The 70,894-nt window shown below is 50.5% G+C and overlaps 3 protein-coding genes across 6 annotated transcripts in view; 2 read left to right on the top strand and 1 right to left on the bottom strand.

Annotated features, from left to right (window-relative positions):
- LOC140122833 (sterile alpha motif domain-containing protein 12-like) overlaps positions 1–9,279 on the top strand; it is a 14,311-nt gene extending 5,032 nt beyond the window's left edge. For 2 of the 4 annotated variants that reach the window (XM_072144078.1, XM_072144077.1), the window contains exons 3-6: positions 6,780–6,856; positions 7,666–7,816; positions 8,503–8,672; positions 8,818–9,255. In XM_072144078.1, coding sequence (XP_072000179.1) covers positions 6,803–6,856; positions 7,666–7,816; positions 8,503–8,663 — 366 coding nt within the window. In that variant the 5' untranslated portion in view covers positions 6,780–6,802 and the 3' untranslated portion in view covers positions 8,664–8,672; positions 8,818–9,255. Of the gene's footprint in view, positions 1–6,779; positions 6,857–7,665; positions 7,817–8,502; positions 8,673–8,817 lie in introns of all 4 variants that reach the window. The other 2 variants (XM_072144080.1, XM_072144079.1) reach the window with 2 other exon arrangements.
- A 27,998-nt stretch (positions 9,280–37,277) lies between these two features.
- Positions 37,278–42,978, top strand: ATRAID (all-trans retinoic acid induced differentiation factor). Its single transcript, XM_072139706.1, has 7 exons — positions 37,278–37,407; positions 40,210–40,331; positions 41,057–41,128; positions 41,945–42,016; positions 42,088–42,209; positions 42,346–42,446; positions 42,524–42,978. Exons 1-7 carry the CDS (start codon positions 37,348–37,350, stop codon positions 42,626–42,628), a joined length of 654 nt encoding a protein of 217 aa, XP_071995807.1. The 5' UTR covers positions 37,278–37,347; the 3' UTR covers positions 42,629–42,978.
- A 1,250-nt stretch (positions 42,979–44,228) lies between these two features.
- GPN1 (GPN-loop GTPase 1) lies at positions 44,229–55,123 on the bottom strand. The gene is made up of 14 exons (XM_072144084.1): positions 54,957–55,123; positions 54,784–54,877; positions 54,191–54,230; positions 46,728–46,794; positions 46,606–46,643; positions 46,462–46,540; positions 46,290–46,384; positions 46,036–46,081; positions 45,669–45,815; positions 45,514–45,596; positions 45,167–45,206; positions 45,004–45,094; positions 44,828–44,932; positions 44,229–44,419 (listed from the first exon to the last, which is right to left on the bottom strand). Exons 1-14 carry the CDS (start codon positions 55,086–55,088, stop codon positions 44,334–44,336), a joined length of 1,143 nt encoding a protein of 380 aa, XP_072000185.1. The 5' UTR covers positions 55,089–55,123; the 3' UTR covers positions 44,229–44,333.
- Between the last annotated feature and the right edge of the window lie 15,771 nt (positions 55,124–70,894).

Below are 70,894 nucleotides of genomic sequence, written 5' to 3' on the forward strand. Positions count from 1 at the left end.
GTCTGCAGTGGTCCAGAAGATCCACACCTGCAAGCCTGACAGTAAGATCCGCCCATGGATCCCGCCGAGGTTTCGTCTCCCAGCAAGCCAGATCTTGCCACTATTGTGATCCACCAGTCTCGGCAGATTGCTGCTCAGCGAGATCAACTGGAGCAGGTCACCGCCATGCTTCAGCAACTGTTAGCTAACCAGAAACAGGTACCTGAGGCTGCTCTTGCGACCCCTACTGCTCCGACTAGTCTGCCTGCTCTTGAACCTAGAATGCGGTTGTCTATGCCTAGCAAGTACGACGGCGATCCCAAGATGTGCCGGAGTTTTATTACTCAGTGCTCCCTGAACTTATGCCAACCCAATTCATCATGGAGCGATCCAAGGTGGCATTTATAGTCAGCCTTCTCTCGGGGAAAGCCTTGGCCTGGGCTAATCCCCTTTGGGATAGGAACGACCCAGTTATGGCTTCTCTTGCAGCCTTTTTGTCTGAATTCCGGTCAGTATTTGAAGAACCGGCTCGGGCCTCCTCCGCAGAGTCAGCTTTATTGAATTTACATCAGGGGAATTGCTCCGTGGGAGAGTATGCGGTCCAGTTCCGTACCTTAGCGTCTGAACTTTCCTGGAACGACGCGGCCTTGTCTGCAGCTTTTAAGAAAGGTCTGTCCTCGCAGGTTAAGGACGCTCTGGCTGCTCGTGACCTACCATCTTCTCTGATGTGCGCTTCAGGGAGCGTGCTGAAGAGTCACGTTTTGAGCAGACTCCAGTCCGACCACGACGCTTTCCTCGACTAGCTCCTGTCTTCCAAAGACCGTTCCAGTCTCCAGTCGTACCACCTGCAGAGGAGTCTATGGAGGTGGATAGAGCCAAATTGTCTCCTCAGGAGCGTATCAGAAGACGCCAAGGAAACTTTTGCCTCTATTGCGGTAGTCCTGAGCATTTCCTTGCATCTTGTCCTATCCGACCCCCAACACCCGGGAAACGCCAGCACCTAGGGTTCTTGGGAGAAGCGTCCCTAGGTGTGAACAGTGCTTCTCCACGCCTGTTGATTCCGGTGCTGCTCAGCGTTGGTTCCGGCAATCAAACCCAAGTATCTGCCTTGCTGGACTCCGGCTCCGCTGGGAATTTCATGGATGCTGCATTGGTTTCCCGGTACCACATTCCAGTGATTCTTCTTGACAAACCACTTGACAAATTCTCTCGGACCCAGTACGGTACCGCACAGAGCCGATAATCATGCAAGTCGGTGCTCTGCATAAGGAGACTCTGTCCTTCCTGGTTCTGCCACGCTCAACCTCGCCCCTCCTGCTAGGTCTTCCGTGGTTGCAGTTCCATTCACCAGTCCTTGATTGGAGGACGGGGGAGGTTCTACGTTGGGGTCCTGACTGCCATTCTCATTGCTTGGATGCTCCTCACCCTGTGCCTCTCAAGCTAACTTGCGTGGTTGCCAAGTCTTTGAAGGACCTTCCGGTTTGCTACCGAGACTTCGCCGACGTTTTCTCTGAGAAGCAAGCAGAGGTTCTGCCTCCATATCGCCCCTATGACTGTCTAATTGATTTGCTGCCGGGTACATCTCCTCCACGAGGTCGGGTTTATCCGTTATCCGTGCCCGAGAATGAAGCCATGTCCGCTTACATAAAGGAAAATCTGCAAAAGGGTTTCATCCGCAAGTCTTCCTCCCCCACTGGAGCTGGATTTTTCTTTGTCTCTAAAAAGGATGGTTCCCTCCGACCCTGCATAGACTATATCGGTCTCAACAAGGTTACGGTGAAGAACCGCTATCCTTTGCCTCTCATCACCGAACTCTTTGACCGTCTACGAGGTGCCAAAGTGTTTACCAAGCTGGATCTGCGAGGAGCATATAATCTCATCCGAATTCGGGAGGGCGATGAGTGGAAGACAGCTTTCAATACTCGTGACGGGCATTTTGATTATTTGGTAATGCCCTTTGGTCTCTGCAATGCTCCAGCGGTATTCCAGGAGTTTGTTAATGATATTTTTAGAGACGTTGCACCTCTGCCGCCTGCCCTGACCTTGTGCCTGGACTTCTACCACGAGATTGTCAGCCGTCTCTGTACTTCTACCTTGGCCACCACTGCAGACAAGTCACGCCTGAGGAACGACCTGGTGGTACCACGCCGCAGCTTGTCTAACCCGCCTTGACGCGGGCTCTGGTGAAAACCGGGTACCACTTAGACTCCGGTCCCAGGTAGTGGCTTGTGTCATCGTCTGCAGTGGTCCAGAGGATCCACACCTGCAAGGCTGACAGTATCCCATCACGGCAAATACAATCTGCTTTGCTCCAGGGCTCTGGTGAATAATGGGTGCCACCTAGACTCTGCTCCCAGGTGTTGGCTTACATCATTGCTTGTGGTGGTTCAGTGGGACCACTACCCCCTGATCCTGACAGCAAGATTCAGCCATGGATCCCGCCAAGATACCTCTACCTGAACTTCCTGAACTCCCCACCATCATGGCTCAGCAGTCGCAACAGATTTCTGTGCAGGGCCAGTAGATTAACCAGCTCACCACCATCTTGCAGCAGTTATTGGCCACCCCGCAGCAGCAACCTGCTCTTGTGGCATCTTCTTCTACAGCGAACTCTGCAGAACTCATTTGTACATGCCGCCCAAATATGACACCCCAAGTCATGCAGGGGCTTTATCACCCAGTGCTCACTGCACAACAAGCTGATGCCGACGCAGTTCGCCACAGGGTGGTCTAAGGTGGTCAGCTTACTCTCCGGGAAAGCCCTGGCATGGGCCACCCCCCTCTGGGACCGCAATGTGCCAACATCACTGCTTCCTCACAGAATTCTGGTCCATCTTTTAGGAACAAGACCGGGCCATCTTCTGATGAAACCACTCTGTTGAATTTGTGCCAAGGGGACTTGTATGTTGGCGACTACCCGGTTCAATTCCGTACTCTGGCTTCCAAGCTTTCTTTGGAATGAAGCGGCCATGGCCACCTTTAAGAAAGGACTGTCAAGCCGTATCAAAGATGCTGTCTGCGCGGGATCTTCCGTCTTCTCTGATTGACCTCATCTCCCTGGCCACTCAGAATGACATCCAGTTCTCAGAGCGTTTGGAGGAACAGCGCCCAGACCAAACGCAGATCAAGACCCGTCGTCTGCCTCGCTTGGATCCAGTTTTCCAAAGAACACCTTGTCTGCTGCAGAGGAGGCCATGCAGGTGAATAAAGCTCATCTGACACCCCAAGAGCCACACGACAGGAGAATCTCTTGTCTCTACTGTGCTAGCCTGGAGCACTTTGGGAATCACTTTGGGATTCTGGCTCTGCAAGAAATTTCGTGGATGCTGCCCTGGTTTCCCAGCATCATCTTCCTGTGGTCCATCTTGAGAAGCCTCAGGTCATCTCATCCATCAGTAGGCAGATCCTCTGCGATCTGGTCCAGTAGTGCACCGAGCCTCTATGTCTGCAAGTCGGGGCATTGCACGCACAAGGAGAGACTGTTGTTTTATGTGCTACCCCGGTCCCAGTCTTCTGGGTCTTCCGTGGTTGCAGCACCACGCACCTGTGGTCAACTGGCAGACTGGGGAAGGTCTTCATTGGGGACTGGAATGCCTGCTTCATATTTGGACTTTGCTGATGTCTGCTCGGAGAAGCAAGTGGGTACTCTGCCACCGCACCGTCCCTACGACTGTCCTACAGACCGGTTGCCGGTCTCCTCTACGTGGTTCGGGGTACCCACTTTCTGTGCCTGAGACTGCAGCTATGTCAGCCTATGTGAAGGAGAATCTGCAGAAGAGGTTCATGTGCAAATCCTCTTCCCCTGGTGCTGGGTTCTTCTTCATGGCCAAGGAGGACGGTTTGCTGCTCCCATGCATTGACTATTGTGGCCTCAACAAAATTACAGTGAAGAACCTCTACCCACTACCCACTACAAGGAGCCATGGTCTTCGGGGCGTATAATCTCATTTGTATTCGTGAAGGCGATGAATGGAAGACCGCCTTCAATACATGTGATGGACACTTGTATCTTGTCATGCTGTTTGGACTCTGCAATGCAGTGTCGTATTCCAGGAGTTTGTCAAAGACATTGCTGTATACTTGTGTCATGGTCTACCTGGACGATATTCTGGTGTTTTTCTGCAGACTTTGAGTCCCAAGGGCCAATCACCTATATGCCAAGTTTGAGAAGTGCCTATTAAATCAAGAGTCACCCTTCCTATACCATCTCTGACGAGTGACTACCAATGGATCCCACAAAATTGTCTGCGTTTCTTCAGTGGCATGGCCCAGTGGGACTTCGGTCCATCCAAAGATTCCTGGGCTTTGCTAATTACTACCGGCAGTTCATACCACACTTTTCCTCCCTTGTATCTCCAATTGTGGCGCTTACCAAGAAAAACGGCGATCCTAAGCTTTGGTTTCCGGCAGCTGAAGAAGCTTTCTCCAAGATGAAGTCTGCCTTTGCCTCTGCTCCTGTTCTCACATGGCCTGATACAGAGAAAACGTTCCTGCTAGAGGTTGACGCCTCCTTGGTTGGAGCATGACCCGTTCTCACCCAGAAAGGTCCCAATGGCCGAACTCTCAACTGCGGCTTCTTCTCAAAAATCTTCTCAGCCGCAGAGAGAAATTATTCCATAGGTGATCGGGAGCTTCTGGCCATAAAACTTGCCTTTTGAAGAGTGGTGTTATCTTCTAGAAGGAGCTCGTGATCTGGTCTATATCTATACAGATCACAAGAAGCTCCTTATACCTCCAGTCTGCTGAGCGTCTTCATCCACGGCAGGCTCGTTGGTCCCTCTTCTTCTCTCGCTTTAACTTCCTGATTTGTTTCCATCCAGCAGAGAAGAATGGCAAAGATGATGCCCTCTCTCGGTCTTCCGATGTAATTGGGGAAGAACTAGCTCTTCGACATATTGTTCCTCCTGAACCGCCAGTGTCGCTTGTTGTTCCTCCTGGCAAGACCTATGTCCAACCTGCGTTTCGGAAGAGGATTTTGGGGACATTGCTCTTATGTGGCTGGGCACCCTGGGGTGTCATCTCTCATTTCTGGTGGTGGCCAGGTCTGGTCAAGGATATATGAGGCTTTGTGAGTTCCTGCACTTCCTGTGTGCCCAAAATAGGTCAACACATCTCAAGCCAGCACTGGCCCTTCCACTGCCTATACCCAGCTGCTCCTGGACTCACGTAGCCATGGACTTTATGGACTAATACCATCATCTGGGTGGTTGCAGACCGCTTCTCTAAAATGCTGTTTATTTTGTCCTTTCTCCACATCTTCCGGCTTCATGGACTTTCTCAGCACGTTGTCTCAGAGCGAGGGGTCCAGTTTGTTTCCAGGTTTTGGGGTTCATTGTGCAACCAACTGCAAGTTGAGCTGGACTTCTCCTATGCCTATCATCCACAGACAAACTGGCAAGTGGAGAGAGTCAATTCCTTTGTCAATATTCTGAATAATTTCAGTTCTTTATAAGTTTTTCACATTCCCTGACTTCCTGCTTGCAGCATGTGGTGAGTCCTTGTGGAGGGGGTAGCTGTAGCCTGTTTACGCCCATACACATAGGCCATTGACCTGCCTGAAACTGGAACCCCAGGCAAGCAGCTTCCGTGTCTCTGTGGCGCAATCAGTTAGCGCGTTCGGCTGTTAACCGAAAGGTTGGTGGTTTGAGCCCACCCAGGGACGCAGTCCTCTTTTGCTTCCGCCTGCAGCTTGAGTGGCTCAGCTACAACTTCAATTAAGAGCTCCGTCTAACTGGCCAGTTTCAATATCTAAAGCACACATGGAAGAAGAAGGTTCTTCAGATGGAAGAGAAGAAGCACAGCAGAAAAGTGCTTGCTGCCAGCTTAATAAACGTGCAAAATGAAAGGATACCAACAAAAAAAAAATCTCCTTCGAGCCGGAATTGAACCAGCGACCTAAGGATTGCTATTAAAGTACTACAGTCCTCCGCTCTACCAGCTGAGCTATCGAAGGCTTGGGGGAAGCCCTGGGTGCGTGCTTACTAGCCTTACTTCTCAGTGTCACGACCTGGCGAGCAGGACACGATTGCTCCCTATTTTGAAAAAGGCTGCAAAAGGACAAAGCTGGAGGATGCGGGCATCGATCCCGCTACCTCTCGCATGCTAAGCAAGCGCTCTACCATTTGAGCTCATCCCCCTCACTAGTCCTGATCCTCCTCTCCGTGTGACCTCCTCTCACTTTCACTGTTTGCTTTTATATCTACTTGAGGATATTGTTCTGTCATAAGATAATGAAGAACGGGGAGTTACTGAGGGAGGGGAACAATCTATGGACAAGCGATTCGCTGTCTCGTGTATTGTAGGGATCATAGCAGCTCCATATGTATCACCCAGTCACATCTCCTCCTCCCCGTACCCTGACCCTGTGCGATCAATAACTCCCCACATACCTGCGCAGACAGCAACAGGTGGGAAGGTCTGTGAGAGTGCTGGTGGTATACTGGGGTGAGTGCGAGTGCTGGTGGTATACTGGGGTGAGTGCGTGTGCTGGTGGTATACTGGGGTGAGTGCGAGTGCTGGTGGTATACTGGGGTGAGTGCGAGGGCTGGTGGTATACTGGGGCGAGTGCTGGTGGTATACTGGGGTGAGTGCTGGTGGTATACTGGGGTGAGTGAGAATGCTGGTTTATACTGGGGTGAGTGTGAGGGATAAATGTGAGGGTCCACCCCTGGCCTGTGCAGGAGGACTGTTCCTCCTCCCATCTCCTGGTGCCGGATATCTCCGGGCAGCTCCCACTCTCTGCCTCATCTCCCCCCCCTCAGCGATTCTCCAGGTTGTACTGAATGATTTGTTATTTGTAGGTGAAGCAGGGAAGTCACAGCTGATGATTGGACAACCTGCCGGTGTCCCTGGACTTGTCATGGCCGCCCCCAACCAGGTACTGTCATCTCCTCCTGAAGTACAAGTCCTATATTACACTGTTTTATCTTCTGGGTGGGTGAGAGAGTCCGGGTGTTGTATCCATGGTGGGTGAGAGAGTCCGGGTGTTGTATCCATGGTGGGTGAGAGAGTCCGTGTGTTGTATCCATGGTGGGTGAGAGAGTCCGGGTGTTGTATCCATGGTGGGTGAGAGAGTCCGTGTGTTGTATCCATGGTGGGTGAGAGAGTCTGGATGTTGTATCCATGGTGGGTGAGAGAGTCCGGGTGCTGTATCCATGGTGGGTGAGAGAGTCCGGGTGCTGTATCCATGGTGGGTGAGAGAGTCCGGGTGCTGTATCCATGGTGGGTGAGAGAGTCCGGGTGTTGTATCCATGGTGGGTGAGAGAGTCCGGGTGTTGTATCCATGGTGGTTGAGAGAGTCCGGGTGTTGTATCCATGGTGGTTGAGAGAGTCCGGGTGTTGTATCCATGGTGGGTGAGAGAGTCCGGGTGTTGTATCCATGGTGGGTGAGAGAGTCCGGGTGCTGTATCCACGGTGGGTGAGAGAGTCCGGGTGCTGTATCCACGGTGGGTGAGAGAGTCCGGGTGTTGTATCCACGGTGGTTGAGAGAGTCCGAGTGTTGTATCCATGGTGGGTGAGAGAGTCCGGGTGTTGTATCCATGGTGGGTGAGAGAGTCCGGGTGCTGTATCCACGGTGGGTGAGAGTGGGTTAGTCCCTTGAAAGTCAAGGTTAATGACACTAAAACATTTGGGGCTTCTGGAGCCCGTGCACTGGGGCTCATTTGGTGACAATGTTTTCTCTTCCAGAGTCTTGTGTCACAGGAGTCAGAGGATGAGGAAATTTGGGAGAAGCCGGTCAGTGACTGGTCAGTAAAAGATGTCTGCTCCTGGCTGCAGTATGGACCCTTACAGAATGCGGCCGGTCTGGTGCAGGCAGCTTATTCCCACCACATCTCAGGTGCGGAGACTCTTATTATAACACATGGATATTACAGGAGTGTTATAAGTGTGTGATGAGGATGTCAGGAGGCACGATCAGTGATGGAGGATGTGAGGGACACGATCAGTGATGGAGGATGTGAGGGACACGATCAGTGGTGGAGGATGTGAGGGGACACGATCAGTGGTGGAGGATGTGAGGGGACACGATCAGTGGTGGAGGATGTGAGGGGACACGATCAGTGGTGGAGGATGTGAGGGGACACGATCAGTGGTGGAGGATGTGAGGGGACACGATCAGTGGTGGAGGATGTGAGGGGACACGATCAGTGGTGGAGGATGTGAGGGGACACGATCAGTGGTGGAGGATGTGAGGGGACACGATCAGTGGTGGAGGATGTGAGGGGACACGATCAGTGGTGGAGGATGTGAGGGGACACGATCAGTGGTGGAGGATGTGAGGGGACACGATCAGTGGTGGAGGATGTGAGGAGACACGATCAGTGGTGGAGGATGTGAGGGGACACGATCAGTGGTGGAGGATGTGAGGGGACACGATCAGTAGTGGAGGATGTGAGGGGACACGATCAGTGGTGGAGGATGTGAGGGGACACGATCAGTGGTGGAGGATGTGAGGGACACGATCAGTGATGGAAGATGATGTAAGAGGTTTGCTCAGTGAATGATTTTGGCCTTTCTTTGCAGGACGGGCCCTCTTGAGGTTGACAGACAGTTTACTGCAGCGGATGGGAATCCAACAAGAGAGTTTGCGGCAATCTATCCTTGTAGAAGTCTTAGAGCTGAAGCTACAGCAGGAAATCCAGCAGCTGCTGCTGATTGCGGAGTGCGTGGAGGAGAAGGAGTGAACATTGTAGGTGAGTGTGAGTGATAGAGCAGAGGGGAGATGGAGGGTGGTGCATGGGGAGACACCTGTAGTGTTTGGCAGTGCTGTATTGGATGGAGGGAGGGCTGTAGACTGTACCTGTTGGTAAAGTTTTAGCGTGTTTTCTGTTCTTTCAGAAACCATCTGTGGGCAGGAGCCAGACTGAGAACTCAATGAGACCATACAACTGCTGCTAGCATTCTCTATTCCACAGGAGGAGCTTGTGGTTACAGGTGCTGGACACTGTGTAACCCGGGAGGACCATGCTGTGCCAGGCGCTGGACTATTCTCCACTGTATAACCTGGTAGGATCATGCTGTTCCAGGTGCTGGACTATTCTCACCTGTATAACCTGGCAGGATCATGCTGTGCTAGGTGTTGGACTATTCTCCCCTGTATAACCTGGCAGGATCATGCTGTTCCAGGTGTTGGACTATTCTCCCCTGTATAACCTGGCAGGATCATGCTGTTCCAGGTGTTGGACTATTCTCCCCTGTATAACCTGGTAGGAGCATACTGTGCCAGGTGCTGGACTATTCTCCCCTGTATAACCTGGTAGGATCATGCTGTTCCAGGTGCTGGACTATTCTCACCTGTATAACCTGGCAGGATCCTGCTGTTCCAGGTGCTGGACTATTCTCCCCTGTATAACCTGGCAGGATCATGCTGTGCCAGGTGCTGGACTATTCTCCCCTGTATAACCTGGTAGGATCATGCTGTGCCAGGTGCTGGACTATTCTCCCCTGTATAACCTGGTAGGATCATGCTGTACCAGGTGCTGGACTATTCTCCCCTATATAAACTGGTAGGATCCTGTTGTGCCAGGTGCTGGACTATTCCTTCCTGTATAACCTGGTAGGATCATGCTGTTCCAGGTGCTGGACTATTCTCCCCTGTATAACCTGGTAGGACGATGCTGTTCCAGGTGCTGGACTGTTCTCCACCGTGTAACCTGGTAGGATCATGTTGTGCAATGTTCTGGATTGTTCTCCACTGTATAACCTGGTACGATCATGCTGTGCCAGGTGCTGGACTATTCTCACCTGTATAACCTGGTAGGATCATGCTGTGCCAGGTGCTGGACTATTCTCCCCTGTATAACCTGGTAGGATCATGCTGTGCCAGGTGCTTGACTATTCTCCCCTGTATAACCTGGTAGGATCATGCTGTGCCAGGTGCTGGACTATTCTCACCTGTATAACCTGGTAGGATCATGCTGTGCCAGGTGCTGGACTATTCTCACCTGTACAACCTGGTAGGACCATGCTGTGCCAGGTGCTGGACTATTCCTTCCTGTATAACCTGGTAGGATCATGCTGTGCCAGGTGCTGGACTATTCTCACCTGTATAACCTGGTAGGACCATGCTGTGCCAGGTGCTGGACTATTCCTTCCTGTATAACCTGGTAGGATCATGCTGTGCCAGGTGCTGGACTATTCTCACCTGTATAACCTGGTAGGATCATGCTGTGCCAGGTGCTGGACTATTCTCCCCTGTATAACCTGGAAGGATCATGCTGTTCCAGGTGCTGGACTATTCTCCCCTGTATAACCTGGAAGGATCATGCTGTGCCAGGCGCTGGACTATTCTCCCCTGTATAACCTGGAAGGATCATGCTGTTCCAGGTGCTGGACTATTCTCACCTGTATAACCTGGCAGGATCATGCTGTGCCAGGTGCTGGACTATTCTCCCCTGTATAACCTGGTAGGATCATGCTGTGCCAGGTGCTGGACTATTCTCCCCTGTATAACCTGGAAGGATCATGCTGTTCCAGGTGCTGGACTATTCTCCCCTGTATAACCTGGTAGGACGATGCTGTTCCAGGTGCTGGACTGTTCTCCACTGTGTAACCTGGTAGGATCATGTTGTCCAATGTTCTGGATTGTTCTCCACTGTATAACCTGGTACGATCATGCTGTGCCAGGTGCTGGACTATTCTCACCTGTATAACCTGGTAGGATCATGCTGTGCCAGGTGCTGGACTATTCTCCCCTGTATAACCTGGTAGGATCATGCTGTGCCAGGTGCTGGACTATTCTCACCTGTATAACCTGGTAGGATCATGCTGTGCCAGGTGCTGGACTATTCTCACCTGTATAACCTGGTAGGATCATGCTGTGCCAGGTGCTTGACTATTCTCCCCTGTATAACCTGGTAGGATCATGCTGTGCCAGGTGCTGGACTATTCTCACCTGTATAACCTGGTAGGATCATGCTGTGCCAGGTGCTGGACTATTCTCACCTGTACAACCTGGTAGGACCGTGCTGTGCCAGGTGCTGGACTATTCCTTCCTGTATAACCTGGTAGGATCATGCTGTGCCAGGTGCTGGACTATTCTCACCTGTATAACCTGGTAGGACCATGCTGTGCCAGGTGCTGGACTGTTCTCACCTGTATAACCTGGTAAGACGATGCTGTTCCAGGTGCTGGACTGTTATTCCCTGTATAACCTGGTAGGATCATGCTGTGCCAGATGCTGGACTATTCTCACCTGTATAACCTGGTAGGATCATGCTGTGCCAGGTGCTGGACTATTCTCCCCTGTATAACTTGGTAGGATCATGCTGTGCCAGGTGCTGGACTATTCTCACCTGTATAAACTGGTAGGATCATGCTGTGCCAGGTGCTGGACTATTCTCACCTGTATAAACTGGTAGGATCATGCTCTGCCAGGTGCTGGACTATTCCTTCCTGTATAACCTGGTACGATCATGCTGTGCCAGGTGCTGGACTATTCTCCCCTGTATAACTTGGTAGGATCATGCTGTGCCAGGTGCTGGACTATTCTCACCTGTATAACCTGGTACTATCATGCTGTGCCAGGTGCTGGACTATTCTCACCTGTATAACCTGGTAGGATCATGCCGTGCCAGGTGCTGGACTATTCTCACCTGTATAACCTGGTAGGATCATGCTCTGCCAGGTGCTGGACTATTCTCCCCTGTATAATCTGGTGATATCATGCTGTGCCAGGTGCTGGACTATTCTCCCCTGTATAACCTGGTAGGATCATGCTGTGCCAGGTGCTGGACTATTCTCCCCTGTATAACCTGGTAGGAGCATGCTGTGCCAGGTGCTGGACTATTCCTTCCTGTATAACCTGGTAGGATAACTCTGTGCCAGGTGCTGGACTATTCTCCCCTGTATAACCTGGTAGGATCCTGTTGTGCCAGGTGCTGGACTATTCTTTCCTTTATAAACTGGTAGGATCATGCTGTACCAGGTGCCGGACTATTCTCCCCTGTATAACCTGGTAGGAGCATGGTGTGCCAGGTGCTGGACTATTCTCCCCTTTATAACCTGGTAGGATCATGCTGTGCCAGGCGCTGGACTATTCTCCCCTGTATACCCTGGTAGGATCATGCTGTACCAGGTGCTGGACTATTCTCCCCTATATAAGCTGGTAGGATCCTGTTGTGCCAGATGCTGGACTATTCTCCCCTATATAACCTGGTAGGATCATGCTGTGCCAGATGCTGGACTATTCTCACCTGTATAACCCGGTAGGATCATGCTGTGCCAGGTGCTGGACTGTTCTCACCTGTATAACCTGGTAGGATCATGCTGTGCCAGGTGCTGGACTATTCTCACCTGTATAACCTGGTGGGATCATGCTATGCCAGGTGCTGGACTATTCTCACCTGTATAACCTGGTGGGATCATGCTATGCCAGGTGCTGGACTATTCTCACCTGTATAACCCGGTAGGATCATGCTGTGCCAGGTGCCGGACTATTCTCCCCTGTATAACCTGGTAGGATCATGCTGTGCCAGGTGCTGGACTATTCCTTCCTGTATAACCTGGCAGGATCATGCTGTGCTAGGTGCTGGACTATTCTCCCCTGTATAACCTGGTAGGATCATGCTGTGCCAGGTGCTGGACTATTCTCCCCTGTATAACCTGGTAGGATCATGCTGTGCCAGGTTGTGAGGAGTTTTCTTAGTTCTCACGCCATCCTTCCTGTGAGATAAGTTGGATTAAGAAGAGTGGTTGACGTTTATCTTTCTTTTGGTAATAAACCTGCGCCACAATATATAGCAGCACCACTGGAGGCCTCCTTGTTCTGGTTTATAATGTGATAATGGGCCCGGAGCCCCGATCATATCCACCTGGAGATGCAATAAGAGTCTGGCGATGGGAAAGGGTTCTGCTCCCAGTCACAACTGCTGATGGATGGGGTTGTCTCAGCCTCTTACAACCTTTCAAAATCTTCGGACCAGTACAAGCCTATAGACGCACAGACACTCGCCGCCTATAGCTGCCGCTAGCGCACAGACACTCGCCGCCTATAGCTGCCGCTAGCGCACAGACACTCGCCGCCTATAGCTGCCGCTAGCGCACAGACACTCGCCGCCTATAGCTGCCGCTAGCGCACAGACACTCGCCGCCTATAGCTGCCGCTAGCGCACAGACACTCGCCGCCTATAGCTGCCGCTAGCGCACAGACACTCGCCGCCTATAGCTGCCGCTAGCGCACAGACACTCGCCGCCTATAGCTGCCGCTAGCGCACAGACACTCGCCGCCTATAGCTGCCGCTAGCGCACAGACACTCGCCGCCTATAGCTGCCGCTAGCGCACAGACACTCGCCGCCTATAGCTGCCGCTAGCGCACAGACACTCGCCGCCTATAGCTGCCGCTAGCGCACAGACACTCGCCGCCTATAGCTGCCGCTAGCGCACAGACACTCGCCGCCTATAGCTGCCGCTAGCGCACAGACACTCGCCGCCTATAGCTGCCGCTAGCGCACAGACACTCGCCGCCTATAGCTGCCGCTAGCGCACAGACACTCGCCGCCTATAGCTGCCGCTAGCGCACAGACACTCGCCGCCTATAGCTGCCGCTAGCGCACAGACACTCGCCGCCTATAGCTGCCGCTAGCGCACAGACACTCGCCGCCTATAGCTGCCGCTAGCGCACAGACACTCGCCGCCTATAGCTACTACTACCCAGTTTCCCCGAAAATAAGACTGTCTTATATTAATTTTTGCTCCTAAAGAGGCGCTAGGTCTTATTTTCAGGGGATTCTTATTTTTCCCTGAACAGGAATTTACATTTATCGTTGAACAAAAGATCAACTTCTCTAACATCCTTTTCCTGCTGTATTTCTTGTGACTCCATTTCTATTAGAATCATTGGCCCCAGTCTCTCGTGTTTAGTAAAAGCACTTTCCAGAAATGACCCCATCTTATCCTGGTGGCTGCTGGGATCACATTTGCAGCACAAGAGCCGGTGATTTACTTCCATGAATTCTTCCCCATGTCACAACCTTCTGCAGCATCTAAAAGATTTACTAATACTAATGTATGGTGTGGAGGGAGCTGCCGCAATGACTGCCGCTAGGTCTTATTTTCAGGGGAGGCCTTATTTTAGGGGAAACAGGGTATATACTAGACTCCTATAACTTCCTACTACTAATAATAATCTTTATATAGCACCTTTAAATTCTGCAGCGCTCTACAAATCATAGGAATAATAGGAAGGGCCCTGCTCACAAGAGCTTACAGTCTATGAGGATGAGGGGGGGACACAAGAGCTTACAGTCTATGAGGATGAGGGGAGACACAAGAGCTTACAGTCTATGAGGATGAGGGAGGACACAAGAGCTTACGGTCTATGAGGATGAGGGGGTGACACAAGAGCTTACAGTCTATGAGGATGAGGGGGTGGCACAAGAGCTTACAGTCTATGAGGATGAGGGAGGACACAAGAGCTTACAGTCTATGAGGATGAGGGGGTGACACAAGAGCTTACAGTCTATGAGGATGAGGGGGGACACAAGAGCTTACAGTCTATGAGGATGAGGGGGGACACAAGAGCTTACAGTCTATGAGGATGAGGGGGGACACAAGAGCTTACAGTCTATGAGGATGAGGGAGTGACACAAGAGCTTACAGTCTATGAGGATGAGGGGGTGACACAAGAGCTTACATTCTATGAGGATGAGGGGTGACACAAGAGCTTACAGTCTATGAGGATGTGACACAAGAGCTTACAGTCTCCCTAACCCTGTGTCCTATGAGGATGAGGGGGTGACACAAGAGCTTACAGTCTATGAGGATGAGAGAGGACACAAGAGCTTACAATCTATGAGGATGAGGGAGACACAAGAGCTTACAGTCTATGAGGATGAGGAGGTGACACAAGAGCTTACAGTCTATGACACTGATGGCGAACCTATGGCACGGGTGCCAGAAGTGGCACTCAGAGCCATTTCTGTGGGCACTCAGGCCATCACCCCAGGACAGAATTCACCAAATAGGACCAAATCCACCAAATCTTCCTGCACTCCCAGGCAACTTAAGATATGCCGCCCTCAGCGCTATTTTAAAGTGACACTTCATTGGCTGTTTGGAACTGCGGGGAAAGTGAGAAGGTGCTGACAGAACTGCAATACCTTTCAAGGTCCTCATTCTGGACCCACCATTCTTCCTCTGCAGAGAGACCCTGGAGAGAAGCTATAATGAGAATCTGAATTTGCCCTCCTTCTTTCAACTGTATTGATGGCCTTAAGGGGCTGATACGATTGAAAGATGTGGAGCAACAGGTAGCAATAAGTTACTGCTTAAAATGCCATGTTGGCACTTCATGGTAAATAAGTGGATTTTGGTTGTAGTTTGGGCACTCTGTCTCACAAAGGTTCGCCATCACTGGTCTATGAGGATGAGGGGGTGACACAAGAGCTTACAGTCTATGAGGATGAGGGGAGGACACAAGAGCTTACAGACTATGAGGATGAGGGGTGACACAAGAGCTTACAGTCTATGAGGATGAGGAGGACACAAGAGCTTACAGTCTATGAGGATGAGGGGGGACACAAGAGCTTACAGTCTATGAGGATGAGGGGGGACACAAGAGCTTACAGTCTATGAGGATGAGGGGAGGACACAAGAGCTTACAGTCTATGAGGATGAGGAGGTGACACAAGAGCTTACAGTCTATGAGGATGAGGAGGTGACACAAGAGCTTACAGTCTATGAGGATGAGGGGAGGACACAAGAGCTTACAGTCTATGAGGATGATGAGGTGACACAAGAGCTTACAGTCTATGAGGATGAGGGGGATGACAAGAGCTTACAGTCTATGAGGATGAGGGGAGGACACAAGAGCTTACAGTCTATGAGGAAGAGGGGGTGACACAAGAGCTTACAGTCTATGAGGATGAGGGGGTGACACAAGAGCTTACAGTCTATGAGGATGAGGGGGTGACACAAGAGCTTAGTCTGAGGATGAGGGAGGACACAAGAGCTTACAGTCTATGAGGTAATAGGTGTTCTACTCACTAAACTCTCCTCTATTCTAAATCTACACTAAAATCTATTCTTCATGCAGCAGCCAGGCTCGTCTTTCAAACCATACACTACACGGATGCCTCCAGTTTAAAATAATAACCCTCATCCACAAAGCTCTGCACAATGCGGCACCTCCCTACCTCTCTTCTCTCATCGCAGTCTATCGCCCTTCCCGTGCTGATGATGTGATGTTAGATTAATCTTCACCTTAAGTCGGACCTCTCATGCGTGTCTCCAGGACTTCTCCCGAGCAAAATCAGTTCCCAACCTCCAAAGTTTCAAACTAGCTCTTTAACCCCTTAACGCTCTGCGCCGTAGCTCTACGGCGCAGAGGTATAAGGGATGTATGAAGAGGGCTCACGGGCTGAGTCCTCTTCATACAGAGGTGGGGGTTTTTGCATTTTGCACAAAACCCCCACCGCTAATAACCGCAGTCGGTGCTAACCCTCTCAACTTTGCTGGCGGCGTTTAAAAGACGGCGGCACGCATGGTAGCCTCGGGTCTTCTTTTGACACGAGGCTACATGGCTTCTGCAGATTCGTTACAATGAGCCATATATTACAATACAGTTGTATTATACAGAAGTGTTATACAGAAGTATTGCAGTATATGGTAGGAGCGATCTGACCATCTAGGGTTAATGTACCCTAGATGGTCTAAGAAATAGTGAACAAAAAAAAAAAAAAAAAAAGTTAAAAAAAATTAATAAAATATTAAAAGTTCAAATCACCCCTCTTTCCCTAGAACGGATATAAAACATAATAAACAGTAAAAATCACAAACATATTAGGTATTGCCGCGTCCCAAAATGCCCGATCTATCAAAATATAAAGACGGTTACGGCCGGCGGTGACCTCCGAGGCGGGAAATGGCGCCCAAATGTCCGAAATGCGACTTTTACACCTTTTTACATCACATAAAAAATGAAATAAAAAATGATCAAAATGTCGCACAGACCTCAGAATGCTAGCAATGAAAACGGCGGCTCATTTCGCCAAAAATGACCCCACCCCCAGCTCCGTGCGCCAAAGTATGAAAAAGTTATTAGCGTCAGAAGATGGCAAAAAATTTTTTTCTTTTTTGTACACATTCGTTTAATTTTTGAAAATGTATTAAAACACAATAAACCTATATAAATCCGGTGTCACCGCGATCGCACCGAACCACAGAATAAAGCTGACGCGTTATCTGGAGCGCAGGGGGAAAGTCATAAAAACTGAGCCCACAAGAAAGTGACGGTTTTTTTTTCAATTTTTCCACATTTGGAATTGTTTTCCAGCTTCAGAGTACATGACAGGGAATAATAAATAACATTACGGGAAAGTAAAATTTGTTACACACAAAATAAGCCCTCACACAGGTCTGTACACGGAAAAATGTTGGAGAGCGAGAAATGAGCCAAAAATCCCTGCGTCCTTAAGGGGTTAAAGGAAACCTACCAGCTCCCTGGGTACCTATTAATGTAGATCCGGTGGAAGGTGCATCTAAAGCATATAAGGACAGACCTTTTTAGGGCTAATCCATCAGTCTCTTGTATCTTTTCTTATCTTTAATCTGGGAATATGCACATTTTCTAAAGAGTCTAGTGGGGTGTGGAGTAGGCGGAGCTGAGGCTACACGGCGCGGCTACTCCACGCTCCAGTAGCCTCTTTGATTGTCCTACCAGATAGCTGCGCACACTTGTCTGTGAAACCAGAGAAAACAAGCACCAACCGCGGATGTTAGCGATGGCTGTTTGCTGCCATATGCAGAAAAGCCCATCAGCCCGTGAGCCCTCCTCATAGCTCTGCGGCAGATATATCCGTCACAGAGCGTGAAGGGGTTAATAGGGACTTATTACTGAGCCAGGAGCTCCCAGCCAGGCACCCACTCCTGCCTCTGACCTCTCACCCCATATCACTTCATCTTCCTGCTCCTTCCAGAATCTCTTCTGTACTCCGTTGCCATCTACTGGACTGAGATCCACACTGCAGCCCCTTGTTACACATCTACCTACCTACCTACCTATATCTATCTATAATAAACGAAAAGCAAGCAGCACTCCCAGACATCCGATGTCAGATAGTAAAAGGTGATATTCTTTATACCTTGTTCTAAAGTACAGTAAAGTACAGCGATGTTTCAGCTCCCAAGGAGCCTTTTTCAAGCCCTGATAAAGGCAGCGTCCAATAACTCGCTGTAATATTGTCTGCTGATCGTTATTAAAAAATCCACGAGGATGACGCTGTTAGCATCCCAACACTCGTCGCCGTGACCCAGATTCTCCGAGAGAAATCCATTGTTGTTATTGTTGCTTGGTTTCTGGTGAGTAATGATGGATCCAGGTTTCATCAACGGTGACAACTCGACGCAACCAAACACGAAGCTCCGCAGTTACCAGCCGCATCCGCTTGTCCACCGTGAGCAATCGCAGCAGCCATCGGGCCGACAATTTTTTCATAGCCAAATTATCATGTAAAATATTAACCCCTAGGCGCACCAGGACGTTATAGTACATCCCGGGGGCTAGATGCTTAGCGCACGGGGACGTTCTATAACGTCCTGCTTCTGGCACCGGCTCACGAACGGAGCCGGTACCAGAAGCAGCGGCTGTCAGCTGTCTAGTACAGCTGACAGCCTGCGCTAACACCCGCAATAGGAGCCGGCTGTGTTTGACCGCGGTGTGTAAGGGTGTTTACGCTGTGGATCGGATCCCCCGTGCCGCTTACCGGGGGATCCGATCCACTTCTGGGCAGCTCCGAGGACTGGCATGTGCCCCGGAGCTGCCCGGTCTCCATGGCAGTCAGACCCCTTCCGGGTGTGACTGTAAGCAGTCTGAGCATGCGCAAGCACCGCCAGACATTGTACACGGCTCTACAATAAAATAGTATTGTAGAGCAGTGTATTGAACTTGAACCAGTGATCAGAGAATCAGCGAATCAGAGCATCACTGGTTCAAGTTCAAGTATGTATAATTAAAGAAAAGTCAAAAACACAAAGTTAATACATTAGAATAAATAAAAAATAAATGCATTAAAATATAAGCCCCTAAAACGTCACTTTCCTATAAAAACACTTAATAAAGTATAAAAAACACAAAATCCCCGCATATTTGGTATTGCCGCGTCCGTAACAATCTGTATAATAAAACAGAATCGCTACTGGACCCGCACGGTACACGCCGTAGAAAAAAAACGCAAAAACGTTCCGAAAAAAGATCATTTTTAATTCATTTTAAAAAAATGCTCTAAAAAGTAATTTAAAAAAAGTTCCGCACTCTAAAATAAGCCCACTAAAAAGAACAACTCTTCTCGCAAAAAATATGCCCCTAACCAGATTTGTCAGCCGAAAAATAAAAAAGTTCTGCATATGAAAAGATGGTGATGCTAAAATGAATGGGGCCGCGTCCTTAAGGCCAAAAGAGGCGGAGTCCCGTAGGGGTTAATTGCCGATCCGGTCAACAGACACCTACCGCCTCTGCTACTTTGCGCACTTTCGTTCGCCGATCGAGTGTCATGTCGTGGACTTTTTTTATTGAGTCAGAGATAAAGCATATTACATACATTTAGTCATCAAACTCGCATGGACTCCTTTTACATTTTCAGTTATAACAATTCTAAATAAAGTAATGTTACCTTCAAAGTAAGAAACATATGCTTTACAACTTCTTATAACACAAACATAACTATAACATTAAAAAAAAAAACTTCTGCTAAGGTACTTCGGGGACTCTCTCAGAATATAGAGTAGGGTGTCACACCTGATATACTAAGTATGGTAAGTGACAGGGTGTAATTCTTTATGTGGATGTAGGGTATACTCTCAACCATGGATCCCATACCTTGAAAAAGGTTTGGAGTTTGCCTATCCTCCATTGATGGTCTAAAAGTTCCTTCAGATCTCGTAACCCCAACGTCGTTGCTGATTTCCATTTCCTGGCTATTAATAGTTTGGCAGTGAGAAGAATGTGTGCTATGAGTTTGCGATGTTGAATCTTCATCTCTTCTAATTCCATTAGTAAGATTGCTCTGTGGGGTTCTTTCGGTATCTGTGTCCCTGTCAATGTGTATATCAGTGTAAACACTTTTGATCTTGGGACAATCCCAGAATATGTGTAGGAGCGTGCCTTTGTGCCCGCATTCTCTCCAGCATAAATCTGTGCTCCCTGGGAAGATTCTTGCCATCTTAGTCGGTGTGTGGTACCGTCTGGTCGGGCGTTTGTAATGCACTTCTGTGAGACTGGTGCATTTTGATGCGGAGCTTCCCCATCTGAACGCTTTGATCCACTGCTTGTATTCATATTCTGCTTTCAGTTCTTTCTCCCATTTAAGCATGTGTGCTTTTTTCTCCTCCTGCTTGCCTCCCCCCACTAGTATGTCATAGATGGGCCTTGTGGAATGGAAATCTTTGCAACCTTCCTTGTGTAGGTAATTGTGTAGGGCTGTGGGAACACTTATCTCATGTAATCTATTTTTATGTATGAGCTCTCTTAGTTGGGATATGTATATACCATATTTGGCAGGAATGGCAAACTTTTCCATTATGTCTTTGGTTTCTATAAGATCAGAGATTCCCATAATCCCTAGCTCCCTGAGCTTTTTGTGTGGGATATGATCGTAACACAAGTTTAATGTTTGAAGAGGTATGTCTATGTTTGAGGTTTCTGTACTTTGTTTTGTTTCTTTTAGCAAATATCTCCAAGCTATGACTGACAATCTTAGGGATGGGGGTCTAGGGAGAGGTGGTGGTTTCGGAAGTGATTGGGCCAGAAGAAGGCAGCGTAAGGGTCTGTTACTGTTCAGCTCCTTGTCCATTTCTGGCCAACTAGAGGCTGAGGTGTGTGACCACCATGGCTTTAAGCGTAATAATATGCTTTAAGGTTGGGAACTCCCATGCCTCCTTCTAGCCTTGTGGTCTGGAGAATATTGCCTGCTACTCTTGGCTTGGATTTTCTCCATATAAAGGACATACGTTGATTTTGCAGTTTATTTAGAAGTGCTAGGGGAATAGGTATCGTTAGTGTTGTAAAAAAATACAGGATTTTGGGGAGGGTCATCATTTTATACATGACCATTCTGCCCAGCCATGAGAATTCTTTTTTATGCATCACGTCCAATTCTTTTTGGAGGTTTTGTAGTAGTGGGTTAATATTTGTTTCTGCCATTTTATTTAACGGGGAGGTCAGCTGTATACCGAGGTAAGGGATGGTCGTCTTGGCCCATTGGAAGGGGAATTCCATTTGTATCTGGGGTTTAAGTATGGGGTCAATGTGAAACCCTAGGATGGACGATTTAGATTCATTAATTTTATAGTATGAAGCTTGTCCGAATTGTTGGATTGTTTTGGTGATTGTAACGGATTTGTAATAGCTAGTATTATGTCATCCGCAAAGAGACCTATTTTCTGCTGTCTACCTCCTACGGGGATGCCTTTTATGTCAAGGTTCATCCTTATGGTTTCTGCAAATGGTTCCATAATAAGAGTGAATATTAAAGGGGATAAGGGGCACCCCTGTCTCGTCCCATTGGTGATAGTGAAAGGGGCTGAGAGCACTCCGTTTGCTAACACCCTAGCTGATGGTTTACTATATAGAGATTGGATCGCAGATAGAATGTGTCCTGAAAAACCGAATTTGTGGAGCGTAGAGAAGGCAAATTGCCAATTAATCCTGTTGAACGCCTTCTCTGCATCCAGAGTAAGGAGCAGAGAAGGCGTCCGAGAGGTCTCCATCACTGACATCAAGGTCACCATTCTTCTTGTTCCATCTGGAGCTTGCCGACCAGTAGTAAAACCTACCTGGTCATTGTGTACTAGATTGGGGAGAATGAGGAGTAATCTTTGTGCTATGGCCTTAGCATAAAGTTTGGTATCACAATTTAAGAGTGAAATCGGCCTATAGTTAGCTGTGTTTTGTGGTGATTTCCCAGGTTTGGGGATTGTCACTATTGTGGCCTGGAGCATCTCAGGGGGAAGGGCCCCCATGTTGCTCGCTTTGTTAAATATTTTTGGGAGGTAGGGTAAGAGAGTATCTTTAAAATTCTGGTAATATTCATTACTTAGGCCATCTGGGCCCGGAGCCTTTTGTCTTTTCGCTTTCATTATGATTTTTCCTAATTCCTCCTCTGTGAATGGAGAATTTAACTCCTCTAATTGGGTTACCGAAAGGGATGGAAGTTTTAGCTTCTCTAAAAAGGAGGTAATTGAATCTGTTGTGGGTTGAGGGGTATTGGGATCATCTTTAAGATTGTAGAGCTGACTATAGTAGGCGCTAAAGCTATTTGCTATGTCCATCGGGTGAGTAACGTGGACAGACGGGTTTTTTAGGAATGGAGGCAATTCTCGATTTTGCGGCTTTAGGTTTGACTTTGTTAGCCATTAACCTAGTAGGTTTATTGTATGCTGCGTAGTGTGTTGCTTTCCTGCTTGTTAGCATCATATCATATTCCCCTATCATAAGAGATCTTATTTCTTGTCTCAATGAGAACAGTTTATCCTGCAGTGCTTGTGTTTGGTTTACTAATAGCAGCTGCTCGGTGGCCTCCAGTTGTTTTATTACATTAGTTAGCTGGGCCTCTTTCTTTCTACGGTGTCTTGCCGCTTGCTCTTGCATGAATGCACTAATATTTAGTTTTTGAAGCGACCATAGGGAAAAAATATCCACTTCTGGAGTATCGTTGATTTTAAAATATTCTTCTAGTTCTGTTTTAATTTGCTCCTTCTGAGTAGGGAGGGACATTAGAAAGGTGTTATTTCGCCACGGTCTGGGGTTTGTGGTTAATGGGTAAGGTATTAGCTCTACCGTGATAGGTGAGTGATCTGACCAAGAGGTTGTATGGATTTCGGACGCTTTAACCATTGATAGGGTGTTTCTGTCTGTGAGGAAAAGGTCTATGCGAGAAAAGGAGTGGTGTCTGGGTGAGTAAAAGGTAAATTCCTTTGAATTTGCATTCATACATCTAAATGTGTCGTATAATTCCTGGGAGTGAATCCAGGGTCCTAGAGTCTGTGATGTACGCTGTCTTATGGCTGTGGTGTCTAAGGTATTATGAGGGATTAAGTTGAAGTCTCCTCCGATTAATAAATTGCCTTTTTGTATCTTCCTAATTTTTTTTATTATTTTGTTCAGGAATCTAACCTGTGATGTGTTGGGTGCATACACATTAACCAATGTAAAGATAGCATTAATGATTTCGCACACTAGGATGGCATATCTGCCGTTTGGATCTAAAACTACTTCTAATTCCTTAAAGACCACTGAGTCCTTGATAGCTATCAAGACCCCAGCTGTTTTTTTAGGTCCATTGGCTGTATAAATATGTTGAAAATTTTTATGTGTCATTTTGGGAGCTTTTTGGCTCTTAAAATGAGTTTCCTGGGCAAACAGGACATCCGCGTGTGCTGAAATTGCATCCTTCCAAAACGCATATCTTTTATAAGGTACATTTAGCCCCTTGACATTTATAGATCTTATTTTAAGTCACATAGTCCCAAATTGATATTAGTTCAGATTGTGTCCCCTTAGCATAGCACATAACAGAATAATTAACAGACATAACTACGAGTGATATTTCACTCAACATTAAGAAAGTTCTGTTAGGCAGATTTCTAATGCACTTCCTGCCTTTTGTCTGAGGAAACAAAGTTCGCCTGCTATTACGACCAACCTTCATATATAGGCTTCATCTTCCTCGCCGCATCTCCTGCCATTCCTGCTGCACCTGGCTCGGACCTTTCCGCGTTGTGTTCTCTTTTATGGCTTTTATTTTCAATCCTAGGGTGTTGAGCATAGTAACCCCTTCTTCCGGATTATCACCAGCCTTCCTTCTTTATGTATTAGGAGCTTTGTTGGGTATCCCCATCTGTATTGTACTCCTGCTTCCTGGAGGGTCGTGGTGATCGCATGGAACTGCCTTCTTGTCTGGAGAGTTTGCCTGTGATAGGTCAGCATAAAGATATATTTCTTCATATGGAGCTGGTAATTCTTTTAATTTACGAGCTGACATCATGAGAGCTTCTTGTGCATGGTAGAAATGCATTCTTATTATAGAATCCCTCGGGGTCTCTTCTGGTATATTTTTAGGTCTAGGCAATCTGTGTGTCCTGTCGATAATCAAATCCTGATCTGGCAAGTCAGGTAGTAGATCTTTTATTAGTTTAGCAATGTACTGCTTAAGTTCTTTTTGGGTTACCGTTTCAGGGATCCCCCTAAATTTAACGTTATTCCGCCTGTTGCGGTCTTCCAGGTCAGATAACTTATTCCTGAGCACTTGTACTTCTTCCTCCAGGTGATAATGACCATCCACTAGTTCATTATGGGATCCTATTAGTTCTCCCATTTTGTTTTCTACATGGTCAACTCTCCCTCCTAATTCCTCCATTGAGGAGTCCAGTTTAAGTGCTAATGAGGCCATGTCAGCTTGAAAAGAGCCCCACAGTCGCACCATCATATCTTTCATGAAGGACTCTGACGCGGCCTGGCCAGTGGGATGGATGTTTGCAAAGGGATCTAGTATATGTCTGAGGTAAGTATAGGTGTGCTTACCCCTTGTATCTCCAGTCTCGGGCGCTGCTTTGCCGGGCTGTTAGCTGGGGATCTCTGGTAGTCGTTAGTTCCCGCCTCGGCATTTTCTCTCGGCGCCATCTTGGATTGGGCCCGTTGTTCCAAGCCTTCACTTCCCGGGCTACTTCTCGGTGAAATTAGGCCTCTCTCCTCTCCTGTCTTCTCCCCTGCATCCTTGCGGCTGGAGAGTGGTGGACTTCTCCCACTCCTGGAGTTGGCGGTGCTGGAGCTTGAGGGAGAAGACCCTCCGGAGTGGCTGCTGCGTGCGCTACCTCCCAAGAAGAAGTCCATGAGTTTTTTCGGTCCCGGTTTGGACGCCTTGCGTCTGGTGACCATCTCCCTTTAGAAGTGAGGGGTTTTTGGCAAAAAAGAGCGTCGAGGGTGCTGTATTTTAGTCGCTTCTGAAGGTATTGAGACGGAGCTCAGGGATGTGCGTCCGTCTCGCTGCTCAGTCAGGCCACGCCCCCCCATGTCGTGGACTTTTTGAATGATTTCCTCAAACCACGTCTGCCGGGCGTCCTGGTCGCTCCTCATCAAAAGTGGATGTTCGCCCACGTTTAAATTCGCTGAACCAATGTCTAACTTTGGTCATAGATGGCGAAGTGTCCCCATAGATAGCGTCCGACTTTACTTTTATCTCCTCGCATTTTTTTTCCCATCCAAAAACAAAAAGCGAATTACCGTATGATAATCACGAAACACGTCTTACATAACCCCTAGGCGCACCTGGACATTATACTACGACCCGATAGCTAGATACTTAGCGCACCAGGACGTGCTATAACGTCCTGCTTCTGGCACCGGCTCACGAACGGAGCCGGTACCAGAAGCAGCGGCTGTCAGCTGTCTATCACAGCCGACACTGCACGCTAACACCCGCTATCGGAACCGGCTCAGATCACGGGTGTTAACCCCTTACATGCCACGGTCATGCATGAGTGCGGCGTGTAAGGGTGTTTCTGCAATGGATCGGATCCCCCGTGCCGCTTACCAGGGGATCCAATCCTATTATGGGCAGCCCCGAGGACTGCCATGTGCCCCGGAGCTGCCCGATGTCCCCAGCAGTCAGATCCCTTCCAGGTCTGACTGCCTGAAACTGTCTGAGCACGCGCCTGCACCGCCGGACATTGTACACTGCTCGACAATGGAGAAGTATCGTAGTGTATTGGACTTGAACCAGAGAATCAGAGCATCGCTGGTTCAAGTTCAACTATGTATAAGTAAAAAAAAAGTAAAAATTACAATAAATACATGAAAATATCAGCCCCTAAAAATGTCACTTTCCCATAAAAACACTTAATAAAACTGAAAAAAAACGAAAACCGAAAACACATATTTGGTATTGCCGCGTCCGTAACAATCTATATAATAAAACAGAATCATTACTGGACCTGCACAGTAAACGCCAGGGAAAAAAAAAAAAAAAACACAAAAACTGTTCCGAAAAAAGATAGTTTTTAATTAATACCTTTAAAAAAAAGTTCCGCACTCTAAAATGAGACCACTAAAAAGAACAACTCTTCTTGCAAAACATAAGCCCCGAACCAGAATTGTCAGCCGAAAAATAAAAAGTTCTGCATATGAAAAGATGGGTGATGCTAAAATGAACAAGATTTTCTCCAAATTAGTTTTTATTCAGTAAAATTTAATAAAATACACAAAACCCCCACATATTTGGTATCGCTGCGTCCGTAACAATCTGCATAATAACTCAGAATCATTACTGGACCCGCAAAGTGAACCTCATAAAAACAACCTCAAAAAACTCTGAAAAAGTTGAATTATTCTTACCGTTAATTCCTTTTCCATTAGTCCACCATGACGGCCCCACATGGAGGATGACCCTTGACCCTGCAGGGACAGGAAGCGGAGAGGTTAAAACACCCCCCCCTGCATCCACATACCAGTGGCTTCCAATAACGAACCTTGGCAGTGGATACAACCCATTTATTATACGTTTCATTCACATACAATATAGTCATAAAACATTTACAGCAATAATATGCCATAGGGTGGGAATATACATGGGCCGTCATGGTGGACTAATGGAAAAGGAATTAACGGTAAGAATAATTCAACTTTTCCCCTAGCGTCCCCCATGACGGCCCCACATGGAGATATAACAAATAACCATTTCTTTTTAGGGGGGGACAACAGCCTGTAAAACCTTTCTACCAAAGGCTAACTCTCTAGCACAACGTAAGTCTAGTCTGTAATGTTTTGCAAAAGTCATGTGGCTGGACCAAGTAGCTGCCCTACAGATCTCCTCTATTGACGCTCCTCTCTTCTCTGCCCAGGATATTGCCATGGCCCGAGTTGAGTGCGCCTTAACCTTCCCTGGGGTCTCTAATTGTTGAGTTGCATATGCTGCTCTGATGACTGATTGAATCCATCTTGCAATCAATGCTTTGGAGGCTTTTTTGCCTTTATTTCTACCCCCATATTGAAGAAGTATATTGTGATCCCGGCGCCAAGATTCAGTCTGTTTGAGATATTGTAACAGAGCTCTTTTAACATCCAGGGAGTGCCAGGCCATCTCTTTTGGATTTTTGGGTTCCTGGCAGAAAGAAGGCAAGATGATTTCCTGATTCCGATGAAAGTCAGATGAAACCTTGGGAAAAAGTTTTGTCTAGAGTTAATGTTACTCTATCACTGGATATTTTTAAATAAGGCTCTCTAATGGAGAGCAACGAAAACAAAGGAGAGTTTCAGGCTCGCTCACCACCAGGTGCTCAATCCAAAGAGGGTCTCCACTCTTGTAGCAGGCAATAGGAAGGAAGCAAAGGAAGGTAGATCGGCACTCACTAGGTCCGTTTTAAAATTCTTCAGAGGTTTTATTAATCCAAGATAAGGGCAATACACATAACGGCAGGTACAAAAATAAGGTGCTGTACACAGATTACATCTTACGCGTTTCAGACCATTAGGTCCTTAATCATAGATATAATGGTGATTCGGACTCTGACTGATATACCCTATTGACCGGAAGCTAAAATAGCCGCACAGGTGTTGAGCAATCAGTCAGTCCGGACGTAACAATAGAACTAGGTATACAAAGATACACAAATATATATAAAAACAACAAAATGAACATCAATAATTTAAAATCAAATCATTTCTAACATTAAGACCTTTTGGGGCAATGCTATCTTTCATTAGTATCCAAAAGCCCTCACGATTCAAGAGTTTCCTTCTCAGGTTCCCTCCCCTTCTATCTGGCTTAACCCTTTCAATGCCACTAAAAGAAAAGCCACTGAGATCTCCTTGGTGTCTATAAATAAAATGTTTCGCCGCATTTGAAGGGTTTCTCGCATCAGGATTAACTCCATTGAGGTGTTCTCGTATTCTTTCTTTTAAAGTGCGGCTAGTGCATCCTACATAGGTTAAGTCACAAAAGGTGCATGTTATGCAGTATACTACATTTTTAGTGTTACAATTAATAAATTCCCTGATGGGATGTTCTGTATTGTCTATATTGCTAATGACACTTTTAATGGGTTGTGCATAAGTGCAGCATCTGCAAACATTTGCACCACATCGAAAAAAACCTTTAGCTGATAGCCATGTAGATGATTGTGTAGGAATACCAATATTAATCATGCTAGGTGACAGCATGCTGGCCAAAGTGGGGGCTTTTTTAGCGGAAAAATTACAGCCTTGAGATATTAAAGTACGTAATTCATCATCCTGTGCTAACATAGGCAGGTATTTTTTAATCAGGTTCTGAATTTTGTGATATTCCATACTATAAGTGGTAACAAATGTTAACTTGTTAGGGAAATTGTTTTTTTTAGTCTTAGTGCTATTGGAAGACAAAAGATCAGTTCTTGACTTATTGGCACTGATGGTAGCCGCCCTATGCAAGTTCCAGGTGGGGTACCCTCGGGCAGAGAGTCTATTGTTTATACGTGAGATTTCTTTTTTATATGTTGCTTCCGTGGAGCAATTACGTTTCGCTCTAAGCATTTCCCCAACGGGAACCCCTTTAATGGTATGGGTAGGGTGGCAGGACGTACCGTGTAGGATGGTATTCCTAGCGGTCTCCTTGCGGTATGTGGAAGTTTGAACCATGCATGATGTAAGATCAGAGGTTAAATCCAGATCTAGAAAGGTGACATGAGTAGGATGCCATTGGTATGTAAAAAATAAATTTAGGGGGTTATTGTTCAAATAAGAAATAAAGTCCGTTACGGACGCCTCGCTAGAATTCCAAATTATGATAACATCATCTATGAAGCGTCCGTAACGGACTACCTGCATCATAAACGGGTTAAGGTCGGTAAACAAATAGATCTCCTCCCACCAGGCAACAAATGGAGAGGGCTTGTATTTCTCCCAATCGTCTAGCTGAGGTTATTGCTACTAAAAATGTTACTTTTAGGGTCAGATCTTTTATGCTAGCCGATTCTAGAGGTTCAAACGGTGGCCCGGTTAGGTAGTTTAGAACTAAGGAGAGATCCCAGGTAGGAACTCTTTGTTTGAGTTGTGGCCTCAACCTGGAGGTGGCCCTAATGAATCTCTTAATCCATCTATGTTCTGCAAGAGGTATATCGAAAAATGCCCCTAAAGCTGATATCTGTACCTTCAGCGTATTGGTTTTTAGCCCCTTTTCAAATCCTGCTTGTAGAAAATCCAGGACCTGAGAAATATTGGGAGATAATTGATTAGGGGTTGCTGTTCCACAGAAAGCTACAAATTTCTTCCATATTTTGGAATATATAGCAAACGTTATCGGTTTACGACTTGCCTTAAAGGGGTATTCCAGGAATCAGCATAATTCATATACAAGTGGGCACTCAAAATATAAGCTAATGTGTAATTAGTTGTAATTTAAAATTTTGCTCCCCTTAGCAGAAAATGCTGGTGACATAGACTGTAATGAAGAATTAAAATGCTACCGGCCCTTTAATCAGTCTGTTAATTTCCTCCGCGCGGTCCGTTGCAGGACAGAAGATGGCTGCTGGTCACATGTCCACATCACATGTCCTATACCTGCCTGGGCAGGGTCATGTGATCACCACTACGTTTGGCTGTTGTCGGTTGGTTGCAGTGCATTCAGTATGGTCAGTGTTGTGGTGATGGCAGTTACACATCATTACTATGGTAACAGAGCAAGAAAACCTGTTACATCATCACTGGGAGCAGAGCATAAGAGGGAGGAGGAGTTACTGAGAACTAAAGGATCATGGGACTTGTAGTTTCCAGTGGTGGCCATCTTTGTGATAACTCCACCTACTTTAGAGAGGCCATAAATTTTGTAAATCATAAAATCAAACTATTTAAGCTCCGTTTTGTGACTAATGACATTTAGTATTGTTGTATTCATTTATTTATATCATCATGGGTTTTTGTGTCAGACGTTCATATTCCCGGAATACCCCTTTAAGTGTAGAGATCACACTGTCTGACAAGCCTTTAGACCTCAATAGTCCCCATTCAGGATCCAAGCCGAAAGCTTCAGGTTTTGCGGGTCTGGATGGTATATGGGTCCCTGATGAAGAAGGTCCTTCCGATATGGAAGTAATATTGGGTCTGCTATTGCTAATGCTTTTAGTGTTGCAAACCAATTCTTCTTGGGCCAAAAGGGAACTATTACAATCGCTTTTGCTCTGCCCGTGATAATTTTTTGTATCATCTTGGATATCAACGGCATTGGAGGGAAGGCATACATTAAGGGTGCGTCCCACTTGTGACTGAATGCATCTCTCTGACAGATCGAGACATCTCTTTGCAGCGAGAAGAAAAGACCTGTTTTGGTATTCTCCTTGGTAGCGAAGAGGTCTAACACTGGAACTCCCCATCTCTGTGTTATCTGGCCATAAATTTCTTGGTTTAGAGACCATTCGTGATGGTCTATCAACCTCCGACTCAGGAAGTCTGCTACTCCATTCTGACTCCCTTTTAAATGTATAGCTGTTAGGGACAAAATGTTGTTCTCTGCCCAGGTGAAAATTTTCCTTGATAGATGCAACAGGTCTTGACTCCTGGTGCCCCCTTGATGGCGGAGATAAGCTACCGTCGTCACATTGTCTGAGTAGACTTTGATATGGGAGTCTTTCAGATATTGAGAAGCTCCCCTTAGTGCTTCCCAGACCGCCTTCAACTCTCGATGGTTTGAGGATCGCTTCTGAGTCGTCAAGGACCATTGCCCTTGAAGATACCTTCCTTCCACATATGCTCCCCATCCTGACAGACTTGCATCCGTCTGAATGACCTTTATTGGCCAAGGAACCCAGTGAACTCCCTTTTTCAGATGATCTTCTTCTGTCCACCACACTAGGGATGACTTTATGGATGGAGGTAGTTGGATCTTTTGATCTAGGTGCGAGGGATCCTTGTCCCAGGATGACAGAATCCAATTCTGAAAGGTCCTTGTATGACTCTGGCACCATTGGACTGCTCCTATGCAGGCGGTCAGATGCCCCAACACTTTCATTGCCTCTCTTATTGTGCAAGACTGACGTTGCAGAAATAGCAGCATCTTTTGAATCATAAGGCTCCTTTTTTCCTCTGGTAGGAAGGACATCTGGAGACTGGAATTTAGTTGTATACCCAAGAAGACAGTTACTCTGTTGGGAATAAGATTGGACTTTTCCCAATTGATGATCCATCCCAGTTGTTGCAGGGTTGAAATAGTTAGATCCCTGTGTGAGATCAACTCTTCTTCCGTAGTCCCAATTATTAGCAGGTCGCCCAGATATGGAATGATCTTGACGTTTTTCATTCTCAAATGGGCTATTACTTCTATTAAAATTTTTGAGAAAGTCCTTGGGGCTGATGAGACCCCGAATGGTAAGGCCTTGTATTGGAACCTGAAGATTTCTTTTGTTGGAGAGAGGATCGCAAATCTGAGATACTTTTGGGACTGCGGACAAATGGGTACATGGTAATAGGCATCTTTCAGATCTATTGTACATAGGAATGCCTGATGAGGGATGAGATTGGTAGCTGAACTAATCTTTTCCAGTTTGAATTTTCTGTAGAGGATGAATTTGTTTAGTGATTTTAGGTTGAAAATTAGTCGGAAGGAGCCATTGGGCTTCTTTATCAGAAACAAGGGGCAGTAATGTCCGGTCAATGTTGCACTCCTTGGTACTGGTACTACAACAGCCATCTCTTGAAGTTTCATGACTTTCTGCCATAGTTGAAGAGAAAGAGATCGATTTTGCAGATTTGTTATTACAAGTTTTTTGGGAGGAAGGGCTGTTAACTCAAATTTGTAGCCATTCTCCAACAGATTCAGGACCCAGGGATTTGATGTTATCTGTGCCCACTGTTGGTAGAACCCTAGGAGTCTTCCCCCCACTCTGGCGTCATTGTTTTCTGAACGGTTGAGTTGTGTTGCTGGAGCTGAGGAGAAAACCTCTTCCTTTTCCTCCTTTGGGATAGCTCCATCTCCCTTGCTTGCCTTTCCCTTTATAAGGAAATTTCCTTTGTCTTGGCTCACGAAAGGGTTGTTTCTTTGGAAAAGACTGTTTCTGGAAACCCTTTCCTCTTGTCTGCAGCCTTCTCTAGAATAGCATCTAGATCTGGTCCGAAAACATATTCTCCCTGAAACGGAATACCACACAATTTGGATTTGGAACGGAAATCCCCACTCCATTGTCTTAACCATAGCGTACGTCTGGTAGCATTTGAGAGGGCGCCTTCCTTTGCGCTAAACCTTACTCCTTCTGCTGATGCATCCGCTATAAACGCCGTTGCAGATTTCAAAGTTGGCATTGTATCCAGGATGACATCCCTCGGGGTTCCACTTCTAATATGGTTTTCCAACTCCGACAACCAGAAGAACATTTTACGAGCCACAGATGTTGTTGCTATATTGGCTTTAAGGTTTAACATACTAGCCTCCCAGGTTTTCTTCAACAAGCTGTCTGCTTTCCTATCTAATGGATCCTTCAATTGTATCGCATCTTCAAACGGGAGATCCGTCTTTTTTGCAATTTTGGTTACCTGTATATCTACCTTAGGGGGGTTATCCCATAGGCGAGAATCCTGCTCATCAAATATTAAACGGTTCTTAAATTCTCGGGATACCGAAATCCTGTTCTCTGGTTCTCTCCACTCCTCTAAGATTAACTGTTTTAGGGTTTCATTCACTGGAAATACTCTCCTTTTTGCTTTTAGAATACCAAAGAGCTCATCCTGAACTGATTTGGATTCTTCAACATCCTCAATCTTAAGCGTATCTCGTACGGCTTTTAGAAGAGCATCTAAATCTTCAGATAGAAACATATATTTTGATTCCATTTTACATGCCGAGGAAGAGGGAGGTGGTTCCATTTCAAATAATTCTACATTTGATGTGGATGCCTGTTCAGCCTCAGAATCTGATTCTGAAAGGGATTCTACCACTCTGGGTCTTTTGCAAGGTGGCTGTAACTGTGGAATCAATGCGGAAATGGATGAAGACACTGATGTCTGAATTTCATTCTTTATGAATCCCTTCATTTCATCCATAAATGACGTTCTTTCTTCTCGCATTAACCCATCGATACATTCCTTGCAGATTGTTTTTTTATAATTAGGTGATAGCTTATTATAACACATATTGCATCTTTTTGAGGACACTTTTTTCTTCTCCACCTCTTTAGTTTTCTCCTTCTCCTTAGTATCCTGCTAAGAGAGATGGAGATCAGGAATTTACAGAAATCTTTTTGGTAAAGGAGGATAATCCCCCCGTCCCCCCGAAACCACTCACAGGAGTTATAGGCGGGGGTTCTGGTAATGTTACATCCATAATCAGGGATTCCATGCCTTCAATCTAAACAGAGTATCACGCATTTAGATAATTCCAAACATAACATGTACTACAAGAAGACAAAACCTGACCTTATACAGAGTTTTTGCCGATTAAAGCTGCACCTGCATAACAGAATAAGGCAATTTAGATATTATACAGCAACATTAAGGTCATAGACCTGACAAAGTACCTTGCACCCACTGTTTAGGAGTGTCACGACCGAGTCACCGCTGATGTAATCCTATAGACCTCAGAGCAGCGTGCAGGTCGACCAGCGCTGGCGTCACGAGTAGATTCTGTAGACCTCAGATCAGCGTGCGCCATTTTTAAATTTTTTGGCGCCTTGCGCCGGATTCAAGGGGCCGGAAACGTCACTTCCGGTGAGACGCGGTCCACCCGAAGTTGTCATCAACCTCCCGACACGTGGCCGGGACCACCAAGATGGCGGCGCCGGGTGTCTTTGGCTTCCCGGAGCCGCAGGCAGAGCCGGCTGGAGACTTCGTGGGACCAGGAAGAGGAGGCACGGCGCTGATCGCGATCCCAAGTCTCCCAGGATGAAGGTAAGTACCCGCTCCTATTCAAAACTCCCCCATACAGTCCCACATGGCGGAGACCGGAGGAGTACTCTCCACTCCCTGCCCGTGTAGGGACAGGAAGCCACTGGTATGTGGATGCAGGGGGGGGTGTTTTAACCTCTCCGCTTCCTGTCCCTGCAGGGTCAAGGGTCATCCTCCATGTGGGGCCGTCATGGGGGACGCTAGGGGAAAAAGATGATTTTTAATTAATACCCTTTAAAAAATGCTCTAAAAAGTTTCGCACTCTAAAATAAGACACTAAAAAGAACAATCCTTCTCGCAAAAAATAAGCCCTCAACATTTTTGCCAAATTACTTTCTATTCAGTAACAATGGGAAAAAAATAAAAAAATCTATATAAATGAGGTCTTTTTGTAATTTTTGAGACCCATAGAATAAAAATGATATACTATTTTTATGGTATAGTAAACGGCCAAAAAAAAAAAAAAAAAAAAAAACACAAGAAAAGTTCCTAAAAAATTATGATTTTCATTTCCTCCAGCAACAAAGAGTTAATAAAATCTTCCCAATTAGCAATAGATGCCCCAAATTACCTACCAAAAAAGTGCATCTCATGTGGCAAAAGAAATAAGCCCCTATAGGTCCACAATAAAAAAAAAAAAAAATTATAGCCTGTACAATGTGACAGCAAATCTGCTCTGCTCTGGATGGCGCCTCCTTCCCTTCTATGCTCCTCCCCCTGTTCTGTCCCCATACAGTAGTCACCACCATATATGGGGGATCGGCTCTGGATGGCTCCTCCCATTCTATGCTCCTCCCCCTGTCCTGTCCCTGCCCGTGCACCCATACAGCAGTCACCACCATATATGGGGGATCGGCTCTGGATGGCTCCTCCCATTCTATGCTCCTCCCCCTGTCCTGTCCCCGGCCGTGCGCCCGTACAGCAGTCACCACCACATATGGGGGATCGGCTCTGGATGGCTCCTCCCATTCTATGCTCCTCCCCCTGTCCTGTCCCCGGCCGTGCACCCATACAGCAGTCACCACCATATATGGGGGAATCGGCTCTGGATGGCTCCTCCCATTCTATGCTCCTCCCCCTGTCCCCGGCCGTGCGCCCATACAGCAGTCACCACCACATATGGGGGATCAGCTCTGGATGGCTCCTCCCATTCTATGCTCCTCCCCCTGTCCTGTCCCCGGCCGTGCGCCCATACAGCAGTCACCACCACATATGGGGGATCGGCTCTGGATGGCTCCTCCCATTCTATGCTCCTCCCCCTGTCCCCGGCCATGCACCCATACAGCAGTCACCACCACACATGGGGGATTGGCTCTGGATGGCTCCTCCCATTCTATGCTCCTCCCCCTGTCCCCGGCCGTGCGCCCATACAGCAGTCACCACCATATATGGGGGATCGGCTCTGGATGGCTCCTCCCATTCTATGCTCCTCCCCCTGTCCCCGGCCGTGCACCCATACAGCAGTCACCACCACATATGGGGGGATCGGCTCTGGATGGCTCCTCCCATTCTATGCTCCTCCCCCTGTCCCCGGCCGTGCGCCCATACAGCAGTCACCACCATATATGGGGGATCGGCTCTGGATGGCTCCTCCCATTCTATGCTCCTCCCCCTATCCCCGGTCATGCGCCCATACAGCAGTCACCACCATATATGGGGGAATCGGCTCTGGATGGCTCCTCCCATTTTATGCTCCTCCCCCTGTCCTGTCCCCGGCCGTGCGCCCATACAGCAGTCACCACCACATATGGGGGAATCGGCTCTGGATGGCTCCTCCCATTTCATGCTCCTCCCCCTGTCCTGTCCCCGGCCGTGCGCCCATAAAGCAGTCACCACCACACATGGGGGATCGGCTCTGGATGGCTCCTCCCATTCTATGCTCCTCCCCCTGTCCCCGGCCGTGCGCCCATACAGCAGTCACCACCACATATGGGGGAATCGGCTCTGGATGGCTCCTCCCATTCTATGCTCCTCCCCCTGTCCTGTCCCCGGCCGTGCACCCATACAGCAGTCACCACCATATATGGGGGAATCGGCTCTGGATGGCTCCTCCCATTTTATGCTCCTCCCCCTGTCCTGTCCCCGGCCGTGCGCCCATACAGCAGTCACCACCACATATGGGGGAATCGGCTCTGGATGGCTCCTCCCATTCTATGCTCCTCCCCCTGTCCTGTCCCCGGCCGTGCGCCCATACAGCAGTCACCACCACATATGGGGGAATCGGCTCTGGATGGCTCCTCCCATTCTATGCTCCTCCCCCTGTCCTGTCCCCGGCCGTGCGCCCATACAGCAGTCACCACCACATATGGGGGAATCGGCTCTGGATGGCTCCTCCCATTCTATGCTCCTCCCCCTGTCCTGTCCCCGGCCGTGCGCCCATACAGCAGTCACCACCACATATGGGGGAATCGGCTCTGGATGGCTCCTCCCATTTTATGCTCCTCCCCCTGTCCTGTCCCCGGCCGTGCGCCCATACAGCAGTCACCGCCATATATGGGGGAATCGGCTCTGGATGGCTCCTCCCATTCTATTTCTCCCCCTGTCCCCGGCCGTGCGCCCATACAGCAGTCACCACCACATATGGGGGGATCGGCTCTGGATGGCTCCTCCCATTCTATGCTCCTCCCCCTGTCCTGTCCCCGGCCGTGCGCCCATACAGCAGTCACCACCACATATGGGGCATCGGCTCTGGATGGCTCCTCCCATTCTATGCTCCTCCCCCTGTCCTGTCCCCGGCCGTGCACCCATACAGCAGTCACCACCACATATGGGGGATCGGCTCTGGATGGCTCCTCCCATTCTATGCTCCTCCCCCTGTCCTGTCCCCGGCCGTGCACCCATACAGCAGTCACCACCACAAGTGGGGGTTCGGCACTCGGGAGAATTGGGGATCAGACTTTGTGGAGCTTTTTTTCATTTAATTCATTACAAATGTTTAATTTTCCACCCAAAATGAGTGAAATGTGAGAAAATATTACAATTTGCAGACCGCACCTCCATATTGTATTAACCCCTATAAAACACCTAAAGGGTTAACAAACTTCTTAAAAGTGGTTTTTGGTACATTGGACCCCAAACACCTCCGGGACCCCCCCACCGCACAGGACCCCAAACACCTCTGGGACCCCCCCACCGCACAGGACCCCAAACACCTCCGGGACCCCCCCACCACACAGGACCCCAAACAACTCCGGGACCCCCCCACCGCACAGGACCCCAAACACCTCCGGGACCCCCCACCACACAGGACCCCAAACACCCAGGGTCCCCCACCACACAGGACCCCAAACACCTCCGGGACCCCAAACACCCAGGTATGACGCGCACATTGCCCCCTCACACACACACTGAGCCGGGCGGCGCGGGACCCGCAGTTCCTGTCAGTTTCTGGTTTCCCGCGCTGTAGTTTCCTGTGTTGGGCACGTGACCCGATGACGTATGTGGCGGCGGCGGCGGCCGGCAGAGGGCGCACGAGATCCGGACAGCTGAGATCACGTGACCGCGGCCCAGCATCACATGACCTGAGCCGGGAGAGATGGCGGCGACTCCTGTGTGTCTCCTCCTCCTGATGATCGGAGCGCAAAGCGCGGCACAGGTGAGAGCAACCGCAGCGTGTGGCCGGGAGCAGACCCGGGAGAATCAGGTGCTGACAGGAAGTGTAATATCAGTGACGTCATCCCCTGTACAGGAAGTGTAATATCAGTGATGTCATCCCCTGTACAGGAAGTGTAATATCAGTGACGTCATATCCTGTACAGGAAGTGTAATATCAGTGATGTCATCCCCTGTACAGGAAGTGTAATATCAGTGACGTCATATCCTGTACAGGAAGTGTAATATCAGTGACCTCATCCCCTGTATAGGAAGTGTAATATCAGTGACCTCATCCCCTGTACAGGAAGTGTAATATCAGTGACCTCATCCCCTGTACAGGAAGTGTAATATCAGTGATGTCATCCCCTGTACAGGAAGTGTAATATCAGTGATGTCATCCCCTGTACAGGAAGTGTAATATCAGTGACGTCATCCCCTGTACAGGAAGTGTAATATCAGTGATGTCATCCCCTGTACAGGAAGTGTAATATCAGTGATGTCATCTCCTCTACAGGAAGTGTAATATCAGTGACCTCATCCCCTGTACAGGAAGTGTAATATCAGTGATGTCATCCCCTGTACAGGAAGTGTAATATCAGTGATGTCATCTCCTGTACAGGAAGTGTAATATCAGTGACCTCATCCCCTGTACAGGAAGTGTAATATCAGTGATGTCATCCCCTGTACAGGAAGTGTAATATCAGTGATGTCATCCCCTGTACAGGAAGTGTAATATCAGTGATGTCATCTCCTGTACAGGAAGTGTAATATCAGTGACGTCATCCCCTGTACAGGAAGTGTAATATCAGTGATGTCATCTCCTCTACAGGAAGTGTAATATCAGTGACGTCATCTCCTGTACAGGAAGTGTAATATCAGTGACGTCATTCCATGTACAGGAAGTGTAATATCAGTGATGTCATCTCCTCTACAGGAAGTGTAATATCAGTGACGTCATCTCCTGTACAGGAAGTGTAATATCAGTGATGTCATCTCCTGTACAGGAAGTGTAATATCAGTGACCTCATCCCCTGTACAGGAAGTGTAATATCAGTGACCTCATCTCCTGTACAGGAAGTGTAATATCAGTGACGTCATCTCCTGTACAGGAAGTGTAATATCAGTGATGTCATCTCCTGTACAGGAAGTGTAATATCAGTGATGTCATCTCCTGTACAGGAAGTGTAATATCAGTGACGTCATCTCCTGTACAGGAAGTGTAATATCAGTGATGTCATCTCCTGTACAGGAAGTGTAATATCAGTGACGTCCTCTCCTGTACAGGAAGTGTAATATCAGTGACGTCCTCTCCTGTACAGGAAGTGTAATATCAGTGACGTCCTCTCCTGTACAGGAAGTGTAATATCAGTGACGTCATCTCCTGTACAGGAAGTGTAATATCAGTGATGTCATCTCCTCTACAGGAAGTGTAATATCAGTGACGTCATCTCCTCTACAGGAAGTGTAATATCAGTGATGTCATCTCCTGTACAGGAAGTGTAATATTAGTGATGTCATCTCCTGTACAGGAAGTGTAATATCAGTGACGTCATTCCATGTACAGGAAGTGTAATATCAGTGACCTCATCTCCTGTACAGGAAGTGTAATATCAGTGACGTCATCCCCTGTACAGGAAGTGTAATATCAGTGACCTCATCCCCTGTACAGGAAGTGTAATATCAGTGATGTCATCTCCTCTACAGGAAGTGTAATATCAGTGACGTCATTCCATGTACAGGAAGTGTAATATCAGTGACGTCATTCCATGTACAGGAAGTGTAATATCAGTGACGTCATCCCCTGTGCAGGAAGTGTAATATCAGTGACGTCATCCCCTGTACAGGAAGTGTAATATCGGTGACGTCATCCCCTGTACAGGAAGTGTAATATCGGTGATGTCATCCCCTGTACAGGAAGTGTAATATCGGTGATGTCATCCCCTGTACAGGAAGTGTAATATCGGTGACGTCATCCCCTGTACAGGAAGTGTAATATCGGTGACGTCATCCCCTGTACAGGAAGTGTAATATCGGTGACGTCATCCCCTGTACAGGAAGTGTAATATCGGTGACGTCATCCCCTGTACAGGAAGTGTAATATCGGTGACGTCATCCCCTGTACAGGAAGTGTAATATCGGTGACGTCATCCCCTGTACAGGAAGTGTAATATCGGTGATGTCATCCCTTGTACAGGAAGTGTAATATCAGTGATGTCATCTCCTGTACAGGAAGTGTAATATCAGTGATGTCATCTCCTGTACAGGAAGTGTAATATCAGTGATGTCATCTCCTGTACAGGAAGTGTAATATCAGTGATGTCATCTCCTGTACAGGAAGTGTAATATCAGTGACGTCATCTCCTGTACAGGAAGTGTAATATCAGTGACCTCATCCCCTGTACAGGAAGTGTAATATCAGTGATGTCATCCCCTGTACAGGAAGTGTAATATCAGTGATGTCATCCCCTGTACAGGAAGTGTAATATCGGTGACGTCATCCCCTGTACAGGAAGTGTAATATCGGTGACGTCATCTCCTGTACAGGAAGTGTAATATCGGTGACCTCATCCCCTGTACAGGAAGTGTAATATCAGTGACCTCATCCCCTGTACAGGAAGTGTAATATCAGTGATGTCATCCCCTGTACAGGAAGTGTAATATCAGTGATGTCATCCCCTGTACAGGAAGTGTAATATCAGTGACCTCATCCCCTGTACAGGAAGTGTAATAATTGTGACATGCGATGGGGGAGGTGTGGGGGTCATGATGGAGAAGTCGCTGATTAACCCTTCTCTCTCCATAGCTCATTTGCACCTTATGTCCGGGTACAATGACCAATGTGTCTGAAGTGGGAAAGAGATGTTCGGCCTCCGGGGCAAGGATAGTGTCCCGCTGCTGTGTGACCGGAGACAACATCATCACTGGGTATACTGTGTATGGGGGAAGTAAGGGGGTCTTATCTCTGGTGGGGGTTACACGGGAGCTGGTGGGGGTCTCATCATCACTGGTGGGGGGGTCTCATCACTGGTGGAGGTTACACACAGGGCTGGTTGGGGTCTCATCACTGGTGGAGGTTACACACAGGACTGGTGAAGGTTACATGGGGGGGCTCTTGGGGGTCTCATCACTGGTGGAGGTTACACGGGGGGCTGTTGGGGGTCTCATCACTGGTGGAGGTTACACGGGGGGCTGTTGGGGGTCTCATTACTGGTGAAGGTTACACACAGGGCTGATGGGGGTCTCATCACTGGTGGAGGTTACATGGGGGGCTGTTGGGGGTCTCGTCACTGGTGGAGGTTACATGGGGGGGTGTTGGGGGTCTCATCACTGGTGGAGGTTACATGGGGGGCTGTTGGGGGTCTCATCACAGGTGGAGGTTGCACGGGGGCTGGTGGGGGTCTCATTACTGGTGAAGGTTACACACAGGGCTGATGGGGGTCTCATCACTGGTGGAGGTTACATGGGGGGCATTTGGGGGTCTCATCACAGGTGGAGGTTGCACGGGGGCTGGTGGGGGTCTCATCACTGGTGGAGGTTACATGGGGGGGCTGGTGGGGGGCTCATCACTAGTGGCGGTTACATGGGGGGCTGTTGGGGGTCTCTTCCCTGGGTGTCTCATTAGTAGTCATCCTATTCTTTTTCTCCATAAGGCTCGATCTTCATAACTGTTCGCTCTCTCACCTGGACCCCTCCCCGCATCTGACCTCAGAACTGGTTGCCATGTAAGTAAACCACAACATTTTCAGTGTGGGTGGAACCTCTGCTGGTGACCTTTAACCTGTAAAGGTTGTGAGGTCGCATATCGAGTCATTTATGGAGTTCAGTGTTAAAGGAAACCTACCACCACAAATCTACCTATAAAGGTAGATCGGGTGGTAGGTGGATCAATGGGACGTGAGGATAGCCCTTTTAAGGGCTAATCCTCGCGTCCCCGCACTTTTTTGGAAACTTTTATTACCCTAATATGTAAATTTTGTTATGCGGCTACTGGGGCGTGGAGTAGCCGCATCTGAGGTTACACGAGGCGGCTACTCCACGCCCCGGTAGCCACTTTACCCCTCCTACTCACCATCTTCGGCGCGCAACTGCTCGTAGCTGCGCGCCCTCGTCCTGTGCAGCCCCGGCTTCAGAGCAGTGACCGCGCAGGCGCGGGCCTGCTGTTCTGCGCATGCGCAGACGGCAGGATCGGCGGACGAGGGCGCGCAGCTACGAGCAGCTGCGCGCCGAACATGGTGAGTAGGAGGGGTAAAGTGGCTACCGGGGCGTGGAGTAGCCTCCTCGTGTAACCTCAGATGCAGCTACTCCACGCCCCAGTAGCCGCATAATAAAATTTACATATTAGGGTAATAAAAGTTTCCAAAAAAGTGCGGGGACGCGAGGATTAGCCCTTAAAAGGGCTATCCTCACGTCCCATTGATCCACCTACCACCCGATCTACCTTTTATAGGTAGATTTGTGGTGGTAGGTGCCCTTTAAGGGATAGTGATGGGGGAGTGCTGCTTCTATATGTGACCTCTGACCCCATTGTTCTCCTGCAGTGACCTCTCCCAGAATCCTCTGCAGGATCTGCCTCAGGACCTGTTCCAGGGTCTCTCAGGTCTGGAGTACATGTAAGTGCGGCTTCTTCCCCCCTCCTATCTCATTGTTATCAGCGGTGGATTAACCCCTTGTCTTGTGTCAGAGCTCTGCCCCCCAATATCAGCTGTCCTGGGGGTGACGGGGTGTGGATAAATGTCAGCATCACTGACGATGTCCGGATCTGCCAGGAGCAGAGAGACGGGTGCAACAGCACCGGAGAACAGGGTGAGTGCAGGACGACCCCCGATAACCTGTCAACCAGGGGGGCCTACCCGTGTATCAGGGGAGTGTTGTATGACATATAGAGGGTCACACACATGTAGTATGTTATATATAGCACTCATGCTCATTTCCTCTGCAGTGTCACTGTGTCCGGAAAACTCCTTGTGTGCCCCCGGGGGTCCGGGTTATACACAGTGTCTCTGCGCTCCAGGGTTCAAAGGTTACAAGTGTATGAGAGAGGTAAGTGGGGGCTCCGGGGTACGACACACAGTGCTATATCCCATCACATGACACATCTCTATGGTTCTCCTCCGCAGGGCTCCTTCCCCACGCTCCTCTTCTTTGGGGTCTTGGCCTCAGTGACCCTCAGTCTGTCCATCCTCCTGTGGTGCACGCAACGCAAGAAGGTGAAGAGTCAGTAACGGCGACGCCCTGAGCATAGAGGAGAGGTCTGCAGGGGGTCACCGCGTGATATCACCAGCCGCCAGCAGGGGGTCACCGCGTGATATCACCAGCCGCCAGCAGGGGGTCACCGCGTGATATCACCGGCCGCCAGCAGGGGGTCACCGCGTGATATCACCGGCCGCCACTATCAGGGGGTCACTGCCCGACGTCACCCGCCACTATCAGGGGGTCACTGCCCGACGTCACCCGCCACTATCAGGGGGTCACCTCCTGTAGTCACCCGCCCCCCACACGCGTGTAAATATCTCTGTACATTTACTGTTCTGTACACATATGTCTTTTGAATAAAAAAATACCAGGTTTTGGGTTTTTTCCTCCTGTAAAATGTTTCTCACATCTGTAAAGTGAACCCCCATAGCTGCGCTGTGACCTGCAGAGTCCTGGCCGGGGTAGAAGCTTCTTACTGCTGGAAGCACTCGGGGACCTGCAGAGGCCAAGGCCAGAAAGGAGCCACGAGAAGGACTGTGGCCTCGTCTTATCTTCCTTATAGGTGATGAGCCCAGAATTGAGAGAAAGTCTCCGAGGTTGATCCCTCGCAAACCGCTTCACCTTGTGATGAGATCTATGGCTGGAGCCCCCCACAGTTTGGTGATCATGTGACCTGGGGAGAGACCTCTCCCTCTGTCCGTATGGTTTCTGCTAGATGAAAAATGTGGGAAGGGCCGTGCATGAGGCGAGGACAGCTGGAGGGAGGGCGGGTTTTAGGTACCAACCACCAGTTTAAGGACCCTGGAAACTAAAGGGTACGGTCTAAAGATCGGCGTCTGTCCCAGGCCATTGTCCCAGAACATTATGAAGGGTTCTGGAATGAAACTGGGCTGAAGAAAGCGCTGGCATTGCCGCCGTCCACAGACCTAGAAGGGACAAGGCTGATGGAAATGTAAGGAGATCTGTAGAAAAATGAATCTTATCTTAAGAATAGGAAATCCAGACAGACAGCTAGAAAAAGTTTCTGTAGGGCGGGAGTCGTATAGGATATGGCCGACCGCAGCCTCCGAGGATCCAGAAAACCCTTGAAACTTGAACTGAAAGTCCAACTAAGGATCTTCTAGGAGAAGCAAAGTCCAGGGTCACAGCTTTCAGTGTCCAAACGCTTCTCGAGATCGGTTTCCAGGTGTGGAAGAGGGAAAAGTCTTCTGCCCCATTGTGGACCACAGGTCAGAGGACTGAATGAAGAAGAAGCCGTATTTTTCCGGGGAGGGTTGGAAGTCCGGGATCTCGGGTCTTTTCCTTTCTTCTGGTACCTTGAGCTCTGAAAGGACTGGAAGGGTGTAATCTATCTCGATATAGGGGGGAAGCTTTCCTTCTATCTCCTGCTTTCTCCTACAAGTCATCTAGGACAGACCCACACACAGGGGGGGGAGAGATGAGCGGCGCCTCCATGTATGTGAGCAGTGATGGGGAGGGGGGTCCTCCGGGGGTCCGCTCAGTAATGAACATCACCCGCTCTTATAGAACAATTATTGCTGCAGACCATCACACCCTCCGCAGGATGGAGGCTCGAGGCCAGCAGGGGGCGCTGCTCTGGAGGCAATAATAATGAAACGAGACACAAAGTAACAAAACCAGATCTATAATATAATAAACAGGAAATTATACAAGAAAATATTACACTTCCCCCGTGAGGAGAGGGTCGTCCTCCATGCCGCAGGGGACGGCTCATCACTTCTGTACCTTCTCCCGATACTTGCTCTGTGTTTGTTGCAGGAAGTTCTGGAAGGCCGGCTCCTCCAGCCTCGACTCCGCCACTGCCAGGGAAACACCTCGGACGTCAGTGCTGTGGCCCCCAGTGACCTCTACCCCATCCCAGGGACTGTCCCCCTCCTCTGCCTAAACCCAGGATCCCATCCCTCATTGTCCTCAACCCAGTGACCCTCCACCCTCTCCGGTCATCAACTGCCTTAACCCAATGACCCTCTCACTCATCATCCTCCCACTCAACCTGAAACCAGGGACTTTCATACCCCCCTGTTGTCCTGTGCCTCAACCCGGGGACCCTCCCTCCTTGGTCGTCATCCTCCTCATCCCGGGGATCTTGCCCCTTTGTCCTCTGCCTCACTGTGGGGACCTTCCCCCTAATCACCCTAAGGACCAGCAGAGATTTAGTGATGGGGCACAGACCCCCCCCCCCCTTCCTCCTGCCCCTCTCATCACACCTGAGTGATCGATGTCATCCGTGTCACTGTCCTCCGCCTCATCATCCTCCATGTTCCCCCGAGTGAGGATCAGATCTGACGGCCCAGCAGCCGCTTCATCCAGACCTAATAGTATGAGAGTGAGACTGAGGCTCTGACAGACTGAAAACCCATAGTCACAAGAGCCATGTACTTACCTGCCGAGAGTCCTGGGTCCAGAGCCACAGAACCCAGGTCCCGATGCAGCCGATCCAACTGCTCCTGCTGCTCCCGCCGCTTCCCCTCCTCCTGTATCCCGGGATACGACTGGGTCAGTATCACCTCATACATGGAGCCCCCCCCAAGGGTGACATGACTTACCGCAGCCTGGCGCAGGCGCTCATACTCCGGCCGGTACTCCCTGCACAGGAGAACACAACAACTAATAATGTGGAGTATCGCTGTATGATTAGAGAGGATGCTTTTATGTTTATTAAATGCTGAACTATGGACACGATTTATCCCCAAGTAACCAAGCCCAGGTCCTGCCCCGCGTCTCACATCTGCCGGGCCGTGCATGACATCAGGTCTCCACAGAGCGGGATATTATACCGGACTTATGTCTTATGTGGGAGCTCACTAAGTGGATTTTATTAACCATTAATGAACCTGAGGTTGTGTAATGAGCGGCAGAACTTGATAATAACAAGTAACCGGCGCCTCCTCACCTCTCATACTCATCCGCTGCCTCAGAAACCTTCACAAAAAACTCATCCATCCCGGCCCCGGTCACCGCAGAGACCCCAACCACCTAGAAAGACAAGGCAGCGTGAGAGATGTGAGCAGCACGACCAGAACACCAACACCTCGGATCGGGCTTTACCCGCAGCGCGTTGTAGAACTCGTCCAGCACCAGGCTCATGGAGCGGGTCAGGTTACTAACGTACGACGTCTCCTGGTTCAGAGCATCCTGGAAACTCTCAAAGTCCTGCATCCACTCCACTGCAAAGCTGTGATCGATTATATCTGTCTGCGGGGAGATAGATTACTAATGCCTGGACAACACAGCAACATGACGATCAATTACTACTGCCTGCCCAGAGGTAACACCTGAGCCCTGCCTCCATTTACACCTATCTATTACTCCTGCCTGGAGGTAGGTAACAGCTGTTACCCCTGCCTGGAGGTAGGTAATAGCTGTTACCCCTGCCTGGACCACATGTATTAGTACTGTCTGGCTGAGGCTGTACCTTGTTCATGACGACAATGAAGGGCAGCTTGGTCTTGTACATGATGCTGGAAGAGAAAAAAAAGAAGTCAGCCGGGGAGGTCACACGGGGCGTGGGCAGGCGAGGTCTATGCCGGGGAGGTCACACGGTAGGGGGCAGGTGAGGGCTACGCTTGGGAGGTCACACGGGGGGCAGGCGAGGGCTACGCCGGGGAGGTCACAAGGAGGAGGGGGGTTTGGGCAGGCGAGGGCTACGCTCCTGTGAGCAGCACCTACCTGCAGGCGTACAGCATGTTGGACATGAAGGTGACGGGGTTGGTGCTGCGGGAGGTGTCCATCACATATACGACCACAGACGGGAAGGAGGCCGCCTGCAGGAGAAGACGCACGTTACACGCAGCCAGCGCCGTCGTGTTATCTCCAGGCTCCGCCCCTTACCGATACTCACCAGCGCCTCAGTGATGATGGACCCTGAGGCCGACCAGGTGAAGACCTCAATCTGTCCAGGTGTGTCTATGAGCACATACCTACAGGGGGAGGAGCATGTTAGTGTCCATGGTAACCCCTCAGCCCCACCCTATCAGGTACTTACCTACAGTTCTTCTGCCTCTTCTCTATGAACTTCACCACCTGCAGGGAAAGGGGGGGAGGTAAGTGAGGACAGAGGAGTAGGAGGGGCAAACACACCATCACATGACCCTGCTGAACACTTACCTGGTCAAAACGAGTAGCAAAGAGGTTAAGAGACGTGACAATACCGCCATTGGGTCCGAGGCCGTATCTGAGGAAAGGGTTAAGGAACAAGTACCCGGAATCTCACAGCCCCCTCCCCCGACGCCAGTGACACCACAGCCCCCCTCCCCCGACGCCAGCGATGTCATAGCCCCCCTCCCCCGACGCCAGCGATGTCATAGCCCCCCTCCCCCGACGCCAGCGATGTCATAGCCCCCCTCCCCCGACGCCAGCGATGTCATAGCCCCCCTCCCCCGACGCCAGTGACGTCACAGCCCAAAAAACACTCTACGCCCGGTGGATAACTAAGGACTGGTAACTCTGCACCGCTGATCAATATATTCTGTAAGATCTTCTAGGAGTGCGCCATCTATTATATATTATCTGTCAGCGTTCTGTGCATTTTCTGAACATGAAAGCAATATGTAGTGATTATTGTAATTATGAGCCCCGGCCAATCAATCGTCGTCGCAGAGCCCCGGCCAATCCATCGTCGTCGCAGAGCCCCGGCCAATCCATCGTCGTCGCAGAGCCCCGGCCAATCCATCGTCGTCGCAGAGCCCCGGCCAATCCATCGTCGTCGCAGAGCCCCGGCCAATCCATCGTCGTCGCAGAGCACCGGCCAATCCATCGTCGTCGCAGAGCACCGGCCAATCCATCGTCGTCGCAGAGCACCGGCCAATCCATCGTCGTCGCAGAGCACCGGGCAATCCATCGTCGTCGCAGAGCACCGGGCAATCCATCGTCGTCGCAGAGCACCGGGCAATCAATCGTCGTCAGAGCCCCGGCCAATCAATCGTCGTCGCAGAGCACCGGGCAATCAATCGTCGTCAGAGCCCCGGGCAATCGTCGCAGAGCCCCGGCCAATCAATCGTCGTCAGAGCCCCGGCCAATCAATCGTCGTCAGAGCCCCGGCCAATCAATCGTCGTCAGAGCCCCGGCCAATCAATCGTCGTCAGAGCCCCGGCCAATCAATCGTCGTCAGAGCCCCGGCCAATCAATCGTCGTCAGAGCCCCGGCCAATCAATCGTCGTCAGAGCCCCGGCCAATCAATCGTCGTCAGAGCCCCGGCCAATCAATCGTCGTCAGAGCCCCGGCCAATCAATCGTCGTCAGAGCCCCGGCCAATCAATCGTCGTCAGAGCCCCGGCCAATCAATCGTCGTCAGAGCCCCGGCCAATCAATCGTCGTCAGAGCCCCGGCCAATCAATCGTCGTCAGAGCCCCGGCCAATCAATCGTCGTCAGAGCCCCGGCCAATCAATCGTCGTCAGAGCCCCGGCCAATCAATCGTCGTCAGAGCCCCGGCCAATCAATCGTCGTCAGAGCCCCGGCCAATCAATCGTCGTCAGAGCCCCGGCCAATCAATCGTCGTCAGAGCCCCGGCCAATCAATCGTCGTCAGAGCCCCGGCCAATCAATCGTCGTCAGAGCCCCGGCCAATCAATCGTCGTCAGAGCCCCGGCCAATCAATCGTCGTCAGAGCCCCGGCCAATCAATCGTCGTCAGAGCCCCGGCCAATCAATCGTCGTCAGAGCCCCGGCCAATCAATCGTCGTCAGAGCCCCGGCCAATCAATCGTCGTCAGAGCCCCGGCCAATCAATCGTCGTCAGAGCCCCGGCCAATCAATCGTCGTCAGAGCCCCGGCCAATCAATCGTCGTCAGAGCCCCGGCCAATCAATCGTCGTCAGAGCCCCGGCCAATCAATCGTCGTCAGAGCCCCGGCCAATCAATCGTCGTCAGAGCCCCGGCCAATCAATCGTCGTCAGAGCCCCGGCCAATCAATCGTCGTCAGAGCCCCGGCCAATCAATCGTCGTCAGAGCCCCGGCCAATCAATCGTCGTCAGAGCCCCGGCCAATCAATCGTCGTCAGAGCCCCGGCCAATCAATCGTCGTCAGAGCCCCGGCCAATCAATCGTCGTCAGAGCCCCGGCCAATCAATCGTCGTCAGAGCCCCGGCCAATCAATCGTCGTCAGAGCCCCGGCCAATCAATCGTCGTCAGAGCCCCGGCCAATCAATCGTCGTCAGAGCCCCGGCCAATCAATCGTCGTCAGAGCCCCGGCCAATCAATCGTCGTCAGAGCCCCGGCCAATCAATCGTCGTCAGAGCCCCGGCCAATCAATCGTCGTCAGAGCCCCGGCCAATCAATCGTCGTCAGAGCCCCGGCCAATCAATCGTCGTCAGAGCCCCGGCCAATCAATCGTCGTCAGAGCCCCGGCCAATCAATCGTCGTCAGAGCCCCGGCCAATCAATCGTCGTCAGAGCCCCGGCCAATCAATCGTCGTCAGAGCCCCGGCCAATCAATCGTCGTCAGAGCCCCGGCCAATCAATCGTCGTCAGAGCCCCGGCCAATCAATCGTCGTCAGAGCCCCGGCCAATCGTCGTCAGAGCACCGGGCAATCGTCGCAGAGCACCGGGCAATGTACTTATGTGATGTGCATGGACTTGTCGTGGTCACACACATGGGTTGCTGTACACTTTAGCTGTTTATGTGTCGTGTGGAATTAAAGATTTGTATAAATAATTTTTGGCCTATAAACACTTTGCCTTTTCTTTGTTTAACCCCTTCAGGTCGCGGCCCCATTCTTCAGATCCTCCCTGTGTCACTATAAGTGGTTATCTCTCCGGACGCTGTGAGAGATCCGGGGATTGGGAGATTGTTTTCTCCTGACACTTTGTACTTCAAATTAGTTTAAAAATTTGGATGAAATCTTTTGTGTTTAGTTATGAAAAAAAACCTAAATTTGACAAAAATTCTTTATTTTGGAAGTTGTAAATTCTCTCCTTTTGCTGCAGATGTCACAGCCCCCGATAACTTCATGACTTACATTTCCCGGGTCTCTGATTTATGTTGGAAGGTTTATAAGATTCCACGTATTTTACTAGAATGTGATGAGGCTCAGAATTTGGGGCCATTTTTCACATTTTTTGTAAAATCACCAAAACCCGTATATATATGGACCTAAATAATAGCGAGACCCGTACATGACCCCATTATGGAAACTCCACCCCTCAATGTACCAAAAACCACTTTTAAGAAGTTTGTTAACCCTTTAGGTGTTTTATAGGGGTTAATACAATATGGAGGTGCGGTCTGCAAATTGTAATATTTTCTCACATTTCACTCATTTTGGGTGGAAAATTAAACATTTGTAATGAATTAAATGAAAAAAAGCTCCACAAAGTCTGATCCCCAATTCTCCCGAGTGCCGAACCCCCACGTGTGGTGGTGACTGCTGTATGGGTGCACGGCCGGGGACAGGACAGGGGGAGGAGCATAGAATGGGAGGAGCCATCCAGAGCCGATGCCCCATATGTGGTGGTGACTGCTGTATGGGCGCACGGCCGGGGACAGGAGGAGGAGCATAGAATGGGAGGAGCCATCCAGAGCCGATCCCCCATATGTGGTGGTGACTGCTGTATGGGCGCACGGCCGGGGACAGGGGGAGGAGCATAGAATGGGAGGAGCCATCCAGAGCCGATCCCCCATGTGTGGTGGTGACTGCTGTATGGGCGCACGGCCGGGGACAGGACAGGGGGAGGAGCATAGAATGGGAGGAGCCATCCAGAGCCGATCCCCCATGTGTGGTGGTGACTGCTGTATGGGGACAGAACAGGGGGAGGAGCATAGAAGGGAAGGAGGCGCCATCCAGATCAGATTTGCTGTCACATTGTACCGGCTATAATTATTTTTCTTTTCTTATTGTGGACCTATAGGGGCTTATTTCTTTTGCCACATGAGATGCACTTTTCCGGTACATAATTTTGGGGCATCTATAGCTAATTGGGGAGATTTTATTAACTCTTTGGTGGAGGAAATGAAAATCATCAATTTTTAGGAAAATGTTTATGTTTTTTTATTTTGGCTGTTTACCATACCATAAAAATAGTACATTATTGTTATTCTATGGGTCGCCGCGATTACGGAAATACTTCATTTATATAGATTTTTTTCTTCCCATTTTTACTGAATAAAAAGTAATTTGGCAAAATTGTTGTTCATTTCAGCATCGCCGTCTTTCATATGCAGAACTTTTCTATTTTTCGCCTCACAAATCTATTTAAGGGCTTATTTTTTGCGAGAAGGATTGTTCTTTTTAGTGTCTTATTTTAGAGTGCGGAACATTTTTAAATCACTTTTTAGAGCATTTTTTTTATAGGCTATTAATTAAAAATCTCTTTTGGAATTTTTTTTATTTATTTTAAGGAATTCACTTTGCGGATCTAATAAGGATTCTGTTTTATTATGCAGATTGTTACGGACGCAGCGATACCAAATATTTGGGGTTTTGTGTATTTTATTCAATTGTACTGAATATAAACTAATTTGGAGAAAATCTTGTTCATCTTTTCATATGCAGAACTTTTTATTTTTCAGCTCCAATCTGGTTCGGGGCTTATTTTTTGCGAGAAGAGTTGTTCTTTTTAGTGTCTTATTTTACAGCGCTAAACATTTTTTTAATCACTTTTTAGAGAATTTTTTAATAGATATTAATTAAAAATGATCTTTTTTCGGAACAGTTTTTGCGTGTTTTTCCCCTGCTGTTTACCGTGCAGGTCCAGTAATGATGCGGTTTTATTATACAGATTGTTACAAACGCAGCAATACCAAATATGTGGCTTTTTTGTGTTTTTGATACTTTATTAAGTGTTTTTATGGGAAAGTGACATTTTAGGGGCTTATATACACTCAGCGGCCACTTTATTAGGTCCACCATGCTAGTAACGGGTTGGACCCCCTTTTGCCTTCAGAACTGCCTCAATTCTTCGTGGCATAGATACAACAAGGTGCTGGAAGCTCCTCAGAGATTTTGGTCCATATTGACATGATGGTATCACACAGTTGCCGCAGATTTGTCGGCTGCACATCCATGATGCGAATCTCCCGTTCCACCACATCCCAAAGATGCTCTATTGGATTGAGATCTGGTGACTGTGGAGCCATTTGTGTCCAGTGACCTCATTGTCATGTTCAAGAAACCAGTCTGAGATGATTCCAGCTTTATGACCTGGCGCATTATCCTGCTGAAAGTAGCCATCAGATGTTACAGGGTACATTGTGCTCATAAAGGGATGGACATGGTCATGGGAAAATATTCCCCACACCATGACACCACCAGCACCAGCCTGACCCGCTGATACAAGGCAGGATGGATCCATGACACCACCACCACCAGCCTGACCCGCTGATACAAGGCAGGATGGATCCATGACACCACCACCACCAGCCTGAGCCGCTGATACAAGGCAGGATGGATCCATGACACCAGCACCACCAGCCTGAGCCGCTGATACAAGGCAGGATGGATCCATGACACCACCAGCACCAGCCTGAGCCGCTGATACAAGGCAGGATGGATCCATGACACCACCACCACCAGCCTGACCCGCTGATACAAGGCAGGATGGATCCATGACACCACCACCACCAGCCTGACCCGCTGATACAAGGCAGGATGGATCCATGACACCAGCACCACCAGCCTGAGCCGCTGATACAAGGCAGGATGGATCCATGACACCACCACCACCAGCCTGACCCGCTGATACAAGGCAGGATGGATCCATGACACCACCACCACCAGCCTGAGCCGCTGATACAAGGCAGGATGGATCCATGACACCACCACCACCAGCCTGAGCCGCTGATACAAGGCAGGATGGATCCATGACACCAGCACCACCAGCCTGAGCCGCTGATACAAGGCAGGATGGATCCATGACACCACCACCACCAGCCTGAGCCGCTGATACAAGGCAGGATGGATCCATGACACCAGCACCACCAGCCTGACCCGCTGATACAAGGCAGGATGGATCCATGACACCACCACCAGCCTGAGCCGCTGATACAAGGCAGGATGGATCCATGACACCACCACCACCAGCCTGAGCCGCTGATACAAGGCAGGATGGATCCATGACACCACCAGCACCAGCCTGAACCGCTGATACAAGGCAGGATGGATCCATGACACCAGCACCACCAGCCTGAGCCGCTGATACAAGGCAGGATGGATCCATGACACCACCAACACCAGCCTGAGCCGCTGATACAAGGCAGGATGGATCCATGACACCACCACCACCAGCCTGAGCCGCTGATACAAGGCAGGATGGATCCATGACACCACCACCACCAGCCTGACCCGCTGATACAAGGCAGGATGGATCCATGCTTTCATGTTGTTGTACCAAATTCTGACCCTACCATCCGAATGTCGCAGCAGAAATGGAGACTCATCAGACCAGGCAACGTTTTTCCAATCTTCTACTGTCCAATTTCGATGAGCTTGTACAAATTGTAGCCTCAGTTTTCTGTTCTTAGCTGAAAGGAGTGGCACCCGGTGTGGTCTTCTGCTGCTGTAGCCCATCTGCCTCAAAGTTGGATGTACTGTGCGTTCAGAGATGCTCTTCTGCCTACCTTGGTTGTAACGGGTGGCGATTTGAGTCACTGTTGCCTTTCTATCAGCTCGAACCAGTCTGCCCATTCTCCTCTGACCTCTGGCATCAACAAGGCATTTCCGCCCACAGAACTGCCGCTCACTGGATGTTTTTTCTTTTTCGGACCATTCTCTGTAAACCCTAGAGATGGTTGTGCGTGAAAATCCCAGTAGATCAGCAGTTTCTGAAATACTCAGACCAGCCCTTCTGGCACCAACAACCATGCCACGTTCACAGGCCACAAATCACCTTTCTTCCCCATACTGATGCTCGGGAGAACTGCAGGAGATTGTCTGGACCATGTCTACATGCCTAAATGCACTGCCGCCATGTGATTGGCTGATTAGAAATTAAGTGTTAACGAGCAGTTGGACAGGTGGACCTAATAAAGTGGCCGGTGAGTGTATATATATATGTATTATAATGTGTAGTGTTCAGTGTTTTTACTTATACTTGAACTAGCGATGCTCTGATGCTCTGGTTCTCTGGTTCAAGTCCAATACCCTACGATACTTCTTCATTGCTGAGCCGTGTACAATGTCCGGCGGTGCAGGCGCGTGCTCAGTTTGCAGTCAGACTTGGAAGGGATCTGACTGCCGGGGACATGGGGCAGCTCAGGGGCATTCGGAAGTCCTGGGAGCTGCCCAGAAGAGGATCGGATCCATAGCGAAAACACCCTTACACGCCACCGTCATGCTTGACCGCGGCGTGTAAGGAGTTAACACCCACAAACGTAGCCGGTTCCGATAGCGAGTGTTACAGCGTGGTGTGAGCTGTGATAGACAGCCGCTGCTTCTGGTCCGTGAGCCGGTACCAGAAGCGGAACGTTATAGTGCGTCCTGGTGCGCTAAGTATCTAGACCCGGGGACGTTGTAATGCGCCTAGGGGTTAATTAACCCGCCCTCGCCCCGACACGAGCGACGTCACAGCCCCCCCCCCCCAACACCAGTGACATCACAGCCTGCCCCTCCCCCAACGCCAGTGATGTCACAGGATGTGGATACTGCTTCATCACCTCCTTGTACTTCACTGTGTCCCGAATATCTACAAAGAGACAATGATTACATTACATATAGGGGCCCCGGGCACTATCCGGGAGGGGGCGGGGCCCCGGGCACTATCCGGGAGGGGGCGGGGCCCCGGGCACTATCCGGGAGGGGGCGGGGCCCCGGGCACTATCCGGGAGGGGGCGGGGCCCCGGGCACTATCCGGGAGGGGGCGGGGCCCCGGGCACTATCCGGGAGGGGGCGGGGCCCCGGGCACTATCCGGGAGGGGGCGGGGCCCCGGGCACTATCCGGGAGGGGGCGGGGCCCCGGGCACTATCCGGGAGGGGGCGGGGCCCCGGGCACTATCCGGGAGGGGGCGGGGCCCCGGGCACTATCCGGGAGGGGGCGGGGCCCCGGGCACTATCCGGGAGGGGGCGGGGCCCCGGGCACTATCCGGGAGGGGGCGGGGCCCCGGGCACTATCCGGGAGGGGGCGGGGCCCCGGGCACTATCCGGGAGGGGGCGGGGCCCCGGGCACTATCCGGGAGGGGGCGGGGCCCCGGGCACTATCCGGGAGGGGGGAGGGGCCGGGCATTATACGATGTTATTACCGATGTTGGCCGGGAATGGGATCTCGTGCACGGCGGGGTCCAGGTTCACCACATACGGGGGCTTCTTCTCTCCGTGCAGATGTGACGTCAGTCTCTGAGGGGAGAGGAGCACAGATCACACACAGCAGCGGCCGGGGGAGGGTCTGCTATCAGGGTGTCCGGGCCGCACTCACCTGCACCAGCGTCGTCTTCCCGGAGCCCGCCATCCCCAGCACGATCATACACACGGGAGCCGCTCCGCCCGCCGCCATGCTGCCTCCTCCAGCACCATAGAGCGGAGTACAGAGCGGCTGCACTGTCTCCATGGACACCGCCCGCCTGCCACCTCCTATTGGACGGAAAACCTCCGAGTCTCCGCCCTCCTATCAATAACTTTATTGAGCAGCACACAGCGAGTACAACGTGACAGGAGCGTCGGGAGTCACGTGAGCGCACCCCGGGAAACCGACCCACGTGACTAAGATTGGAAAAAAAAAAACACAGAAATAATGCAGGAGCCCAAGAGATGAGGAGGAGGAGGGTGCAGCTTCCGGTGCCCTCCCCCTAATCTCCCCCTCGTGTTCCCCCTCTGTCTGGGGTCTCCCCCCCCCCATGTTCCCCCCCTGTCTGGGGGTCTCCCACCCACATGTTCCCCCTCTGTCTGGGGTCTGGGGGGGTCTCTCTCTGCCCCTGTGTGTCTGGGGGGGTCTCTCTCTGCCCCTGTGTGTCTGGGGGGGATCTCTCTCTCCCCCTGTGTGTCTGGGGTCTGGGGGATCTCTCTCTCCCCCTGTGTGTCTGGGGGGGATCTCTCTCTCCCCCTGTGTGTCTGGGGGGTCTCTCTCTGCCCCTGTGTGTCTGGGGGGGATCTCTCTCTCCCCCTGTGTGTCTGGGGGGGGGGGGGGGGGTCTCTCTCTGCCCCTGTGTGTCTGGGGGGGGTCTCTCTCTCCCCCTGTGTGTCTGGGGGGTCTCTCTCTGCCCCTGTGTGTCTGGGGGGTCTCTCTCTGCCCCTGTGTGTCTGGGGGGGGATCTCTCTCTCCCCCTGTGTGTCTGGGGGGTCTCTCTCTCCCCCTGTGTGTCTGGGGGGGGGGGTCTCTCTCTGCCCCTGTGTGTCTGGGGGGTCTCTCTCTCCCCCTGTGTGTCTGGGGGGGATCTCTCTCTGCCCCTGTGTGTCTGGGGGGTCTCTCTCTGCCCCTGTGTGTCTGGGGGGGATCTCTCTCTGCCCCTGTGTGTCTGGGGGGGATCTCTCTCTCCCCCTGTGTGTCTGGGGGGGGGGTCTCTCTCTGCCCCTGTGTGTCTGGGGGGTCTCTCTCTGCCCCTGTGTGTCTGGGGGGGATCTCTCTCTGCCCCTGTGTGTCTGGGGGGGATCTCTCTCTCCCCCTGTGTGTCTGGGGGGTCTCTCTCTCCCCCTGTGTGTCTGGGGGGTCTCTCTCTGCCCCTGTGTGTCTGGGGGGGGGGGGTCTCTCTCCCCCTGTGTGTCTGGGGGGGATCTCTCTCTGCCCCTGTGTGTCTGGGGGGTCTCTCTCTGCCCCTGTGTGTCTGGGGGGTCTCTCTCTGCCCCTGTGTGTCTGGGGGGGATCTATCTCTCCCCCTGTGTGTCTGGGGGGGATCTCTCTCCCCCTGTGTGTCTGGGGGGTCTCTCTCTCTCCCCCTGTGTGTCTGGGGGGGGATCTCTCTCTCCCCCTGTGTGTCTGGGGGGGATCTCTCTCTCCCCCTGTGTGTCTGGGGGGGGATCTCTCTCTCCCCCTGTGTGTCTGGGGGGGATCTCTCTCTCCCCCTGTGTGTCTGGGGGGGATCTCTCTCTCCCCCTGTGTGTCTGGGGGGTCTCTCTCTGCCCCTGTGTGTCTGGGGGGGATCTCTCTCTCCCCCTGTGTGTCTGGGGGGTCTCTCTCTCCCCCTGTGTGTCTGGGGGGGTCTCTCTCTGCCCCTGTGTGTCTGGGGGGGGGGGGGTCTCTCTCCCCCTGTGTGTCTGGGGGGGATCTCTCTCTGCCCCTGTGTGTCTGGGGGGTCTCTCTCTGCCCCTGTGTGTCTGGGGGGTCTCTCTCTGCCCCTGTGTGTCTGGGGGGGATCTCTCTCTCCCCCTGTGTGTCTGGGGGGGATCTCTCTCCCCCCCTGTGTGTCTGGGGGGGATCTCTCTCCCCCCCTGTGTGTCTGGGGGGGGGGATCTCTCTCCCCCTGTGTGTCGGGGGGGGTCTCTCTCTCCCCCTGTGTGTCTGGGGGGGTCTCTCTCTCTCCCCCTGTGTGTCTGGGGGGGATCTCTCTCTCCCCCTGTGTGTCTGGGGGGATCTCTCTCTCCCCCTGTGTGTCTGGGGGGGATCTCTCTCTCCCCCTGTGTGTCTGGGGGGGATCTCTCTCTCCCCCTGTGTGTCTGGGGGGGATCTCTCTCTCCCCCTGTGTGTCTGGGGGGGATCTCTCTCTCCCCCTGTGTGTCTGGGGGGGATCTCTCTCTCCCCCTGTGTGTCTGGGGGGGATCTCTCTCTCTGCCCCTGTGTGTCTGGGGGGGGGGATCTCTCTCTCTGCCCCTGTGTGTCTGGGGGGGGGGGGGTCTCTCTCTGCCCCTGTGTGTCTGGGGGGGGGGGTCTCTCTCTGCCCCTGTGTGTCTGGGGGGGGGGGTCTCTCTCTGCCCCTGTGTGTCTGGGGGGGGGGGGTCTCTCTCTGCCCCTGTGTGTCTGGGGGGGGGGGGTCTCTCTCTGCCCCTGTGTGTCTGGGGGGGGGGGGTCTCTCTCTCCCCCTGTGTGTCTGGGGGGGGGTCTCTCTCTGCCCCTGTGTGTCTGGGGGGGGTCTCTCTCTGCCCCTGTGTGTCTGGGGGGGGGGTCTCTCTCTGCCCCTGTGTGTCTGGGGGGTCTCTCTCTGCCCCTGTGTGTCTGGGGGGGGTCTCTCTCTCTCCCCCTGTGTGTCTGGGGGGGGATCTCTCTCTCCCCCTGTGTGTCTGGGGGGGATCTCTCTCTCCCCCTGTGTGTCTGGGGGGGATCTCTCTCTCCCCCTGTGTGTCTGGGGGGTCTCTCTCTCCCCCTGTGTGTCTGGGGGGGTCTCTCTCTGCCCCTGTGTGTCTGGGGGGGGGGGGGTCTCTCTCCCCCTGTGTGTCTGGGGGGGATCTCTCTCTGCCCCTGTGTGTCTGGGGGGTCTCTCTCTGCCCCTGTGTGTCTGGGGGGTCTCTCTCTGCCCCTGTGTGTCTGGGGGGGATCTCTCTCTCCCCCTGTGTGTCTGGGGGGGATCTCTCTCCCCCCCTGTGTGTCTGGGGGGGATCTCTCTCCCCCCCTGTGTGTCTGGGGGGGGGTCTCTCTCTCCCCCTGTGTGTCTGGGGGGGTCTCTCTCTCCCCCTGTGTGTCTGGGGGGTCTCTCTCTCTCCCCCTGTGTGTCTGGGGGGGGATCTCTCTCTCCCCCTGTGTGTCTGGGGGGGATCTCTCTCTCCCCCTGTGTGTCTGGGGGGGATCTCTCTCTCCCCCTGTGTGTCTGGGGGGGATCTCTCTCTCCCCCTGTGTGTCTGGGGGGGATCTCTCTCTCCCCCTGTGTGTCTGGGGGGGATCTCTCTCTCCCCCTGTGTGTCTGGGGGGGATCTCTCTCTCCCCCTGTGTGTCTGGGGGGGATCTCTCTCTCCCCCTGTGTGTCTGGGGGGGATCTCTCTCTCCCCCTGTGTGTCTGGGGGGGATCTCTCTCTCCCCCTGTGTGTCTGGGGGGGATCTCTCTCTCCCCCTGTGTGTCTGGGGGGGATCTCTCTCTCCCCCTGTGTGTCTGGGGGGGATCTCTCTCTCCCCCTGTGTGTCTGGGGGGGATCTCTCTGCCCCTGTGTGTCTGGGGGTCTCTCTCCCCTGTGTCTGGGGGGGGTCTCTCTCTGCCCCTGTGTGTCTGGGGGGGGGGTCTCTCTCTGCCCCTGTGTGTCTGGGGGGGGTCTCTCTCTGCCCCTGTGTGTCTGGGGGGGGATCTCTCTCTCCCCCTGTGTGTCTGGGGGGGATCTCTCTGCCCCTGTGTGTCTGGGGGGGGGGGGGGGTCTCTCTCTGCCCCTGTGTGTCTGGGGGGGGGGGTCTCTCTCTGCCCCTGTGTGTCTGGGGGGGGGGGGGTCTCTCTCTGCCCCTGTGTGTCTGGGGGGGGGGGTCTCTCTCTGCCCCTGTGTGTCTGGGGGGGGGGGTCTCTCTCTGCCCCTGTGTGTCTGGGGGGGGGGGGGTCTCTCTCTCCCCCTGTGTGTCTTGGGGGGGGGTCTCTCTCTGCCCCTGTGTGTCTGGGGGGGGGGTCTCTCTCTGCCCCTCTGTGTCTGGGGGGTCTCTCTCTGCCCCTGTGTGTCTGGGGGGGGGTCTCTCTCTGCCCCTGTGTGTCTGGGGGGGGGTCTCTCTCTCCCCCTGTGTGTCTGGGGGGGGGTCTCTCTCTGCCCCTGTGTGTCTGGGGGGTCTCTCTCCCCCTGTGTGTCTGGGGGGTCTCTCTCCCCCTGTGTGTCTGGGGGGTCTCTCTCCCCCTGTGTGTCTGGGGGGTCTCTCTCCCCCTGTGTGTCTGGGGGGTCTCTCTGCCCCTGTGTGTCTGGGGGGTCTCTCTGCCCCTGTGTGTCTGGGGTCTGGGGGGTCTCTCTCTCCCCCTGTGTGTCTGGGGGGTCTCTCTCTGCCCCTGTGTGTCTGGGGGGGGGTTCTCTCTCTGCCCCTGTGTGTCTAGGGGGGGGTCTCTCTCCCCCTGTGTGTCTGGGGGGGATCTCTCTCTGCCCCTGTGTGTCTGGGGGGGGGGGTCTCTCTCTCCCCCTGTGTGTCTGGGGGGGGGGGTCTCTCTCTCCCCCTGTGTGTCTGGGGGGGGGTCTCTCTCTGCCCCTGTGTGTCTGGGGGGGGGGGTCTCTCTCTGCCCCTCTGTGTCTGGGGGGTCTCTCTCTGCCCCTGTGTGTCTGGGGGGGGGTCTCTCTCTGCCCCTGTGTGTCTGGGGGGGGGGTCTCTCTCTCCCCCTGTGTGTCTGGGGGGGGGTCTCTCTCTGCCCCTGTGTGTCTGGGGGGTCTCTCTCCCCCTGTGTGTCTGGGGGGTCTCTCTCCCCCTGTGTGTCTGGGGGGTCTCTCTCCCCCTGTGTGTCTGGGGGGTCTCTCTCCCCCTGTGTGTCTGGGGGGTCTCTCTGCCCCTGTGTGTCTGGGGTCTGGGGGGTCTCTCTCTCCCCCTGTGTGTCTGGGGGGTCTCTCTCCCCCTGTGTGTCTGGGGGGGATCTCTCTCCCCCCCTGTGTGTCTGGGGGGGGGGTCTCTCTCTGCCCCTGTGTGTCTGGGGGGTCTCTCTCTGCCCCTGTGTGTCTGGGGGGGGGTCTCTCTCTGCCCCTGTGTGTCTGGGGGGGGGGGTCTCTCTCTCCCCCTGTGTGTCTTGGGGGGGGGTCTCTCTCTGCCCCTGTGTGTCTGGGGGGGTCTCTCTCTGCCCCTGTGTGTCTGGGGGGGTCTCTCTCTGCCCCTGTGTGTCTGGGGATATTTTACGGCTGATCTCATTTTTCTGCCACACTTAAAACTGATAAATGTTGAGATTAAAGGGGTATTCTCGTCTCGTCTCGTCTGCGCATTCACATTCAGTTTCACTAATCTTCCATATATAAACATTTCTTCAATTGGATGTTATGAAAAAAAATGTTCCTGTGTGAAGATAATTTCTCATAAATGTAGTCATGTTGTCACTTAGAAACGAGATATCTTCCTCGGTTACGACCACGTCACACTCTGGCAGCGGTGGCCAGACATGAGCTATAGAGTCCACCTGGATTCAGCAATCATTACTACAGGACGGCTGTGGGACATACAGTAACTCCTGGACATTTCATATACAAAAACTTTTTATTTATTTGTGCAATCCCTTCTGCAGAGGTGGCCGTATCAGGGGAAGCTTTCTCGTTTCTAAGGGACAACATGACTATATTTATGAGAAATTATCTTCACACAGGAACATTTTTTTTAATACCATCTAATGGAAGAAATGTTTATATATGGCAGATTTATCAAACTGATTGTGAATACCCCTTTAATGTAACTGGATGATGATGACAGAACTGTCTCCTGCGACTTCTGGGGAGGGAAGGTTAATTATCTTGTTGTTGTCTCCGGGGTCCCGGCTGTCGGCTTGTCTCATTGCTCCATGATTGAGCACGGTGTCTGGAGACTGCAGTAGGTACCAGGGACTACTACAGGAAAGTCACGGGATGCAGCTTATGAGGATGAGGGGGTGACACAAGAGCTTACAGTCTATGAGGATGAGGGGGTGACACAAGAGCTTACAGTCTATGAGGATGAGGGGGTGACACAAGAGCTTACAGTCTATGAGGATGAGGGGAGACACAAGAGCTTACAGTCTATGAGGATGAGGGGGTGACACAAGAGCTTACAGTCTATGAGGATGAGGGGATGACACAAGAGCTTACAGTCTATGAGGATGAGGGGGTGACACAAGAGCTTACAGTCTATGAGGATGAGGGGGTGACACAAGAGCTTACAGTCTATGAGGATGAGGGGGTGACACAAGAGCTTACAGTCTATGAGGATGAGGGGGTGACACAAGAGCTTACAGTCTATGAGGATGAGGGGGTGACACAAGAGCTTACAGTCTATGAGGATGAGGGGGTGACACAAGAGCTTACAGTCTATGAGGATGAGGGGGTGACACAAGAGCTTACAGTCTATGAGGATGAGGGGGTGACACAAGAGCTTACAGTCTATGAGGATGAGGGGGTGACACAAGAGCTTACAATCTATGAGGATGAGGGGGTGACACAAGAGCTTACAGTCTATGAGGATGAGGGGGTGACACAAGAGCTTACAGTCTATGAGGATGAGGGGGTGACACAAGAGCTTACAGTCTATGAGGATGAGGGGGTGACACAAGAGCTTACAGTCTATGAGGATGAGGGGGTGACACAAGAGCTTACAGTCTATGAGGATGAGGGGGTGACACAAGAGCTTACAGTCTATGAGGATGAGGGGGTGACACAAGAGCTTACAGTCTATGAGGATGAGGGGGTGACACAAGAGCTTACAGTCTATGAGGATGAGGGGGTGACACAAGAGCTTACAGTCTATGAGGATGAGGGGGTGACACAAGAGCTTACAGTCTATGAGGATGAGGGGGTGACACAAGAGCTTACAGTCTATGAGGATGAGGGGGTGACACAAGAGCTTACAGTCTATGAGGATGAGGGGGTGACACAAGAGCTTACAGTCTATGAGGATGAGGGGGTGACACAAGAGCTTACAGTCTATGAGGATGAGGGGGTGACACAAGAGCTTACAGTCTATGAGGATGAGGGGGGTGACACAAGAGCTTACAGTCTATGAGGATGAGGGGGGTGACACAAGAGCTTACAGTCTATGAGGATGAGGGGGTGACACAAGAGCTTACAGTCTATGAGGATGAGGGGAGGACACAAGAGCTTACAGTCTATGAGGATGAGGGGGGTGACACAAGAGCTTACAGTCTATGAGGATGAGGGGGTGACACAAGAGCTTACAGTCTATGAGGATGAGGGGGTGACACAAGAGCTTACAGTCTATGAGGATGAGGGGGTGACACAAGAGCTTACAGTCTATGAGGATGATGGGAGGACACAAGAGCTTACAGTCTATGAGGATGATGGGAGGACACAAGAAGTAGTTTGTGTGGTGGTCTAGCCATTTTTATAAGGGAGTGGAATAAAAGTTTGAATCATTCATCAGCCGCATCTTATATACAGAGTTTGGGGTGAATGAGACTAGAGCTTGGTAGTTGGCAGTTTCTGGATAACAGGCTGCGGGAGTAGGCAGAAGTCCTGGAGTTGTGAGTGAGAGGTTCCCTGGTCAGAAGTTCTCCTAGCTACATCCAGGACACCACTGACCTATTAATACACTCAAGACTGTAGGCCACTTCCTGATGGTACAATTCTGGCCATGGATGTGGAATCTTTATACACTAACATTCCCCATAAAGATGGAATAGCAGCACGCCGGGCACACATGGAGAAGCACAACCTACCTACAGAACTGGTCACAGAGCTCATACAATGTGCGGTCACCCACAACGTTTTCTCACTCGAAGAGGATCTGCACCTCCAGTGTATGGGAACATCGATGGGTCAGGGTGTGCACCACAGTATGCCAATCTATTTATGGCTGAACTGGAAGGGGCTCATTTATCCACATGCACCACAAACCCCACGATCTACCTCCGTTATATTGATGGTATTCTGATTATCTGGGCTGCAGGGAGGAGGTCCCGCTTCAACTCCATGAGGGCGACAATAACTTTCACCCCACCATCAGTCTGACACTAAGCTATTCAGACAAGGAGATACTTTCTGGATACCATCATACAGATGCTTAACAACAACAATATTCCATAAACTAAAAGACAGAACAACCTACATATACAGCCGGGCCAAACACTACAACCATATCTGCCCAGACAAGACAGACCTGGAGGAACACCTCCTGGAGCTCAGGTCTGATAACCAAATAAGAAAAGCAGCCGCCATCAACAAAGACAATTTACTCACATATAAGGAGACCCCACAGGAGGCCGGAGCCCTGAGACCTCCATCAGAAAATGTCACCATACCTTCCTGCAAAGCAGGTGTAACACGTGCCGCACATTCACACAGGTGACCAGGTACCTCAATCACAGCAGGTCCATAAGATCTAGGGAACCTTCTTCTGCAGGTCCTCTAATGTGGTCTCTCTTATTATGTGTCAGCAGTGTCCAACCACAGGCCAGAGACTCCACCAACGTATGAACTCGCACTGATCTGATATAACAATGAAAGGAAAGATCTCCCAGTGGCTGCACATTACTCCACTGAGGACCTCCCTATGCTGTTAAGACATAAGTCATCTTTATTGTTTACATAATTTGTTAAAATATTACATAAAAAAGCATCTCAGGAGAGATAGAAAACGAAACGGGTGAATCGTCCACAGAAAGCAATAATCCAATGTAAACCGACGTTACAATAACATCATCTACACCGAGTCCAACTGGCAACTAGTATCATTAAATAATCCTACAATCATATCGTGAAGCAAGACACGACGACATGAGTTTACTCTTTGTGGATAATCATTGCAAGAGGAATGTCGTGTGGACCATAGTACCTGGCGTTTTCAGCCCCCAACGCGCGTTTCAACCTCTTCTCAAGGCGTGGTCTGTTTCGTTTTATATCACTCCTGAGATGTTTTTTTATGTAATATTTTAACAAATGATGTAAACAATAAATTTGACTTATATTATGACAGCATGGCATATTCTCATTCCCTCTTTGTCTTGGTTTGGTGGAGGATTATACATAGTATGCTGCAAAGCTCCACCATCACATGTACTCAGTTATCCTCATAAAGGCATCGCCCGATTCCTTCCCTCTTCTTCGGTTAGGATGAAGCATGTTTCTCAATCCTTTATACCATGCAGGCTGATACAATAATCACAAAGATTGGGGGGTATTTGTCCTGTGGGTGAAATGAAAGTTTCCCTCTAACCTTTACAGCAGAACTTAATGTCCCCGGAGGTGTTACACGAGGCGTCTGACGTTACTAGTCTTCATGCAAGCATTAACCATGATAGAGGGTCAGCTTCTACTGAGTGTGTCCTACACAGGATAGCTTGTATTTCTCAGAACGTCAGTTGTTACTTTTAGGTTTACTGGAAATCTTACCTGTATTTATTTTTTTTATGGTAATCATTACCAACAATTATGGGGTCCAATAACGCCCCCAATTATGATAACATTTTCATGTTGGATCTGGAGGAAACGTTGATAAATCTCTCACCATTCTTTGGTTCTGCACTTAGATGGTGAAGGTATATTGACATTGATATCTTCCTTATCTGGATTGGAACAGTCACAGAGACATCAGCAGGTTGTACCAGAGAGACTGGAAGAGTCACAGAGACATCAGCAGGTTGTACCAGAGAGACTGGAAGAGTCACAGAGACATCAGCAGGTTGTACCAGAGATACAGAGACTGGAAGAGTCACAGAGACATCAGCAGGTTGTACCAGAGATACAGAGACTGAAGGAGTCACAGAGACATCAGCAGGTTGTAGCAGAGTCACAGAGAGACATCAGCAGGTTGTACCAGAGAGACAGAGACTGCAAGAGTCACACCGAGACATCAGCAGGTTGTACCAGAGATACAGAGACTGGAGGAGTCACAGAGACATCAGCAGGTTGTAGCAGAGATACAGAGACTGGAAGAGTCACAGAGAGACATCAGCAGGTTGTACTAGAGATACAGAGACTGGAAGAGTCGCAAAGAGACATCAGCAGGTTGTACCAGAGCTACAGAGACTGCAAGAGTCACAGAGAGACATCAGCAGGTTGTACCAGAGATACAGAGACTGGAGGAGTCATAGACACATCAGCAGGTTGTACCAGAGATACAGAGACTGGAAGAGTCACACAGAGACATCAGCAGGTTGTACCAGAGATACAGAGACTGGAAGAGTCACACAGAGACATCAGCAGGTTGTACCAGAGATACAGAGAGACTGGAAGAGTCACAGAGACATCAGCAGGTTGTACCAGAGATACAGAGACTGGAAGAGTCACAGAGACATCAGCAGGTTGTACCAGAGATACAGAGACTGGAAGAGTCACACAGAGATATCAGCAGGTTGTACCAGAGATACAGAGAGACTGGAAGAGTCACAGAGAGACATCAGCAGGTTGTACCAGAGATAAAGAGACTGGAAGAGTCACAGAGACATCAGCAGGTTGTACCAGAGATACAGAGACTGGAAGTGTCACAGAGAGACATCAGCAGGTTGGACCAGAGATACAGAGACTGGAAGAGTCACACAGAGACATCAGCAGGTTGCGCCAGAGATACAGAGACTAGAAGAGTCACACAGAGACATCAGCAGGTTGTACCAGAGATAAAGAGACTGGAAGCGTCACAGAGACATCAGCAAGTTGTACCAGAGATACATAGACTGGAAGAGTCGCAGAGAGACATCAGCAGGTTGTACCAGAGATACATAGACTGGAAGAGGTTGTACCAGAGATAAAGAGACTGGAAGAGTCACAGAGACATCAGCAGGTTGTACCAGAGATACATAGACTGGAAGAGTCGCAGAGAGACATCAGCAGGTTGTACCAGAGATACATAGACTGGAAGAGTCGCAGAGAGACATCAGCAGGTTGTACCAGAGATACAGAGACTGGAAGAGTCATAGAGAGACATCAGTAGGTTGTACCAGAGATACAGAGACTGGAAGAGTCATAGAGAGACATCAGCAGGTTGTACCAGAGATACAGAGACTGGAAGAGTCACAGAGAGACAGAGACTGGAAGAGTCACAGAGAGACATCAGCAGGTTGTACCAGAGATACAGAGACTGGAAGAGTCACAGAGAGACATCAGCAGGTTGTAGCAGAGATACAGAGAGACTGGAAGAGTCACAGACATCAGCAGGTTGTACCAGAGATACAGAGACTGGAAGAGTCACAGAGAGACATCAGCAGGTTGTAGCAGAGATACAGAGAGACTGGAAGAGTCACAGAGACATCAGCAGGTTGTACCAGAGATACAGAGACTGGAAGAGTCACAGAGACATCAGCAGGTTGTACCAGAGATACAGAGACTGGAAGAGTCACAGAGACATCACCAGGTTGTACCAGAGATACAGAGATTGGAAGAGTCACAGAGACATCAGCAGGTTGTACCAGAGATACAGAGACTGGAAGTGTCACAGAGAGACATCAGCAGGTTGGACCAGAGATACAGAGACTGGAAGAGTCACACAGAGACATCAGCAGGTTGCGCAGGAGATACAGAGACTAGAAGAGTCACACAGAGACATCAGCAGGTTGTACCAGAGATAAAGAGACTGGAAGCGTCACAGAGACATCAGCAGGTTGTACCAGAGATACATAGACTGGAAGAGTCGCAGAGAGACATCAGCAGGTTGTACCAGAGATACATAGACTGGAAGAGTCGCAGAGAGACATCAGCAGGTTGTACCAGAGATACAGAGACTGGAAGAGTCATAGAGAGACATCAGTAGGTTGTACCAGAGATACAGAGACTGGAAGAGTCATAGAGAGACATCAGCAGGTTGTACCAGAGATACAGAGACTGGAAGAGTCACAGAGAGACAGAGACTGGAAGAGTCACAGAGAGACATCAGCAGGTTGTACCAGAGATACAGAGACTGGAAGAGTCACAGAGAGACATCAGCAGGTTGTAGCAGAGATACAGAGAGACTGGAAGAGTCACAGAGACATCAGCAGGTTGTACCAGAGATACAGAGACTGGAAGAGTCACAGAGAGACATCAGCAGGTTGTAGCAGAGATACAGAGAGACTGGAAGAGTCACAGAGACATCAGCAGGTTGTACCAGAGATACAGAGACTGGAAGAGTCACAGAGACATCAGCAGGTTGTACCAGAGATACAGAGACTGGAAGAGTCACAGAGACATCACCAGGTTGTACCAGAGATACAGAGATTGGAAGAGTCACAGAGACATCAGCAGGTTGTACCAGAGATACAGAGACTGGAAGAGTCACAGAGAGACATCAGCAGGTTGTACCAGAGATACAGAGAGACTGGAAGAGTCACAGAGACATCAGCAGGTTGTACCAGAGAGACTGGAAGAGTCACAGAGAGACATCAGCAGGTTGTACCAGAGAGACTGGAAGAGTCACAGAGAGACATCAGCAGGTTGTACCAGAGATACAGAGACTGGAAGAGTCACAGAGACATCAGCAGGTTGTACCAGAGATACAGAGACTGGAAGTGTCACAGAGAGACATCAGCAGTGTCACGGGTGGTCCCGCGACCCAAGTCGCGGGCTCACCCTTGCTTCTCTGCCAACGCTGCTTACCTTCCCCGGCTCCCGGCTCGCTCTCTTCCGCCGTGCGCGCGCGCGCGGCCCCGAGTGTTAGGGCGCGCGTGGTCACTTCTCAGAATTTAAAGGGCCAGTGCGCCATTAATTGGTGCTGGCCATTTTGCTGAATCTATTTAAGCCTGCCTCTTCCTGCAAGCCCCTGCCGGATCTTCGTGCCTAGCGCCCTAGAGAAAGCTTTTCTGATGCCTTGTGCTCTTCTTGTGAATTCCCGTTGTGACCCCGGTTCCGTTTCTGACATCGCTCCTTTGCCGCCTGCCCTGACTTGTTGCTACGTCTCTGACTCCGATCCTGCGCTGCCTGTCCTGACCTCCTGCCTGTCCCCGACTACGAGATTGCCTGCCGTTTCTGTACCTCGACCTTGGCTGCCACTGCGGACAAGTCACGCCTGTGGAACGACCTGGTGGTACCACGTCGCAGCTTGTCTAACCCGCTTTGCGGCGGGCTCTGGTGAAAACCGGGTACCACTTAGACTCAGGTCCCAGGTGCTGGCTTGTGCCATTGTCCGCAGTGGTTCAGAGGATCCACAACCTCACGGACCCTGACAAGCAGGTTGTACCAAATATACAGAGACGAAGAGTCACAGAGACATCAGCAGGTTGTACCAGAGATACAGAGACTGGAAGAGTCACAGAGACATCAGCAGATTGTACCAGAGATACAGAGACTGGAAGAGTCACAGAGAGACATCAGCAGGTTGTACCAGAGATACAGAGACTGGAAGAGTCACAGAGACATCAGCATGTTGTACCAGAGATACAGAGACTGGAAGAGTCACAGAGACATCAGCAGGTTGTACCAGAGACTGGAAGAGTCACACCGAGACATCAGCAGGTTGTACCAGGGATACAGAGACTGGAAGAGTCACACAGAGACATCAGCAGGTTGTACTAGAGATACAGAGAGACTGGAAGAGTCACAGAGACATCAGCAGGTTGTACCAGAGATACAGAGAGACTGGAAGAGTCACAGAGACATCAGCAGGTTGTACCAGGGATACAGAGACTGGAAGAGTCAAAGAGACATCAGCAGGTTGTACCAGAGATACAGAGAGACTGGAAGAGTCACACAGAGACATCAGCAGGTTGTACTAGAGATACAGAGAGACTGGAAGAGTCACAGAGACATCAGCAGGTTGTACCAGAGATACAGAGAGACTAGAAGAGTCACAGAGACATCAGCAGGTTGTACCAGAGAGACTGGAAGAGTCACAGAGAGACATCAGCAGGTTGTACCAGAGCTACAGAGACTGGAAGAGTCACAGAGACATCAGCAGGTTGTACCAGAGATACAGAGACTGGTGACCGTCCATATCAGTATAACATCATTATCCAGTCTTTATTCCTGTGTTGTTCATGCAGAGGCACAATCTCATCTTCTTGGAGGACAATGCTTCAACTCATTGAGGTCTGATAATTAGGGTGCGACTGCTTGGGGAACCCCTGCCTCCTCACTTCTAGTAAGCACTGACCGCTAACCTCTCCTCTACATAACACAGCAGTTGCAGTACAGCATAAGACACCTCAGTGGTGGGATACAGTCTAGGAGGCCTCAGTGGTGGGATACAGTCTAGGACACCTCAGTGGTGGATACAGTCTAGGACACCTCAGTGGTGGGAGACAGTCTAGGACACCTCAGTGGTGGATACAGTCTAGGACACCTCAGTGATGGGATACAGTCTAGGACACCTCAGTGGTGGATACAGTCTAGGACACCTCAGTGGTGGATACAGTCTAGGACACCTCAGTGGTGGATACAGTGTAGGGCACCTCAGTGGTGGGATACAGTCTAGGACACCTCAGTGGTGGGATACAGTCTAGGACACTTCAGTGGTGGGGTACAGTCTAGGATACCTTAGTGGTGGATACGGTCTAGGACACCTCAGTGATGGGATACAGTCTAGGACACCTCAGTGGTGGATACAGTCTAGGACACCTCAGTGGTGGATACAGTCTAGGACACCTCAGTGGTGGATACAGTGTAGGGCACCTCAGTGGTGGGATACAGTCTAGGACACCTCAGTGGTGGGATACAGTCTAGGACACTTCAGTGGTGGGGTACAGTCTAGGACACCTCAGTGGTGGATACAGTCTAGGACACCTCAGTGGTGGATACAGTGTAGGGCACCTCAGTGGTGGGATACAGTCTAGGACACCTCAGTGGTGGGATACAGTCTAGGACACTTCAGTGGTGGGGTACAGTCTAGGATACCTTAGTGGTGGATACGGTCTAGGACACCTCAGTGATGGGATACAGTCTAGGACACCTCAGTGGTGGATACAGTCTAGGACACCTCAGTGGTGGATACAGTCTAGGACACCTCAGTGGTGGATACAGTGTAGGGCACCTCAGTGGTGGGATACAGTCTAGGACACCTCAGTGGTGGGATACAGTCTAGGACACTTCAGTGGTGGGGTACAGTCTAGGATACCTTAGTGGTGGATACGGTCTAGGACACCTCAGTGGTGGGATACAGTCTAGGACACCTCAGTGGTGGGATACAGTCTAGGACACCTCGGTGGTGGGATACAGTCTAGGACACCTCGGTGGTGGGGTACAGTCTAGGACACCTCAGTGGTGGATACAGTCTAGGACACCTCAGTGGTGGGGTACAGTCTAGGACACCTTAGTGGTGGATACAGTCTAGGACACCTCAGTGGTGGATACAGTCTAGGACACCTCAGTGGTGGGATACAGTCTAGGACACCTCAGTGGTGGGATACCGTCTAGGACACCTCAGTGGTGGAATACAGTCTAGGACACCTCAGTGGTGGGATACAGTCTAGGACACCTCAGTGGTGGGATACAGTCTAGGACACCTCAGTGGTGGGATACAGTCTAGGACACCTCAGTGGTGGGATACAGTCTAGGACACCTCAGTGGTGGGATACAGTCTAGGACACCTCAGTGGTGGGATACAGTCTAGGACACCTCAGTGGTGGATACAGTCTAGGACACCTCAGTGGTGGGATACAGTCTAGGACACCTCAGTGATGGATACAGTCTAGGACACCTCAGTGGTGGGATACCGTCTAGGACACCTCAGTGGTGGGATACAGTCTAGGACACCTCAGTGGTGGATACAGCATAAGACACCTCAGTGGTGGGATACAGTCTAGGACACCTCAGTGGTGGGATACAGTCTAGGACTCCTCAGTGGTGGATACAGTCTAGGACACCTCAGTGGTGGATACAGTCTAGGACACCTCAGTGGTGGATACAGCATAAGACACCTCAGTGGTGGATACAGTCTTGGACACCGCAGTGGTGGATACAGTCTAGGACACCTCAGTGGTGGATACAGTCTAGGACACTTCAGTGGTGGGATACAGT

Source organism: Engystomops pustulosus, chromosome 3, assembly GCF_040894005.1.
Source record: "Engystomops pustulosus chromosome 3, aEngPut4.maternal, whole genome shotgun sequence".
In the NCBI taxonomy this organism is placed as follows: Eukaryota; Metazoa; Chordata; class Amphibia; order Anura; family Leptodactylidae; genus Engystomops; species Engystomops pustulosus.

Bases quoted from the DNA above. Each gene is read 5' to 3' on its own strand.
- ATRAID (XM_072139706.1), top strand. From the start codon at position 37,348: ATGGCGGCGACTCCTGTGTGTCTCCTCCTCCTGATGATCGGAGCGCAA. The intron at 41,129-41,944 runs GTAAGTAAACCA...GTTCTCCTGCAG, and splicing joins ACCTCAGAACTGGTTGCCAT to TGACCTCTCCCAGAATCCTC. The intron at 42,017-42,087 runs GTAAGTGCGGCT...GTCTTGTGTCAG, and splicing joins CTCTCAGGTCTGGAGTACAT to AGCTCTGCCCCCCAATATCA.
- GPN1 (XM_072144084.1), bottom strand. From the start codon at position 55,088: ATGGAGACAGTGCAGCCGCTCTGTACTCCGCTCTATGGTGCTGGAGGA. The intron at 54,231-54,783 runs GTAATAACATCG...GTCTCTTTGTAG, and splicing joins CCCATTCCCGGCCAACATCG to ATATTCGGGACACAGTGAAG. The intron at 44,420-44,827 runs GTGTGATGAGAG...TTTCCCTGGCAG, and splicing joins GGATGACATCGATCACTCAG to TGGCGGAGTCGAGGCTGGAG.